This window comes from Anomaloglossus baeobatrachus, chromosome 5 (assembly GCF_048569485.1).
Source record: "Anomaloglossus baeobatrachus isolate aAnoBae1 chromosome 5, aAnoBae1.hap1, whole genome shotgun sequence".
Taxonomy (NCBI): Eukaryota; Metazoa; Chordata; class Amphibia; order Anura; family Aromobatidae; genus Anomaloglossus; species Anomaloglossus baeobatrachus.
The window spans coordinates 167818038-167889915 of record NC_134357.1 but is presented as its reverse complement, the minus strand read 5'-3'; the positions used below and the strand labels follow the sequence as shown (position 1 = coordinate 167889915).

At 48.7% G+C, this 71878-nt stretch overlaps 1 protein-coding gene and 3 non-coding genes across 4 annotated transcripts; all 4 read left to right on the top strand.

Annotated features, from left to right (window-relative positions):
* The first annotated feature begins 23997 nt into the window (after positions 1-23997).
* On the top strand, positions 23998-64799 carry LOC142311023 (mitochondrial import inner membrane translocase subunit Tim23). Its single transcript, XM_075349010.1, has 7 exons — positions 23998-24182; positions 30087-30145; positions 43053-43146; positions 46377-46461; positions 58200-58258; positions 58750-58860; positions 64298-64799. Exons 1-7 carry the CDS (start codon positions 24086-24088, stop codon positions 64411-64413), a joined length of 621 nt encoding a protein of 206 aa, XP_075205125.1. The 5' UTR covers positions 23998-24085; the 3' UTR covers positions 64414-64799.
* LOC142313587 (small nucleolar RNA SNORA74) lies at positions 43597-43797 on the top strand. The gene has a single exon (XR_012754574.1). It is a non-coding gene; the product is annotated as a small nucleolar RNA SNORA74 (small nucleolar RNA).
* On the top strand, positions 57895-58092 carry LOC142313588 (small nucleolar RNA SNORA74). The gene has a single exon (XR_012754575.1). It is a non-coding gene; the product is annotated as a small nucleolar RNA SNORA74 (small nucleolar RNA).
* LOC142313586 (small nucleolar RNA SNORA74) lies at positions 58283-58480 on the top strand. Its single transcript, XR_012754573.1, has one exon. It is a non-coding gene; the product is annotated as a small nucleolar RNA SNORA74 (small nucleolar RNA).
* Positions 64800-71878: the final 7079 nt, after the last annotated feature.

Sequence of the window (71878 nt, the reverse complement as noted above, 5' to 3'; positions counted from 1 at the left end):
GGTGAAGACATTAAAAAACGACTAGCGTAGGTTGAGTGTCACTGGATTTTTACTTTGGGGACTATGTCTCCCCGTGGTCTTAATGAGCGCCTCACCTTTGCGACCTATCTGTGACATGGCCTTCCTCTATTCCCCCTTTCTTTAGGGGAACATTGCAGATATGGCCTCCTTCTCTCTCTTTCCCATTTTTCCCTGTTGGGTTATTTGTATGCCTCATCCCTAGGAGTGGACACGAGGTGGCGGCACCCCTGAGGCCATGCATGTGTTATACGTGGATGCCCGCACTGGTGTCCTATATATATTCTTATGTAGCTTTGTTGGACTGCTTATACGGTCTGCTGTTTTGGACAGTCCTTTTAGTTCTCTATTTTAACAGTGTGTTTTTGTCCTTTTTAGTGTCTGGTACCCACTCTTCCTTCCATTCTTTCTCTCTTCCCCCCTCCCCCGCTTTTCTTTTATTCCCCCCCTCCCTTTTACTATTTCTTTGTCCTAATTTACCCCAAAGTTTGTGGAATAATATGAATGGATGAAGTACGCCTGCCAACACGATGACATCTGAATATTGATATGCCTGAACCCACCAAGCACTACAGATAATGAAGATGCACAACAATCTTGTGATATCGCAACTTTAACCTACATCCTATGTCTGGACACTACTGGATTACTCCTTTATATTTATATCCGAGTGTTCTGTCAACTATTGCTGTATTTGTTATTGATGTTTTGATTACCACCCCTCTTATGCACTTATCTTTTTAACCCCATAGCGACGGCCTAACGTCTCAAGACGTCGGAAAAACAGGGTACTTATTCTGTTCCGACGTCTTGAGACGTCAGGCCGGAAAAAGCTTGTAGCGCCCCCCAGTGACGAAAAATCTCGGGGGTTTAAGCTACCGGAGGTAGCTGAGACCCCCAAGATTATGAATCGGGGTGTTTTTTTTGGACCCCGGTAATGTGATCGCCGGTATACACTGTATACCGACGTACACATTAAAAAAAAAAATGGCAAATAATAACGATTTCTTTCTTATCTGACATGATCAAACATGTCAGATAAGAAAGAAATATAAGCCCCTAGTGCCCCCAAAGCCCCCGGTACCGGAGAAATCAACCCCCACCACCCCCACCCGCACCGGACATCCAAAATGGCGCCGACGCGCGCCGAAAACTGCCACCGCCGCCGGCTCTGCATTCATTTCCCTCCGATCTGAAGTGATCAAACATTTCAGATCGGAGGGAAATGTCCTCCCCCTGATCCCTCCACCGGTCCACCGGAGCTGTGTGGTCCACCGGAGCCCCCTCCGGTTCTCCAGAGCCCCCCTCCGAAGCATGCAAGATGGCGCCGATGCGCGCTGAAAACTGCTGCTGCCGCCGCCACTGCATTCATTTCCCTCTGATCTGAAATGATGAAACATTTCAGATCGGAGGGAAATGTCCTCCCCCTGACCCCCTCCACCGGTCCACCGGAGCTGTCTGGTATCCCGGAGCCCCCTCCGGTTCTCCAGAGCCCCCCTCCGGAGCATGCAAGATGGCGCCGATGCGCGCTGAAAACTGCTGCTGCCGCCGCCGGTGCATTCATTTCCCTCTGATCTGAAATGATGAAACATTTCAGATCGGAGGGAAATGTCCTCCCCCTGACCCCCTCCACCAGTCCACCGGAGCTGTCTGGTATCCCGGAGCACCCTCCGGTTCTCCAGAGCCCTCCCTCCGGTCCACCGGGGTCCTATCCGCTTTTCCCGGTATCTCCCACCCGATCTGGGATCCCCCGTTCCCCCACCGCCCCCGCACAGTACCTCAATAAAGAATCTTGAACCCCCCGGTCCCCCGCGGCCCCCCTTCCTCTCTTCTCCGGGAAAATGGCGGGCGCATGCGCAGTGTGCTTGGCATAATCTGCCTCCTGCACCCGGCAACAAAAAAAAAAAATCTGATTGGCTGTTGTGATTTGAATACTGTGATAGATCCTATCACAGTAGTCAAAATGCCAATATTTGATAAATATGGCAGCATTTAGGTCTGCCTTTCTCCTCTCTCCCTTGTAGTTGATCTGGGAGAGAAGAGAGAGAGACTACGTGCTGCTATATTAGAGACAAAAAGTTATAAATCTACAAAATTCCTGATAATCAATTCCCAATTTTCTGATCACCTCCCCGTGATCATTCCCCCCTCCTTCATTCCGTCATCCCTTGCTGTGCCGTTCCCCTAATCAATATTTTTTTTTTATAATCATTATAAATCTTTTTTAGGGTTAGGGTTATAAAAAAAAAAAAAATACTAGTGTTAGATTAGGTTCAGGTTTATTTTTTGTTAGGCAGGGATACATAAAAAAAAAAAACCCAAAAAAAACATGGCCCGCAGGATGTTTACGGCAGAGCAAGCGTACTCACTGCTTGCCTCCGGCAGTTCTGGGTCGGAGACCGAATCAGCCTCAGAAAGAGAGGCGTTTTCGGATAGCGGTGACGATTCGGCTTCCTCCACGGGGTCCCACACCCCGCCAGTCGTCACTGCTGAAGCGTCAGGGGCAGGACCTAGTTCTGCAGTCCCCCATGCTCCCTGGTATCCCAACCCGTCCTTTACCCCACAAATTCCCCCTTTCATAGGAGACCCTGGCATCAAAATAAATGTCACCAAGTTTGCCCCACTGGATTTTTTTCAAAATTTTTGTTACCCAGCATGTGCTTGAGCATATCACCCACCACACCAACTTATACGCCCGCCAATATATTGCCCAAAAGCCAACATCTGTCCATTCCCGTTCCTGGATCCCCACAAGCGTCCCGGAAATCAAAAAAATTTTAGGCATTACCCTCAACATGGGAATAGTGAAAAAACCCAGTTTACACTCCTATTGGGCAACTAAATTTGTCTACGCCACCCCTGTATTTGCAGCCGTAATGCCCAGAACCCGATACGAGACCCTATTGAGATTCCTCCATTTTAGTGACAATTCCCAAGTCCCCCCAAGAACTGACCCCAATTATGACCGCCTTAATAAATTGAAACCCCTAATATCCCTCCTGAAAGAGTCCTTCCTAACTTCCTACAGCCCAGAGGAGAATGTTTCGGTTGACGAGTCTCTAATGAGCTACAAGGGCCGTCTCTCATTCCGTCAGTTTATTCCCTCCAAAAGAGCCAAGTATGGCATAAAATTATATAAAGTGTGCGAAAGCACCAGCGGGTACACGTGTAACTTTATCATTTATGAGGGTAGGGACCGCCAAATAAGCCCACCCAACTGTCCCCAGACAATTAGCATCCCAGGAAAAATTGTCTGGGAGCTAATGACGCCATTTCTTGGTAAAGGTTACCACGTGTACACCGACAACTACTACACCAGTATCCCCCTATACCAATCCCTCCATGCTGCAAATACAGGGGCCTGTGGGACAATAAGGAAAAACCGTGTTGGTTTGCCGGCACAGATTGTGTCCAGACGTCTAGAGAAGGGGGCGTCATTCGCACTGGCAAGTGACAAACTGCTTGCCGTAAAGTGGAATGACCGCAAGGACGTCTACATGCTCACCACCCTGCATGAGGACACCACTGTGTCGGTCAGAGAGAGGGGAGCCACCAGGGACAAACAAAAACCCTTCTGTGTGACACAATACAACAGGTTTATGGGTGGCGTGGACCTGTCTGACCAGGTGCTCCAACCATACCTGGTAAAGCGGAAAACGAGGGCCTAGTGCAAAAAGGTAGCAATCTACCTGATACAGATTGCTACCTACAACAGTTTTGTACTGTATAAAAAATCACAAGGGGCCCTCACATTTCTGCAATACCAGGAAAAAATTATTGAGTCCCTCATGTTTGACTCAGCGGCACCAGAGGCAGCCTTCGAGTCACAGAATGCCCGGAGACTAACAGAACGGCATTTTATGCGTCTCATGCCTCCTACTCCCACCCAAAACCGTCCTAAAAAAAGGTGCCGGGTCTGCAGCAAACAGGGCAGTAGGAGCGAATCTAGATATTACTGTCCCATTTGCCCTTCCCAGCCAGGACTTTGTGTTACCCCCTGCTTCGAGATCTACCACACATCCCACAATTATTAGACGTCATACACTATTCCCAAATTGTGTGGTAGGGTTTTTCTTTCACAACATTTATATTTCCTGTGTAGTGAGCCCTTGTGTTACTTGTCAAATAAAATTTACTATTTTCATCAGTAAAACACATTTTACCCCATTTCACAAATAATTCCAGGACTTGATCACTCACATACCGAAGTGTTATGCACACAAATTCTCGTCATATGCCCACGTCTGAGTACACCAGAATGTGGACCCCGCAAATGTTCTTGAAACATCTGATCATTTGACAAATAATTCCAAGATTTGATCACTCACAAAGTGTTAGCACCAATCATCTTAGTCTGACTGCTATTACAACTATGTCTTGGTGATACGGGCATGATAATTTTATTGGAGGATCTGAAGCTGTTCTGTAATTTTACACCTTGGGCTTTACTGCATGGTTCTTGCCGAACCTCCTGCACTGGACAATACTTTTATAACCCTGTAGGGGACTGGTTCTTTTGTGCATATAGCGGTTCCGACCTTGGCAGGTAGGAGCCTGTTATGGTGTACCACGTCGGCTGACACAATTGTCCCTCATATAGGGATTGATGGTGCTAAACAGACGTTGTACGACCAGTCTCTGAAAAATTAACGTGTCCTTCCAGCCCTCCTGGTGTTCCTTCATCTCTGGAACAAGCACAAGTCTGCCATATAGTTGGCGGTATTTTCCTCCACATTTTGCCCTTCACTCCAAGATAAAATGTACAAAAAATCCATTTATGTGGGTTTTCAGTTGTTCTGAAAACACATAGGCTCTGCAAATCAAGTAATCCAAAATTTGAAAAGTGCACCTTCCCTTCCAAGTCCTGCCGTTTGCCCAAACAGAAGTTTTTGATTACATGTTGGGTATCGCTGGACTCGTAAGAAAGTGGGTAACAAAATGAGGGGTCCACTTTTTGGTGTTACATCTTGTAAAAGTGGAAAATTTGGTGCTAAAGCATCACTTTTGTGAAAAAGAAGAAAATTTTCAATATGACAACCTATTGTTATAAAATTCTGTGAAGTACCTGTGGGTTCAAAATGCACACTATACAACTAGATAAAATCCTTAAGGGGCATAGTTTCCATAATGGGGTCAGTTGTGGGGGAGCTCTACTGTTTACTTCAGGGGGTCTCCAAACGCCACATGGCGTGCGCTAATGATTCCTGCCAATTTTGCAGTCAAATGGCCCTCCTTTCATTCCGCGCCCTGCCGTGCACCCAGACAGTTGATTTCCACCACATATGATGTATCGGCGAACTCAGAAGAAATTGCACAATACATTTTATGGTGATTTTTTTCCTGTTACCCTTGTGAAGAAAAAAGCTACATGGTTGAAGTAACAATTTTGTGTTAAAATTTAATTTTTTTATTTTCATGGCTCAACGTTATAAAATTCTGTGAAGCACCTGGGGGTTTAGGGTACTCTCCAAACATCTAAATAAATTCCTTGAGGGGTCTAGTTTCCAAAATGGGGTCAGTTGTGGGGGGTTTCTGCTGTTTAGGTACCTTAGGGGCCCTACAAATGTAACATGGTGCCCGCAATCTTTTTCAGCCAAATTTGCTTTCCAAAATTCAAATATTGCTCCCTGTCTTCCGAGCCCTCCCATTTGTCCAAACAGAGGTTTCTTACCACATGTGGGGTACCACCGCGCTCATACGAAAGTGGGTACCAAACATTGGGGTCCAATTTTTGGAATTACCTCTTGAAAAAGTGAGAAAATTAATGCTAAAGCAACATTTTTGAGAAAAAAATGAAAATTTTCAATATGACAACGTAACGTTATCAAAATCTGTGAAGTACCTGTGGGTCCAAAATGCTCATTATACCCCTAGATAGAAGCCTTGAGGGGTCTAGTTTCCAGAATGGCGTCACTTGTGAGGGGTTTGTGCTGTTTAGGTACCTTAGCGGACCTGTAAATGCAACATGGTGCCCACAATCTATTTTAGCCAAATTTGCTTTCCAAAATTCAAACATTGCACCTTCTGTTCCGAGCCCTCCAATTTGTCCAAACAGAGGTTTCAGACCACATGTGGGGTATCACCGCGCTCATAAGAAAGTGGGTAACAAGTTTTGGGGTCCATTTTGTTGTGTTATTTCTTCTAAAATTGATTACATTTGGGGTAAAGCAACATTTTTAGGTAAAATTTTATTTTTTGCTTTTTTCATTCCACATTGCTTTAGCTCCTGTGAAGAACCTAAAGGGTTAATAAACTTCTTGAATGTGGTTTTGAGTACTTTGAGGGGTGCAGTTTTTAGAATGGTGTCACTTTTGGGTATTTTCTGTCATCTAGGCCTTTCAAAATCACTTCAAATGTGATGTGGACCCTAAAAAAATGGTTTTGTAAATTTTGATGTAAAAATGAGAAATTGCTGATGAACTTTGAACCCTTCTAACTTCCTAACAAAAAATATTTTTTTTTCCAAAATTGTGCTGATGTAAAGTAGACAAGTGGGAAATGTTATTTATTAACTATTTTGTGTCACAGAACTCTCTGGTTTAACGGTAAAAAAATTCAAAAGTTGAAAATTTCAAAATTTTCAAAAATTTTGCCAAAATTCATTTTTTTTCACAAATAAACGCAAAAAATTTTGTACAAAATTTGGTACTAAAATGAAGTCCAATATGTCACGAAAAAACAATCTCAAAATCACTGGGATCCGTTGAAGCGTTCCAGACCTATAACCTGATAAAGTGACACTGGTCAGAATTGCAAAATTTGGTCTGGTCATTAAGGTGAAAATTAGCTCCGTCACTAAGGGGTTAGGCTATGTGCGCACTAGAGCAAAATACCCGCGGATTTACCCGCGGATTTGCCGCGGAAATTTCTTGAGAAATGTCTGCAATCTTTGTGCAGACATTTCCCATGAAATTCTATGAGAAAAAAAAAAAGCTGTGCGCACTGGTGCGGATTTTTCTCAAGAAAGTTTCTTGAGAAAAGTTTCTCGAGAAAGTTTCTTGAGAAAATGAACATGTCCATTAAATCCGCAGGTATCCCGCGGATTTCTGCAGTACAGACTGCAAAAATCCGCAGGGAACCACCCGCGGGAAAATCGCGGCAAAATCGCGGCAAATCCGCGGTAAATCCGCGGCAAATCCGCATGCGGTTTTGCCGCGGATTTTTTCCGGAGGTCAGCAAATCTTTCACTCCCAGAAGTTTCTCGAGAAGATTTTCTCGAGAAACTTCACATCTCTAGTGCGCACATAGCCTAGAACTTCTTTTTGCTTTCCTATATGGTGCTTCTCTGCACTATTTGAAAATACTTTATCGGCTATTTACCTTGCAGAGTAGTGTCCGGTGCAATCCTTGTTTCTGCTATGTGGAGTAGTTGGCAGCATGTTTATCCTTGGCAGGGGGCGGGAGCTTTCTGCCGCGTTGTATTGGGAGTGTTTTTCTCCCCAGGATGCAGAATGAGCAGCTGCTGTAATTCCTTTGGAGGGGGTTACACTCTGCGACGCGTCACTGGGAGCATCCATTGCCTGGATACTGCCGTGGTGGCGTCCCTAACAGCGGGGCCGGAATATACCGGTGACGTCACAGGAAGTTTTCTTCCTTCCTTCCCCACTGTGGACGCCGGATGTCGGCTTTGTTCCTGTCTCCGGAGCTCTCAGTGATGCGCATGGAGGTTGGATTTGAGTAATTGTGGGTGCCTATTTAAGGTCAGACTTGTGCACTTCTTTTATCCGTCCCCCGACAAAGCATACCTGACGCGAAACACGTGTTGGGATGCCGGTCCCCACGTGTTTTATCCCGGTGTATACGTGATCTGGCCTGGTGAGTAGTGCTGCCCTTATTCTGCTGCACATGGAAGGCTTCACTCCATATGAGTTTATGGTTACCCTGTTGCAGCTCCACTCTTTGGCCTGGGCAATGCCCATAGTTTTTTAGGGATCACCTTGGAGTGAAAAAATCCTCTTTTTTCTCCTTCTCCAGGACATGTGGGGTTCTTTCCACTTCAGCACCTCCCCTCCGGTTCTACTATTTATAATTGTTTTCACCTTTGTACCCTACAGCACTTTATTTATAATAAATATTTAATATATTTCTAAACTTTGCTTGTGTTGGTACTCTTTCTATACAGCAAATTTAAAGACTCTATCTCTATGTTTTATGAGTTGTTGCTTCTAGTTATGAGATTTAACTATGGTCCTTGGTTATTTCAAAAAATGTCTGGCTTCCTGTGTAACTAGCTGACTGGATTTTGTGTAAGTCAAACAAACACCAGTGGTTAACTCCTTCATCACCCGGGATAAAGCATTGCATCTTAAGTCAGATACAATACCCTGTGGCGACTGAGCCTCAGGGCGCCACATTTACATTTATTGATTCTGGCCTCTCGGCCTGCAAATTTCAAGGGAGACATGAAGAGATTGTGTGTAGTGATGCTCAAATATATGAGCAGCCATCGTCAGAAGAAGACGATGGTTGGAAACAGCAATTAGTGTCTCAAGAGGAAGATGATGACAAGACACAGTTGACAACTGATGACATGTCAACAAGTCAGGAGGAGGATCAAATTGCTGAAGCAGAAAATGAGGTGGTGGACGATGAATTCACTGACCCAACCTGGGAAGGTCAGCAACTGTTACACAGAGCTCTTACATGCAGCAAGTTCCCAGGCCAAGGGTTAGATGCTCTCCAGTCTGGCGCTTTATTCAAGAAAGTGCGGACAATAAATAAAATACGGTAATTTGCAACCTGTCTTGTACCAAAATTGAAACTAATTTCTTTAAGTGACAAATGGCACACCTTTGCAGATCTGGGGAAAGCTCTAACAGAACAGACAGATCTGTGGCTCTAACCTCTGAACCAACAACCAGGCATGGTCACGTGTGATAATTTTCATAACCTGGTGGTGTGTCGCCCACCTGCAGCGGTCGCCTCAGGGACATCACTCCACCTTCGGGGACGCCACAGGATCTCCACTTGGTTATTTCTGGCAACAGGTAGGTCGGATTTGTATAGGAGTCGTGACGCCACTCACGGTTTGTGGTCAGGGTTATGGGTGACCACCACTGCAGGTTTAACGAGCGTCTGGGGCTGATGGAGTCTGCAGTCGGGTGGTGTTGGCCTCCCGTGAGTGAGGCTGGCCCCAGGGGCTCAGGTGTGTAGTACAACAGGTCCCAGAATAACTCAGTCTCAGTCCAAAATGTCTTGCAACTGATCTTTACTCACTTTTAGATGGTTTGTGAAGTACCCGGGTGATGCTGAGATTAAACCAGGTGGAACCAGGTATCCTTTAGGCCGGTCTAAGGGTAACCGTTAACTCGCCTTCCTAGCACTTCTTGTTTCGGATAACCCCTGACTTGAAGTATCGTGGGATTCATCAAGGGAAATCGCTACTGCCTTTTCTCCCCTTTCTGGCTCCCTCCACCTACAGGTTTAGCAGACCACTAAATGGATGTCCACTCTAGGTACCTGTTCCCCGTGCGTGCCTAGTCACCAGGAGTCCCCGTACTCGACCAACTGACTCCTTCAGCGTTTTTCTGACTGACTTGCTGGCAACTGATCTCCCCCGCTAATGGCTACTTCACGTGCAGGGTCTGACTAACATCTGTGCACGTCTGCTCCTCTCTTGGCAACTGCGCTTACTATCAGACTGGCCCTCCTCCTCTTTCCTGACAGCGGCTGCAACCTTAGCTCCTAGCCCGTCCTCTCCACCCCTAGATGAGATGTGGAGGCAAGTCCCCTCTTGGGTCTGCCCAAGGGTCCCCTCTCAAGGTGTGGCAGACCTTTTTGCTATCTGTCTGTGCGTACACACCCTATTCCAGCCTTTAGGATTACCTGGAAGTACTGCCCCAGCATGGGTGCAGTACTCAGTGGTGCCTGACCAGGTCAGGGGCACCACATTCCCCCTTAGTTATCATCAGCACGTCCTCGGGCTCCAAAGACAAAGTTTTATTACAACTTTTCCCACACAGGGGATACATTTACATTAAAATATACCAGGTACCATTCCACCACCACCCACAAGTCCTGGTCCCACCCCGCAACTACCAGGAGGTAGGTCACCGGGCCATCTGTATTCCAGACCTTTCCTCCAATCTTCTTCTCCTGAGGATGGCGGTGTAGGGTAGGCCCCATAAACAGGCGTGCTCCCTGCTGTTGGAGAGCAGGCCCCATAAACAGGCGCGCTCCCTGCTGTTGGAGAGCAGGCCCCATAAACAGGCGTGCTTCCTGCTGTTGGAGAGCAGGCCCCATAAACAGGCGTGCTCCCTGCTGTTGGAGAGCAGGCCCCATAAACAGGCGTGCTCCCTGGTGGTGCAGATCCAGGCCCCATAAACAGGCGTGCTCTGAGGTTGGTACCACTGAGGTAACTTTTTACACTGCGAGAGTTTGTGGTTATAGCCAGTTCATAACCTGTGGTCCATTTTTTTTTTTTTAAAGTGCACGTAACCAGGTGCTAAAAGGAAAACTTAAACAGTTCGCACAAAAGTCCTTGCGGGCACAATTTCTTAAACGTTACTTAAGGGGAACCTGTCAGCAGAATTTTCGCAATTAAACTAAAAGATTCCCCTTCTGCAGCTCCTGGGCTGCATTCTAGAAAGGTTCCTCTTGCTACTGTGCCCCATTTGAGACCTAAATAAACACTTTATAAATTCTTACCTTTTCATATGCAAATGTCTTTTTATGGTCACGGGGCGGGCTGCATTTCATCCATTATTCGCACCCCTGCCGCTGTACACCTTCCCTCATTGCTCACATGAGGACGCCTCCTTATGTAACTGTGTCCTCCCGAGGTCTTGCGCATGTCCAGTGGCACTCTCGCGGGACTCAGCACTGTGCAAAGCCTGAACGCTGGTGAGGTGATTGCGCAGGCGCGAGATTATGGGCGGCGCTGTGATTGTCATCAGCAGCGTCATCCAAGTACCCGCCCATAATTTTGTGCCCGCGCTTTTCCCTCTGCCTCCACCGTTATGCGCAAGCGCGTCTCCTCTATTGATTGGTGATGTGCTGCTCCTCCCATCTATTTCCTGCTCCAGGGAAAGATGGGTAATGGGTAACGTGGTTCATATGGCCAGCGCTTGCGCATAACGGTGGAGGCAGAGGGAAAAGCGCGGGCACGAGATTATGGGCGGGTACTTGGATGACGCTGCTGATGACAATCACAGCGCCGCCCATAATCTCGCGCCTGTGCAATCACCTCACCAGCGTTCAGGCTTTGCACAGTGCTCAGTCCCGCGAGAGTGCCACTGGGCATGCGTGAGACCTCGGGAAGACACAGTTACATGAGGGGGCGTCCTCATGTATGTAAATGAGCAATGGGGGGACGCATACAGCGGCAGGGGTGCGAATAATGGACGAAATACAGCCCGCCCCGTGACCATAAAAACACATTTGCATACAAAAAGGTAAGAATTTATAAAGTGTTTATTTAGGTCTCAAAGGGGGCACAGTAGCAAGTGGAACCTTTGTAGAATGCAGCACAGGATCTGTAGAAGGGGAATCTTTTAGTTTAATTGCGAAAATTCTGCTGACAGGTTCCCTTTAACTGGTCATTACAAAAACATTTTTTTTAAACTAAATGTTTACTATGAGGACATTGTAAACTAGACAGATTTTCTCCTCTCAAGACCAGGGCTCATGTTTTCAGTGCTCTGGTACCTGAAGGTTGGGTTTGGAGTGTCCCCTTGTGGTGATGACTCTGGGGACCTGGTAGAAACAGTGGGGGGTGGAGCCTGGGCTTGCTACAGTTTCCTTTGGACACTGTACCACGTCCAAGGCAAACCAGCCTCTTTCTCCCTTATGTCTTGTGAACTCGACTACATCCCCCACATAGAGATCACAACCAGGGTGACCCCGCTGTAGGTGGGATTGTACGTCCCGCCGAGACACAAAGATGCCTTCTCTTACCCCTGCCTCTACAATAAACCCATACCCCGTTCGGCAGTTGAATTCTTCCACTACCCCACGGTGGAGGGGACCTCTGGCCTGTTGTCTGGCCCGCCACAGGGACTGTTTTTCCTGCAGGTCTCTGACCTCCACTTGCTCTCTCTCTGGGGTGGGCTTTACAAGGGGGTGCCTGGCTCTCACACGACGCTGCTGTCTACGGGCTGGTCTCCGCATCACCATCACCTGGTCATCAGCAGGCAACCAGGTAACATACATGCTGGGGCTATATGCTATCTGTTCTTCCTCCCTGGCAGGCGGTGCTGCAACCTCTTATGGTCGTTGGGGGAACAACAGCGCGGCCTCCTGGCCTCCCTCTCTCTCAGAGGGTGCTGCGACCTCCTCCGGTCGGCTGGGAATCAGCAATGATGGTGCCTGGACCTCTTCTCCCTCCCTGGCGGAGGGTGTTGCGACCTCTTCCGGTCTTTGGGGGCACAGCAGCGCAACCTCATGGCCTCCCTTTCTCTCAAAGGGGTCACGTCGGTAGTGACGCACATCCGGTGCCGTTACCGACATCGCAGTGTGTAACACAAATGAGCGACGATCAATGAGCACAAAAACGTGAAAAATCGTTGCTCGTTGACACGTCGCTCATTTTCTTAATATCGTTGCTGCTGCCGGTACGATGTTGTTCGTCGGTCCTGCGGCAGCACACATCGCTATGTGTGACGCCGCAGGAACGCCAAACATCTCCTTACCTGCCTTCACAGGCAATGCGGAAGGAAGGAGGTGGGCGGGATGTTACATCCCGCTCATCTCCGCCCCTCCGCTTCTATTGGCCGGCCGCTTAGTGACGTCGCGGTGACACCGAACACACCTCCTCATTGAGGGAGGGATTGTTTTGCCGTCACAGCGACGTCGCTGACAAGGTATGTGCATGTGACGCAGCCATAGCGATAATGTTCGCTACGGCAGCGATTACCACATATCGTTACAACGACGGGGGCGGGTGCAATCGCATGCGACATCACTAGCAATTGCTAGCGATATCGCAGCGTGTAAAGCACCCTTAATTAGGATTATCTGGATCTCCTGGAAATCTGCATCTCCTGGCAAAAAAAAAGCATCAAAACAAGATGCAGTTTTGATGCGTTTTTTTTTTTTGCCAGAAGATGCAGATTAGGTGCAGGAATATGGTGTATAAATTGCAAAACCAAATCTGCATCTCTTGGCAAAAAAAACACTGTTTTCTACCAGGAGATGCAGGTCTGTGAAGTCAGTGACCTCACCTGAGCTGAGGTCACAAAGTTAATGAGGTCACCTCAGGTCAGGTTATCTGCCATCACAGGTGGAGGACTGCGTGAACCTCCAGCTCTGACAGCAAATAAACTAAGTGATGTCATAGCTAATCGCTGCAGCTCAGTCATTCTCTGCCTGAAACCACAATGCATGGTCATGTTCTGCGTCTGCGTGCAGTCACTTGTGTATGTAGCAGAGCTGGAATGGTCATGGGACCTCATGTAGATTACGTCGGAATTTGGTGTTTTGAGGGTTAATAAAGGGGAGAAAGAGGGTGGGGTTTTTTGTATTCTATTTCAAATAAAGGATTTTTTTCTGTTTTGCTTTATTTATTATGACTTACAAATTAGTAATGGGCAGGTCTCATAGATGCCTCCTATTACTAACCTAGGAGTTAGTGGCAGCTGTGAGCTGTCATTAACCCCTTATTACACAAAATGTCACTGAACCAGGGCAATCAGGATGAGTCGGGTAAAGATGTGACAATCCTGGGTGGCTGCTATTTTTAGGCTTGAGGGTCCCAATAACCGTGGGCTTCCCCAGCCTTAGAATACCAGCCCCTAGCTGTCAACTTTATCATAGCTAGGTATTAAAACTGGGGGGGGACCACACGCCTTTTTTAAAAATGTAAATATTTTTTTTAAAAATGCATGCGGTTCTTTTTTTTTCTTATACACAGCCAAGGTAAGCACAAAGTTGGGGGCTGCTGCCTGTAGCCGGATGCTTTATCTGTGCTGGGTATCATAATATGGGGAGATCCTATGCCATTTTTTTATTTTTACATCACAATAGGGACACACACAGCGCTTGTGATTGCAAACAGTCAGACTTGCTGTCACACACAGTGGGGGCACAGTCTGACTGCAACCAATCACAGATGCCAGGACTGCCGGTGGGTGGAGGAAGCAGTGAATATGCATGAGGATAATCAGCAGCCCCGAACGTAGTGTTACAGCCGAGTGGGAGACTTACAAGCAAAGCTGGCGCTAATCCCCTGATCCATTCTACCACATTTAAAGCGCCGGATTCAGGTCTCCATAGATTTATATGGGGACCAGTGTCCGGGCAGATATCCGGGATCAATTCACCCAGTTGGACCCACTGGTCCTGTGTATTTGTAGGTCCGCCTATCACTAGTCATGAATAATAAACCTAATGCAAGTCAATGGGAAAATGGAGCATTTTTCTTGAAGTGGTGAATACTGAAATAGTATTCAGAATTCAATCAGCATCATCTGTACATGAATAGTTAGTATTCGCTCATCAATCTTAATAAATAGAGATGGGGGAACCCACAGAACCACAAAAAGCTTGGTTCAGGACCGGACTTGACCCTGAACTACATGTCTATGGGGACCCAATCTTTAGTACTATAAAATGGTGGTAGTAAGGGCAAGGGGGCTACAAAAGAAAGCAAAATAGGGATTAAAGCAGGACATTTAAACTTTACCAAGTTTACACGTGACTGTCACACTGTTTTCAAGTTCGCTCATTAAACATTATGAATATTTACTGCTTCCCCCATATATTTGGAAAAAATGATGTGCGGTTTGCCGTATTTTGATACCCGGCACAGATAAAGTAGACAGTCGAAGGCTACAGCCCCCAGCTGTGTGCTTATCTTAGCTGTGTAACAAAATATGAGAGACCCCACGCATTTTTTTAAAATTATATAAATTTATATATAAATTATAAAAAAAACAATGGGCGGTACGCCTAATTTTGATACCCAGCCAAGATAAAGCCGACAGCCGACTAGCCATTTATCTAGGGCAGCCGAACCGAACCTGAACAGTATCACGAACTTCCCTGAGAAGTCTGTGTTTGGGGACCGTGTAGGGACACTAAGTGTCCAGTACAGACCGTGCACTTTAAAGTTTGGGTTCACCCATCACTATTAATAAACTTCTTGATTGTGGTTTTGAGCATTTTGAGGGGTGCAGTTTTTAAAATGGTGTCACTTTTTCTGTCACAGGCCCATCAAAGAGACTTCCAATGTGATTCCTAAAAAGAAAAGTTTGTTTTGTAAATTTGGTTGGAAAAATGAGAAATTGCTGATACGTTTTTAACCTTTATAACTTCCTAACAAAAAAAATTATGTTTCAAAAATGGTGCTTAGGAAAGTAGACATATGGGAAATGTTGTGTATTAATGATTTTGTGTGATATAACTATCTGGCTTAAAGGGAACCGGTCACATTGAAAAATGCTATTAACCTGCAGATATGGAGTTAATCTGAAGGCTAATAGTATTCAGCAGCGTTCCGGTTTCAGTCATGGAGGTGGCACCAGCGTGGGTCCAATTACCATTCTGTGTATGGAGAGCGGCGGCTGTAACCACGCAACCCTGTACTGACTGACAGCTGGTTCAAAAGCTGCGTGGCAGAAAGCTGTTAACCCCATATCTGCAGGTTAATAGCATTTTTCAATGTGACCGGTTACAGGATCCCTTTAATTGTATAAAAATTAAAAGTTTGAAAATTGCTAAATTTTCACTTTTTCGATATTTTCAGAAATAAACACATAACATAGTGACCAAAATTTACTGCTAACATGAAGTACAATGTGTCCCGAAAAAATCTGAGAATTACTATGAAGTATTGAAGCGTTCCAGAATTATTTCCTTATAAAACGACACAGGTCAGATTTGTAATATTTGGCCTGATCAGGAAGGTGAAAACAGGCAGAGGGGTGAAGGGGTTAATGTGCTCCATGTAATATACAAAATAATATAAAAAGAGAATGGAAATTTGGTTCTTATTGCAGAGATCTTGGAAGTCCTGTCTGACATTTTACAGCAGTCTACTACTTCCACGATCAGTCCTGTTAATCCTGAACTTATTGCAGCTAAACTATTTTCTGCCATCAAGTTACGGTAGCTTATCTATCGCATCTTTACAACTCTGCTGTCCATGTGCAAGTCCAACCCTGTTGCAAAATTCCAGACAGCATATACAGTGAATAGAAAAAGCCTATACACCAGTAAGGACTCATGCACACGTTGCGTCCTGGCCAGTGCAGAAATAAATGCACCCTCTGGCAGACGTGACGTTGCATATTGACAAAAAGAATGCATCCAAAATGCATGTATTTTGGAGGGATTTTGCATGCATTTTACATGCGTTTTGGATGCATTTTTGGCAGTGCAGTCCCCTGGCAACTCATCTCTGCTACATGCCCGCTGACTGCAGACACAGACAGAGCCGGGCAATGAGAATGAACTCGGATGAACTGCACCCGTCTTCATTGTCATCCCGCGGCTCTGTCTCTGTGTGCTGTCATGAACTCAGATGAACCTCTGAGGTCAGTGCCAGGACACAGGAGTCCGCAGCAGTGACGTCAGAGCTTCACCCGATTTCACTGACATCGCGCGCCTCTCTCTGTCGCAGCCTGATTTGTGGTCACACGTGAAGGACTCACCTGTGATCGCAAATCCCCTGAGTGACTGCAGTGGGCCGCGCGAACAGCTGTGCTTTCGCTCAGGTTACTCGTGGCCACAGCTGCAGTCCTCCACCTAAGAGCGGTGGCCGCAAGTAACCTCAGTGACAGCAAAACTGATCGCGCAACTCACTTCAGTTGCTGCATGGAGCTCACAGGAGCGGCAGTGTTCTACTGCCACTCCAGTTAGCTTCCGATGTAGCAGAGCTGAAAGCATCGTGGGACCTTGCGTGGATTACGTTGGACCTGGAGGTGTTTTTGAGGGGTTAATAAAGTGGTGAAAGAGGGTGTGTTTTTGTCTTTCATTACAAATAAAGGATTTTTTGGATGTGTGTGTTTTATTTTCTTTAACTTACAGGTTAATCATGGAAGGTATCCCAGAGAGACGCCTGTCATGATTAACCTAGGACTTAGTGGCAGCTATGGGCTGCTGCAATTAACTCTTTATTACCCCGTTTGCCACCGCACCAGGGCAATTCGGGATGAGCCGGGTAGAGTCCAGGGACTCTTGCATCTAATAAATGCGGCAATTCCGGGCGGCTGCTGGCTGATATTGTTAGGCTGGGGGGGGGGGCTCCCCATCCTGAGAATACCAGCCTTCAGCTGTGTGGCTTTACCCTGGCTGGTATCTAAATTGGTGGGATGGCACGTTTTTTTTTTATTATTTATTTTTTTTTACTGCTCGATATAGACACGCCCACCGGTGGCTGTGATTGGTTGCAGTGAGAAAGCTGTCACTCAGCGTGGGGGCGTGTCTGACTTCAACCAATCATAGGCGCCGGTGGGCAGGGGAAGCAGGGAATACGAGATGGATTAATGAGTGGCCGTCATTTTCAAAAGAGGAGAAGCCGCCACAGTGTGAACGTCGTGCAACGCAGCGTTGGTGATCGTGGATCGGTGAGTATGAGATAGGGGGTGAGAGGGAGAGACCGACATGGACAGAGAGAGAGACCAAAAGACCTGCGTTTATTATGTTAAAAAAACATTCAGATCGCAACAAAAATGCAGTGCAAACGCACTGCTTAGCATTTTGGTAGCGTTTTTCTACAACTCATTGATTTCAATGGGTATAGAACGCTGCCAAAAAGCTCAAAAGAAGTGACATGTTGCTTTTCTAAACGCAGAGATTTTGTAAAATTTTTGACAATCAAAATGCTGTGTTTCAAAAAGCATCGTGCGCATGGATTTTGCATGATTCTCATAGACTTTGCTGGGGAACCAGAACGCATGCACTTTGACAATGTGACGCTGCTGCTCAAAACACTGCAGAAACACAAAAAATAAGCAACGTGCGCATGAGCCCTAAAAGTACCAGGTTTGTGGCATGTAAAACAAATCATTCCAAGAAGAATTATTTCACTATGTTTTCCACTTTTACCCAAAATCTGTGCAATTCAATTGAAGACTAAATTGAAATCTTTTCGGGGAAAAATAAAGAACCAAAATAATATGGTTGTATAAATATCTACACCTGTAAACAAATACTTTGTTGAAATTATTGGGTAGATTATCAACATGGCACACCTAGAATTGATCATCTTCACCGACTCTTCATTTCAGTAATGCTACACATCTATCAGATAGCATAGTCATCTCTAGAAAACCCAGATTTTCAAGTGGGTACAGAGCTGGGCTGTGGCTTGGCCATTCCATAATTTCCCCACATAGCCCTGTATATACAGTGTGAGCCCCGTGTAGACTCTTAAATACAAGCTAACATCCCATATACATGAAAAAAACCAAACACACCACATAATCACCTTGCTCTTGCTTCCCCGGCGCTCTGTTGTGGCACACTGAACCTCTGCACAGCACATGCAATGATGTGATGTCTTCACGTCTACTGTCACACACACTGATTGCTGGAAGATGGAGCCAAATGCACCGTTCTCAACCAATGTATTCACCGCTCTCTGCATCCTGACGATAGTGGGGATATCGCAACTTGTGCGGCGGCAGATAGGGAAGAGTATGGTGTGGCCCACGTTACACTGTTTTCGGTCCTTCAGCTGCTCAATCTGCAGGCTCGATTGAGACAGGCAGAGGGCAAGATGTGACTTTGCCCAGTCCTGCCTTACCTGAAAAGGTGAAATGACCAGTACCTACACTGACACTACCTGAGGGGCTCCCAGCAAGATGACATGGTACCTGGAAAAATGAAAATAGACCCAGAAGGGCGGAAGAGCTGTGAAAGCACAATACGGTGTCCGCAAATGGCAATATTAACAGAAGACACCTGGATTTTCTGTTTGGATGCTTGATGAGGAAAGAAGAGGCGAAGCAGCTGTGCAAAAACAATCTGGAGCCCGGGAAAGAAAACCCAGGGAAATAAACCTCTACCTCTACTTGAAAACTACTTGAGGAGAGACAAATCCCACTCTCTCCATTGCCACCAAGCTGGGTGGGGGAGGTCGGAGTGGTACCATGCTACCGTATAGGCAGAACAAAATTTCCGAACTAGTTATGAGAAAATTAGAAAGACTACCCGCAACTCGGACCCTTGGAGCAAAAGCCAGATGAGGTTGGCTAGAGTCTTCAAAAAGGAGCCGCCGGTCCTAGGGAGGGGGACCTGAACAGGCCTCGTACCACAGATAATGCCTCCTAGGATGGTGCAGAAAACAACCACAGAGAAGCGTCCAGAAAGTACAAAAAGGGTCTGTAAAACAAAGACAGAAAAGGGGGAAAAGACTTGCTCAAAGGAAATAAAAAGATGGTAGATCCCAGAGGACAGATTGTAGCAAGCCAATAGATAATGGAGAAGGGGAGTGGTGATTTGAAGCGATTATACTCATTTAACATCATCAGACGCCTGCAATGTCACCCCTTCAGTGGTCTAACATGGATGTGGGGACACCAACACTCCATTTGGTGGAGAGATGACAAGTGATAAAATGTCATCCACAAAAAGATGCATTATTGTGCAGGGCACAAAATCCTGAAAAAAAAAAAGAAATCCACAATACCTAGAATAAAACTGAAAAAGAAAATCATGCGGAACACTCGAGAAAGGTCGTGCCTACTCCTATGGTCACTAGGCTGAAACTGATCTGCATATTGTCTGAGGAGAGGATATAGCCCATAATGTGGAGCCAACATTTTTTTTTATTTTTTTTTTTTTTTATTTTTTAAGCAGTTTTGAGCCTCCTAGTGGCCAGCCGTAAACCCGAACTTCTGTCTTCCCCAATAATGTTAATATGAAAAAGTTTTATGTACAAAACAGGACTCACCCCTCACCTTTCAGCCACTTCAGTCAGAAGGTCTCATGTACATAACATCAATCTCACCCCCAACATCACCCCTTCTCTGTTCAACCTGTTTAGTCCCACACAAGTAACCCCACCCACTTCCCTACACCTCCCACATGCAGCCCAACGCAAGTGACATCATACACTTTTCCTGCGCAGCACCATGCAAGTAACATTACCCCATCCTTCCCCATACACCCCCAGCACGTAACATCACCCATTCCCCAAAGAGCCCCCTAGAACGCAGCCCCATGTACACTACAGTTCAAAAGTTTAGAATCACTTAGATATTTCCTTATTTTTGAAACAAAAGCACTTTTTTTTTTTTTTTTTAAATAAAGCAAACATTAAATTAAACAGAAATACACTATACATTGTTAATGTAGTAAATGACTATTCTAGCTGCAAACGTCTAGTTTTGAATGCAATATCTACATAGGTATATAGTGGCCCATTTCCAACAACCATCACTCCAGTGTTCTAATGGTACATTGTGTTTGCTGTGTTAGAAGGCTAATGGATGTTTACAAATGTCTTGAAAACCCCTATGCAAGTATGTTAACACAGCTGAAAACAGTTTTGCTGATTAGAGAAGCTATAAAACTGACCTTCCATTCAGCTAGTTGAGAATCTGAAGCATCACATTTGTTGGTTCCATTAAACTCTCAAAATGGCAAGAAAAAGAGAACTTTCATGTGAAACTCGACAGTCTATGCTTGTTCTTAGAAGTGAAGGATATTCCATGCAAGAAATTGCCAAGAAACTGAAGATTTCCTTCAACGGTGTGTACTACTCCCTTCAGAGGAGAGCACAAACAGGCTCTAACCAGAGTAGAAAGAGAAGTGGGAGGCTCCGCTGCACATCTGAGCAACAAGACAAGTACATTAGAGTCTCTAGTGTGAGAAATCGACACCTCACAGGTCCTCAACTGGCAGCCTCTTTAAATAGTACCTGCAAAATGCCAGTGTCAACGTCTACAGTGAAGAGGTGACTCCGGAATGCTGGCCGTCAGGGCAGAGTGGCAAAGAAAAAGCCATATCTGAGACTGACTAGTAAAAGGAAAAGATTAATATGGGCAAAGAACACAGACATTGGACAGAGGAAGATTGGAAAAAAGTGTAATGGAAAGACGAATGAAAGTTTGAGGTGTTTAGATCAGACAGAAGAACATTTGTGAGATGCAAAACAACTGAAACTGACAGATGCTGGAAGAGTGCCTGACGCCATCTGTCAAGCATGGTGGAGGTAATGTGATGGTCTGGGGTTGCTTTTGTGCTGGTCAAGTGGACGATTTGTACAAGGTAAAAGGGAATTTGAATAAGGAAGACTCACTCCATTTTGCAATGCCATGGCATACCCTGTGGACAGAACTTGATTAGAGCCAATTTCATCCTACAACAGGACAATGACCCAAACACACACCTCCAAATTATTCATGAACTATTTAGGGAAGAAGCAGGCAGCTAATATTCTATCTGTAATGGAGTGGCCAGCTCAGTCACCAGATCTCAGCCCTATTGAGCTGTTATTTAAGCAGCTTGACCGTATGGTACGCAAAAAGTGACCATCAAGCCAATCCAACTTGTGGGACGGGCTTCTGGAAGCATGGGGTGAAATGTCTCCAGATTACCTCATCAACTTACCAGCTAGAATGCCTAAGGCATGACAAAAGCAAAGTTTGAAGGAGAAAATTATTATTTCAAGTAAAAATCATTATTTCTAACCTAGTCAATGTCTGGACTATATTTTTTATTATTATTATTATTATTTATTATTATAGCGCCATCAATTCCATGGCGCTTTACATGTGAAAGGGGTATACATAATAGCGACAAGTACAATAATCATAAACAATACAAGGCCCAGACTGGTACAGGAGGATAGAGGTCACTGCCCGCGAGGGCTTACAGTCTACAAGGGATAAGTGAGGATACAGTAGGTGAGGGTAGAGCTGATTGTGCGGTGCTGTATCAGACTGAGGGTTATGGCAGGTTGTAGGCTTGACGGAAGAGGTGGGTCTTCAGGTTCATTTTGAAGCTTGTCAAGGTAGGCGAGAGTCTGATGTGTTGTGGCAGAGCATTCCAGAGTATGGGGCAGGCACGGGAGAAATCTTGGATGCGATGGTGGGAAGAGGAGCTGAGGGGAGTAGAGAAGGAGATCTTGTGAGGATCGAAGGTTACGTGCAGGTAAGTAGCGGGAGACTAGGTCAGAGATGTAGGGAGGAGACAGATTGTGGATGACTTTGTAGGTCATGGTTAGTGTTTTGAGCTGGAGTCGTTGGGCAATGGGAAGCCAGTGAAGGGTTTGGCAGAGAGGAGAGGTCGGGGAGTAGTGGGGGGACAGGTGGATTAGCATAGTTTAGAATAGATTGTAGGGGTGCGAGACTGTTAGAAGGGAGGCCACAGAGCAGGAGGTTGCAATAATCCAGGCGGGAGATAATAAGGGCATGTACTAGGGTTTTTGCAGCTTCTTGGGAAAGGAATTTTCTATTCGTTAAGCATAAAAGTATTATTTTTCATGGAAAAAACAAAATTGTCTGGGTGACCCCAAACTTTTGAACTGTAGAGTAACATCACCCCCTTTTACTCCATACACCCCCCTAGCAAGCATCCCCATGTGAGTAACATCACCCCATTCTCCACACAGCCGCTCAGCATGCAGCCCCAGGCGAGTGACATCACCCAATTCTCCACACAGCCGCTCAGTAAGCAGCTCCAGGTGAGTAACATCACCCCATTCCTCACGCCAGCACGCAGCCAATCAGCATGCAGCCCCATGTAAGTAACATTACCCAATTCCCCAAGTAGCCGCTCAGTATGCAACCTCATGTGAGTAACATCACCCCATTCAGCCCCATGCAAGTAACATCACCCGATTCACCACATAGCACGCAGCCCCCCATGAATAACATCACTATATTCCCCACGCAGCCACCAGCATGCAGTCTCACACAAGTAACATCACCCCATTCCCCACGCAGCAACCAGCACGCAGTCCAACGCAAGTAAGATCACCCCATTCTCCATGCAACACGCATCTCCAGCAAGTAACATCACCCCATAACCCACACAGCTCCCAGTATTCATTACCCACGTGAGTAACATCATCCCATTCCCCATGTAGCACACATCCCCATGTGAGTAACATCACCCCATTCCCCATGCAGCCCCCCAGCCCCATGCGATAGTGATGTCAGCCACAAACGATCCAACACAAAGATCTTGCTCCCTGCTGTGACTAAGAGGAGCCGACACCCCATTGAGAGCCATGAAATTCTCTTAATGGCTCTCACTGGGCGTGAAAGTCCGGTATTCAGTGGACAAAACCCCATCGACTCGACAATTTAATTGGCCTATTGTAAGTGGGCGAGGTTTAGCCAAGGGTGGGTGGGGTTTTGGCTGCATTAATATGATCTTAAATATATGTTGACCAGGGGTGAACACATATTTAATAGGGATCCATTTAGTATTCAAAAGAGTAGGTTCTTTTTGGTGAGAGGAGCCATGGGAACTGGGTCACTAAAAAGAGCCGGCCTGCCCAACACTACCACACAAGGAACAGCACCCCATTCCTCACACAGCCGCATGCATCACTCCCTTCTCTGTTTAGCCCCCAATATGCAGCCCCATACAAGTAGCAGCCCCCATGTAGCCACGTCCATTTATCTTTGCCCCTAAAACAATGCCTCACATCACTCTCACTTAGTCCTATGTTTTAAAAGAACACATGAAAAGCGAAAAAAATAAAAAATTCCAGCACCAAATCCTGCTGCAGCCGAACTGCTTTAAAAATCCATATTACAAAAATAAAAATACGCACATAATTAATACATAACCGCATATAACTGTATTTTAACTTTCTTAACAAATCTGGATCTTTTCTCTTCCCTTTTCAGGCTTGTATATACAGGAGCGCCGGCCCTGATTTTCCCTGCACCAACAAGGGCTCACATTTCAGGCAATGACACTGAATATTTGTTGCTTTTTTCATTTCTGCATCGCGCAGCCCAGTGTGTAATGTCCTTGAGCCTCATCTATCTCCAGTCCCATCTGCAGTGGGGATGAAGCCCCGCCCCTTCCGGTGACGTCACCCCTCACAGGAGCTGCTCCATCCTAGACGCTGCGCTAAGAGGAGCGGACGCCGGAAGTGCTCTCCTTTACGGCTGCAGCGGGGAGGTCAGAGAGGGCCTGAGACACGAGGCCGCGCTCATCAGAGATGGACACCAACAACCATCCCGGGGGCCGGGGCGGGCTCGGCGGGATATTCGGAGGCTCCCCCGGGTACTCGCAGTCAGACCTGGCCGGCGTGCCGTGTAAGTATGCGGGGAGAGGGCAGGTCACGCGTGGCCTTGGGAGGGGGGGGGTCGTGCTGTGGAGGCATGGGGATCCGGGGCTGCTCCTCCACCGCATCCATCTGACGGCGGCCTCTGCACAGGACCCGGCGGCCTCTGCACAGGACCCGGCGGCCTCTGCACAGGACCCGGCGGCCTCTGCACAGGACCCGGCGGCCTCTGCACAGGACCCGGCGGCCTCTGCACAGGACCCGGCGGCCTCTGCACAGGACCCGGCGGCCTCTGCACAGGACCCGGCGGCCTCTGCACAGGACCCGGCGGCCTCTGCACAGGACCCGGCGGCCTCTGCACAGGACCCGGCGGCCTCTGCACAGGACCCGGCGGCCTCTGCACAGGACCCGGCGGCCTCTGCACAGGACCCGGCGGCCTCTGCACAGGACCCGGCGGCCTCTGCACAGGACCCGGCGGCCTCTGCACAGGACCCGGCGGCCTCTGCACAGGACCCGGCGGCCTCTGCACAGGACCCGGCGGCCTCTGCACAGGACCCGGCGGCCTCTGCACAGGACCCGGCGGCCTCTGCACAGGACCCGGCGGCCTCTGCACAGGACCCGGCGGCCTCTGCACAGGACCCGGCGGCCTCTGCACAGGACCCGGCGGCCTCTGCACAGGACCCGGCGGCCTCTGCACAGGACCCGGCGGCCTCTGCACAGGACCCGGCGGCCTCTGCACAGGACCCGGCGGCCTCTGCACAGGACCCGGCGGCCTCTGCACAGGACCCGGCGGCCTCTGCACAGGACGGGGCTCTGTGCTGTGAACGTTAGAGATCCCACCTGGCCCCTTGTCAGGAGCGTCCTCCATTGCCTGCTCCCCTGTACTCAGCACATGGCTGCTATACTGCTGTCAGCCTCTCTGAATGGCTGATAACCAAGTACATACCTGTTAATTAAAAAAGAACATTTCACCAACATTTCCTTGAGCAGAACATATGATGAAATGGTGTTTGCAAAGCAAAATATGTAGGTTTTTTTTTTCTTAAAGGGGTTGTCCACTATTTTTATGTCTCCTGTCCATTGCAGAGATATTAGCAAAGTATTTGGCACCTAATGAGTTAACACCCACGTGAACTAAAAAAAAAATAGTTTTCATTGGGAGTGTGTACCTGTCTCTGAACGATGCTGTCAGCAAGTAGCAAGAACAGAAACTGACCCCTCCCCAGAATAGCTGAGAGGTCACTCAGTGTGAGATGTATACAGCTCTGATCTGCTGGTCTAAAGGCCACGTCTCACTAAGCGACATCGCTGCTGAGGAGTCACGGTTTTTGTGACGCAACAGCGATCTTGCTAGCGATGTCGCTGTGTGTGACCTCCAGCAACGACCTGGCCCCTGCTGTGAGGTCACCGGTCGTTGCGGAATGTCCTGGACCATTTTTTGGTTGTTGCTCTCCCGCTGTGAAGCACACATCGCCGTGTTTGACATCGAGAGAGCAACGATCTGAATGTGCAGGGAGCCGGCTTCTGCGGACTCTGGTAACCAACGTACACATCGGGAAACCAAGCAAAGGCTTTGCTTGGTTACCCGATATTTACCTTGGTTACCAGCGTCCGTATCTTCTAGAAGCCGACTCCCTGCACACGTAGCCAAGGTACACATTGGGTAACTATAAGCAATGCGCTTTGCTTAGTAACCCAATATGTATCATGGTTACGAAGCACAGCGTCGTTACACTGGTGGCTGATCTCTGATCGCTGTGGAGATCTGCATGTTTGAGAGCTCACCAGCGACCATGTAGCAATGCTCCAGCGATCCCTGCCAGGTCAGATCGCTGGTGGGATTGCTGGAGCGTCGCTTAAGGCCCAGTCATACACGACTTACCAGCGATCCCGAAAACGATGCGACCTGATAGGGATCGCAGGTAAGTCGCTGGTGAGATGTCACACAGTCAGACCTTACCAACGATACAGATCGCAGTAGCGACCTGTATAACTCTCAGCAGTCACTGTGACCCTGTCACACAGTGTTAAACACAGCGATGGGTACTGCCCAGCAGGACATCGCCTTTGAAGAAAATGGCCTGGACCATTCTGCAACGACTAGAGATCTCACAGCAGGGGCCTGATCGCTGGTAGATGTCACACATAACAAGATCGCTAACGGGATCACTATTGCGTCACAGAAACCGTGACTCGGCTACAATCTCGCTAGCGATCTTGTTATGTGTGATTGTACCTTAAGGCTCCGTCACACTAAGCAACATCGCTGCTAACGAACAACTTTTGTGACGTAGCAGCGATGTTGCTAGTGATGTCGCTGTGTGTGACATCCAGCAACAACCTGGCCCCTGCTGTGAGGTCGTTGGTTGTTGCTGAATGTCCTGGGCCATTTTTTAGTTGTTGCTCCCCCGCTGTGAAGCACAGATCGCTGTGTGTGACAACGAGACAGCAACAACTAAATGTGCAGGCAGCAGGAGCCGGCTTCTGCGGAGGCTGGTAACCACAGTAAACATCGGGTAACCAAGAAGCCCTGTCCTTGGTTACCCGATATTTACCTTTGTTACCAGCCTCCGCCGCTCTCACTGTCAGTGCCGGCTCCTGCTCTATGCACATGTAGCTGCAGGACACATCGGGTTAATTAACCCGATGTGTGCTGTAGCTAGGAGAGCAGGGAGCCAGCGCTAAGCATTGTGCGCTGCTCCCTGCTCTGTGCACATTTAGCTGCAGTACACATCGGGTAATTAACCCGATGTGTGCTGTCACTAGGAGAGCAGGGAGCCAGCGCTCAGTGTGCGCTGCTCTCTGCACGTGTAGCTCCGTGCGCTGGTAACCAAGGTAAATATTGGGTTGGTTACCCGATATTTACCTTAGTTACCAAGCGCAGCATCTTCCACGCGGCGCTGGGGGCTTGTCACTGGTTGCTGGTGAGCTCACCAGCAACTCGTGTAGCGACGCTCCAGCGATCCCTGCCAGGTCAGGTTGCTGGTGGGATCGCTGGAGCGTCGCAGTGTGACATCTCACCAGCAACCTCCTAGCAACTTAAGGTCCAGTCACACTAAGCAACTTACCAGCGATCCCAACAACGATAGGGATCGCTGGTAAGTTGCTAGGAGGTTGCTGGTGAGATGTCACACTGCGACGCTCCAGCGATCCCACCAGCAACCTGACCTGGCAGGGATCGCTGGAGCGTGGCTACACGAGTTGCTGGTGAGCTCACCAGCAACCAGTGACCAGCCCCCAGTCTCCTAGTTACAGCACACATCAGGTTAATTAACCCGATGTGTGCTGCAGCTAAATGTGCACAGAGCAGGGAGCAGCGCACAATGCTTAGCGCTGGCTCCTTGCTCTCCTAGTTACAGCACACATCGGGTTAATTAACCCGATGTGTGCTGCAGCTAAATGTGCACAGAGCAGGGAGCAGCGCACAATGCTTAGTGCTGGCTCCTTGCTCTCCTAGTTACAGCACACATCGGGTTAATTACCTGATGTGTGCTGCAGCTACATGTGCACAGAGCAGGAGCCGGCACTGACAGTGAGAGCGGAGGAGGCTGGTATCAAAGGTAAATATCGGGTAACCAAGGACAGGGCTTCTTGGTTACCCGATGTTTACATTGGTTACCAGCCTCAGCAGAAGCTGGCTCCCTGCTCACTGCACATTTAGTTGTTGCTGTCTCGCTGTCACACACAGCGATCTGTGCTTCACAGCAGGACAGCAACAACTAAAAACTGGCCCAGGACATTCAGCAACAACCAACGACCTCACAGCAGGGGCCAGGTTGTTGCTGGATGTCACACACAGCAACATCGCTAGCAACGTCACAAAAGTTGTTCGTTAGCAGCGATGTTGCTAGCGATGTTGCTTAGTGTGACGGGGCCTTTACCAGCGATCCCTATCGTTGTTGGGATCGCTGGTAAGTTGCTTAGTGTGACTGGACCTTTAACCTCCTGCATGATTAGAAAGCACAGATGATAAACCCCTTTCAGATAAGGTCCCTGTAGGGGGAGGGGCAGCACAGCTGAGCTTAGCTATGTCACATTACAAACCCTTCAATCAGCTCTGATAGCAGTCTTCTCTGCTGTGCTATCCCATACTGAGGAACCCACTCTGAGCTATGTTGGGGGTGTTATTTCCTTTTAATTTCGCCACCTGCTTATGATTGGTCCATGTCATACATGAAGTACATGCCCCCAGTGAATACTCGAACACCCACTTGGACTTACTCATTAGGTGCCAATACTTAACAATTTCTCCCCAGTGGAGAGGCGGAATTAGAAGAGAAAAAGCATACTGCTGTGCAGCCACAATTACATCTTGTGCCCAGTTCAACATAAAAAAAAATGGGTGATAGGTCCCCTAAGATGTACTGATTGCAGCGCGCTCATGATCATTGCTCAGCTACAAATTGTTTCGCTGTCATTTATTGGCCATTTTAACTGGAGCAACAAATTCTGAAGAAAAGAGAATGAACATATATACAATGGCTCTTCTTTATACAGCATCATGTTTGCAGCACAACCCCTGTGATGTGCTGGAATAAAGATTGCCACCAGCTAAGGATCAAGCCACTAAGCCATTTATTTGGGTGATCACTGGCATGTTTACACGGCTGATGGCTCTTTTTAATAGACCTTTAAAGGGTTGCTCCACTATTATATTCATGTTGCCTCCAAAGAATAGAACATTATCATATCGGTAGCCGTCCAACACAGAGCTGTGGTCAGTGCCAGCTGTTGGCGTTTGCAGAGCCGAATGGTACAGCTTCACCAGCTGTGTAGGGGCCGCAGCCGTGTACTGCAGATCCGATTCAAAGAGGAGTAGATCTGCAGTGCTCTGCACCAAAAACAGCTGATTGGTGGGGAATGCAAGTTATCTGGACCCCTATCAGTTGGATATCAATAATCTGGTAAAGTGAACCGGTCATTTGATTCATGCTGCCCAAACTGCAGGCAGAATGAATCAGATCCTCGCTGTATGATTGCAGTATATCTTTCTCTGGCGTTTTAGCGAAAATATAGTTAGAAGATCTGGCCAGAGACTATAGAGATGACACTAATCCTGTGCCGTTCCAGATGATGGCACCACTGGGGACAGCTCCGGACAGGTCTCATCTCCCACTATGGTCCCCGGATCTTATAACTATATATTTTCTGAAACACTGGAGCATTCAGAGGACAATGTACTAGGTTGCGTTACATACTATTTGAGCAGAATGCTAACAGGTTCCTTTAACCATCGTCAATTAATTTAGTAGTAGTGGAGCACCCCTTTAATGCTCCCATACACATTAGATTAATGGCAGCGAAAACTGGCAATGACAATGAGATGGGTTGACCTGGATGGGACATGTTTAGTTCTCACAGGAGGTAATTGGCCACCAGAAGCGTCACTCCGGCTTACTCCCCTCTTCCTATACAGAACACATGCATGATTGGATCCAGCTTTTCTGTATGTGGGAGGTCAGGGCAGCGAGTTTGTGTAGACATCAGAGGTCTGAAGTGTGTGACTAGCTGAACTGGATTTTTAGACTGGCAACTTCTAAGCTTCTGAATAAGGCTATACTACAGCTGGCCGTATAGCGAGGACTTATCGTAGGCTACAATATACAGCATTAGACATTTGAAAATCCAATCTGTCTACCATAGTGAGGCAGCCCCATACTCTTCAGATGCTAATGTAAAGGCCAATTGCCTATGGTCGGGGTCATCAGACAATACAGGCGACTGCTCTTTGTACAAGAGAAGTGCTGATTACAGAGGATCCGCAGCAGGGGAGAAGTTTGGACAGGCGTCCCACCATGGCAAAGAGATTTCAAACTGCTGCATTAAGCTGTCGGCGACTACCCCCGGTCTATATGAGCAGTTAAGTAAGAAGTCTGATAGATCCCGGACAGAAATAACTTAATGAACTAATGCCTGTTTTTCCTTTTTGTTTTAGTAACCGGGATGAGCCCTCTTTCTCCTTACTTAAATGTGGACCCAAGATACTTAGTACAGGTAAGTCCACCGTACATTTCCATCACACTCTGATTAATGTCATGGGGCAATGTCTCTACATTCTCCCTCATCCTGGAGCACAAGCAACTGAGTCTAGGAATGGTGAAAGCCTAAAAGGGGTTGGGTTGTGCCATGTTTGGATGTTATATCCTATCCATAGGATAAGGTATATCTTCCTGATCTCTTGGGGGGGGGGGTCCTGACCGCTGGGCCCCACCAATTTTGATAACGAGCTCTAAGCCATCTAACTGGAATAGCGGTCAAGCATGTGCGAAGACGTAATCGCCTAGCCCTTGGTGACAAAATGTATAATTGGTGGAGGAAGGTTGATCTAGATGGACCTAGGTCTTTTTTTCAACCTATGTAAGAATAGGGAATAACTACCAAGCTTGGTACAACTCCTATAAGAGTAGGAGTACATATAAATGTCATGTCCATATGACGTAGAGTCCTGTCTTTGTCACTCCATTGGGAGACCCAGACAATTGGGTGTATAGCTTCTGCCTCCGGAGGCCACACAAAGTATTACACTTTAAAAAATGTAACCCCTCCCCTCTGCCTATACACCCTCCCGTGGATCACTGGCTCCTCAGTTTTATGCTTTGTGTGGAAGGAGGCACACATCCACTCATGCATTCTCATATTAGTTATGTCGGTTGGAAGAAAAGAGGGCCCCCACGGGGCCCCCGGCATGTTCCCTTCTCACCCCACTACGTCGGCGGTGTTGTTAAGGTTGAAGTACCCATTGCGGGTACAAAGGCTGGAGCCACATGCCGTCTCCTTCACCATCCCTTAGCGGCTCTGGGAGAAGTGGGATCCTAAGCGGTCATCCATTTACTGGGACCGTGCTCCCTCCGCAGCCCCTGTGGGAACCTGCCGGACCGGAGCCTATTCAACCTCAGGGACTGGGCCCTGCAACTCAAAGGTACTCTGTGTCCCCATTGGGGACTGTGCAGGGAGTGCACCTTCTTCCCGGAAGCTGCGGCAGCTGCTGAATTGAGAAGGCCGGGGGACTTCCGCGCTGACCGTGCCTGCTTGTCGGGCGCAGTCTCAAATTTAGTCCCCGGCTTCATCGCGGCCTAGTCGCAAAAATCCCGCCCCCGGGCCTGCCTGTCAGGGGTAAGGGTGGGATTACCGACCTGACGTCGGATGTGAGGGCTGGAGCATCCTGCATGTTTTCCTCCCCCCTCACTGATCACTGTGGGGACCCCAGATTCCCGCACTTTCCTGGCGCCGCCCACGGCTCCACTCCTCCCCTGAGAGCTCCGGCAGCCATTTTTGGCATTCTGCCGGTGGAGGATTCTCAGTGAACAGCTCTGCAGCTCCGGGGGACCTAAGGCAGGGAATCTGGAGGACACACTCCGCTTGTCCGCTTGTTAGCGGTCGGTAAGCCACACCGGTCACCCGGTGCTGGTCCCCCTAGGGTGCCGGAATAGATATACGTGTGTATATATATATATGTATATATATATATATGTATGTATATATATATATATGTATGTATATATATATGTATGTATATATATGTATGTATGTATGTATGTGTGTATATATATATATATATATATATATATATATATATATAAATATAATATAATATAATATAATATAATATAATATAATATAATATAATATAATATAATATAATATAATATAATATAATATAATATAATATAATATAATATAATATAATATAATATATATATATATATATATATATATATATATATATATATATATATATATATATATAATCTATCTATCTATCTATCTATCTATCTGTTCGGTCGGGCTGTATACCCCTTTTTTCCCATATACCCTCAGTGATCACTCTCCTAGGAGACAACAGCATGTCGTCCACAAGGAGCAAAGCTGTTAAGGCACAGGGGTTTTTTGCGGCCTGTACCTCTTGTGGGGCTATATTACCTGCGGGTTCTACCTACCCTCACTGTGAGCAATGCTCGACCCCTGTTTCGCTTGCTCAGCCGGAGCCTCGGTCACTAGTGGGCCCCTCGGCTCATGTAGACCCCCCTGCTCCCCCTGTCCAGGCGGCAGGGACAGAGTTCGCCTCTTTTGCTGAGAAACTCTGAGTCACTTTCACAATCCATGGCTCAGTCTATGGACAAATGGTCTGCTAAGCTGCTAGAAGCTTTGCAGTCCAGACCGGTCCTTTCACAGGCCCCGGCCCCTGTTGGCTCGTCGCCTCCAGGCCCCTCTCGGTCCGCGCCGCAGCGCGCTCCCAGGTTGGCCCCTAGGTCTCAGGCGGAGGACTCCTGCCCGGACCACAGTCCTAGACCGGCTAAGCAGGCTCGCTGGGAATCTTCCCCGACTTCTTCACGCTGCTCGGGTTCCCAGCTTGAGGACTCTCTGGAGGACGAGGCGGACGTCGCAGCTCAGGGCTCTGACCCTGACGTCGCCCTTAACCTTGATACACCTGAAGGGGACGCCTTAGTGAATGATCTTATCTCGTCCATCAACCAGGTGTTGGATCTCTCTCCCCCGCCTCCTACTGTAGAGGAGTCGGCGTCTCAGCAGGAGAAACACCAGTTTCGGTTCCCCAAACATACACGCAGTGCGTTTTTTCGATCACTCTAACTTCAGAGACGCTGTCCAGAAGCCCAGAGCGGTCCCGGACAAGCGCTTTACTAAGCGCCTCACTGACACGCGTTACCCCTTCCCATCTGAAGTCGTTAAGGGTTGGGATCACTGTCCCAAGGTGGATCCTCCAGTCTCAAGATTGGCGGCTAGATCCGTGGTATCGGTTGCAGATGGCTCATCGCTAAAGGATGCCACTGACAGGCAGATAGAGCTCCTGGTGAAGTCCATCTATGAGGCCACGGGCGCGTCTTTTGCCCCGGCCTTTGCAGCCGTGTGGGCACTCCAAGCTATCTCGGCTTGTCTGGCTGAGATTAATGCTGTCACACGTAATTCTGCTCCGCAAGTTGCGTCTTTGACCTCTCAAGCGTCAGCCTTTTCATCCTACGCCATGAACGCAGTCCTGGACTCTGCTAGCCGTACAGCTGTAGCATCCGCTAACTCTGTGGCAGTCCGCAGGGCCATGTGGCTGCGCGAATGGAAGGCAGACTCTGCCTCCAAGAGGTTCTTAACCGGTTTACCGTTTTCTGGCGACCGTTTGTTTGGCGATCGATTGGATGAGATTATTAAGGAATCCAAGGGAAAGGACTCCTCCTTACCCCAGTCCAAACCTAAGAGACCTCAGCAACGAAAAATACAATCGAGGTTTCGGTCCTTTCGTCCCTCCGCCAAGCCCCAATCCTCTTCGTCCAGCAGGCCGGAGAAAGGCCAGAGGAACTCCTATGCGTGGCGGCCCAAGTCACGCCCCCAAAAGGCTGCAGGAGGCACTGCCTCCAAGACGGCCTCCTCATGACTCTCGGCCTCCCCTAGCCGCATCCTCGGTCGGTGGCAGGCTCTCCCGCTTTGGCGACGCCTGGTGGCCACATGTTCAAGACCGATGGGTGAGAGACATTCTGTCTCACGGTTACAGGATAGAGTTCAGCTCTCGTCCTGCGGCTCGTTTCTTCAGAACCTCTCCGCCCCCCGCTCAGGCCGACGCACTTTTTCAGGCAGTGGACGCTCTGAAGACAGAAGGAGTTGTGATCCCCGTTCCCCTTCAGGAACGTGGTCGCGGCTTTTACTCCAACTTGTGCGTGGTGCCAAAAAAGGACGGATCATTCCGTCCAGTTCTGGACCTCAAGCTACTCAACAGACATGTGAGAACCAGACGGTTTCGGATGGAATCTCTCCGCTCGGTCATCGCCTCGATGTCACAAGGAGACTTCCTAGCATCGATCGACATCAAGGATGCTTATCTCCACGTGCCGATCGCACCCGAACATCGTTTCTTGCGTTTCGCCATCGGGGACGAACACCTTCAGTTCGTGGCATTGCCTTTCGGCCTGGCGACAGCCCCACGGGTTTTCACCAAAGTCATGGCATACGTCGTGGCGGTCCTGCACTCTCAGGGCCACTCGGTGATCCCCTACTTAGACGATCTCCTAGTCAGGGCCCCTTCTCGTGTGGCGTGTCAACAAAGCCTTACCGTCACTCTGGTGACTCTCCAGCAGTTCGGGTGGATCATCAACTTCCCGAAATCCAAGTTGACACCGACCCAATCACTGACTTACCTCGGGATGGAGTTTCATACACAGCCAGCGGTAGTCAAGCTACCGCGGGACAAACAGCTTTCTCTGCAGGTAGGGGTGCAATCACTTCTTCGGAGTCAGTCACACCCCTTAAGGCGCCTCATGCACTTCCTGGGGAAGATGGTGGCAGCTATGGAGGCAGTGCCGTTCGCGCAATTCCATCTACGGCCACTCCAATGGGACATTCTCCGCAAATGGGACAGGAGGTCGGCTTCCCTCGACAGGAACGTCTCTCTTTCCCTTGCAACCAAGACGTCACTTCAGTGGTGGCTCCTTCCCAATTCTCTATCGCAGGGAAAATCCTTCCTACCCCCAACCTGGGCTGTGGTCACCACGGACGCGAGCCTGTCAGGGTGGGGAGCGGTTTTTCTCCACCACAGGGCTCATGGAACCTGGACTCCGATAGTCATCCCTTCAGATCAATATTCTGGAGATAAGGGCAGTGTATCTAGCCCTATTGGCTTTCCATCGGTGGCTGGAGGGCAGGCAGATCCGTATCCAGTTGGACAACGCCACTGCCGTCGCATACATCAACCACCAAGGCGGCACTCGCAGTCGTCAAGCCTTCAAGGAAGTCCGGCGGATTCTGCAGTGGGTGGAAGCCACAGCCTCCATCATCTCCGCAGTTCACATCCCGGGCGTAGAAAACTGGGAAGCAGATTTTCTCAGTCGTCAGGGCATGGATGCGGGGGAATGGTCTCTGCACCCAGAAGTGTTTCGAGAGATCTGTCGCCGCTGGGGAACGCCGGACGTCGATCTCATGGCGTCACGGCACAACAACAAAGTCCCGGCATTCATGGCACGGTCTCAGGATCACAGAGCTCTGGCAGCGGACGCGTTAGTTCAAGATTGGTCGCAGTTTCGACTGCCTTATGTGTTTCCTCCTCTGGCGATGCTGCCCAGAGTGTTACGCAAGATCAGGTCCGACTGCCGTCGCGCCATTCTCATCGCTCCAGACTGGCCGAGGCGGTCGTGGTACCCGGATCTGTGGCATCTCACGGTGGGTCAACCGTGGGCGCTTCCAGACCGCCCAGACTTGCTGTCACAAGGCCCGTTTCTTCAGCGCTCTATTGGGAGACCCAGACGATTGGGGTATAGCTACTGCCCTCTGGAGGCCACACAAAGCACTACATTAAAAGTGCAAGGCCCCTCCCCCTCTGGCTATACCCCCCCGTGGTATCACGGGTTCTCCAGTTTTAGCTTTGTGTGCGAAGGAGGTCAGACATTCCATGCATAGCTCCACAGATTTTAGTCAGCAGTAGCTGCTGACGGTTTCGGATGGAAGAAAAGAGGACACATATAGTGTCCCCAGCATGCTCCCTTCTCACCCCTGGATGGTGTTGTAAGGTTGAGGTACCTATTGCTGGTACAGGGCTGGAGCCTGACATGCTGTTTTCCTTCCACATCCCCTGGTAGGGCTCTGTGGAAGTGGGATCCTGCCGGCCTCTCAGCTCTGATGCCGGGCTCCATCCACAGACCCATTAGAACCTGATGGATTCGGAGCAGGAGTACGATCAGGGACAGGGCCCTGCATCTTACAGGTACTCTGTGTCCCCGGCAGGCACAGACACACTCCGGGCTGGCTGGGTGTTGTAGTGCGCCGGGGACCGCAATGTTGGAGTTAGTGTCCCTACAGATTACTGGGGGATGTTTTGTGTATGGGAACGCAGCGCCGATCCCCTCTGGACCGGGCGGCGCTGCTGTGACTTGTGGTGCGCCGGGGATCCGCCGTCCGCGCTTTTACGGCGGCGGCGGTTATAACTTTAGTCCCCGGCTTTTTGGGCCTAGGACGCCGGCAGCTCCGTTTCGTTCCCGCCCCCACCCTGTCATTCAGGGTAGAGGAGAGACGCTGTTCGCAAGCAGCGACGAGGGCTGGAGCCTGATTTACATGCTCCAGCCCTCACACTATGCACAGAGGGAAGCAGGCTTCCCGCTCTTGGCCAGGAACGCCCAGGGCCCGCCCCCCTTCCTCTCTAGAGACGCCGGCAGCCATTACATGCATGCCTGGCTGGAGGAAGGACGCAAGGCTCTGGGAGACCTGGACTAGGGGCTATCTGGCGACCACACACCCGCTTTTTAAGCGGGCGGTAAGCGATTTTTCTGTGCTGGTCCCTCTAGTGCCTCACTGTGTGTCAGTGTACTGGGTACATATATATAGATATTGTATTTCTTGCACTGTGAGGTGCGCTTCTGGCTGCATATCCCAGATCACTCTGTGGAAGCAGCAACATGTCATCCTCAAAACGCAAGGCGGCCAAGGCAAAAAGGGCTGTGTATACTGCGTGTGCTGCATGTGGGGCTAATCTACCAGCAGGCTCTGATGACCCCCATTGTGTGCAATGCTCCGACCCGGTGCTGCTTCGCCAGCCGGAGTCAGGAGAGGTAGCGACCCAGGCTGAGACGCTTGTAAGTTCTGCCCCGGTGACAGGGACGGACTTTGCAGTTTTTGCAGATAATATGTCTGTATCTATGGCAAAAATCCTTGAGACCTTGCAATCTATGCATGGGGCTCAGTCTCTGGGCACGGCGAGGCCTCTGTCCTCAGGTCCCCCTTACTTGGAATGTATCCAGCCCACAGGGGGGTCCCCGGCTTCACAGGCCGAGGATTATGACTCAGATGATGGCCCCAGCCACCCTAAGCGAGCTCGCTGGGAAAGACCCTCGACGTCTTCACACTGCTCAGGGTCTCAGCGCAATCAGTCTCCCTGTGATGTGTCTGATGAGAGTGATCAGGAATCCACTCCTGGAACCCCTCTCAACCTGGATACCCCGGATGGGGATGCCATGGTAGACGACCTTATCTCAGCCATCAATAGGCTGTTGGATATTTCTCCCCCAGCCCCTTCAGCAGAAGAGGCAGCGGCAGAGCAGGAGAAGTTTCGTTTCCTTTATCCCAAGCGTAAATTGAGTGCTTTGTTGGATCACTCTGACTTCAGAGAATCAATCCAGAAGCACGACGCTCACCCGGAAAGGCGTTTCTCTAAACGATCTAAAGATACGCGTTTCCCTTTCCCCCCTGAGGTGGTCAAGCGCTGGACACAGTGTCCAAAGGTGGACCCCCCGATTTCCAAACTTGCAGCTAGATCCATAGTTGCAGTGGAGGATGGCGCTTCACTTAAAGATGCCAATGACAGACAGATGGACCTTTGGTTAAAATCTGTCTATGAAGCTATAGGCGCGTCGTTTGCTCCGGCATTCGCAGCCGTCTGGGCACTCCAGGCTATTTCAGCTGGCTTAGCAAAGGTGGATGCTATCATGCATCCAGCAGTGCCGCAAGTGGCGCACCTTACCACGCAGATGTCGGCGTTTGCGTCTTACGCTATCAATGCGGTCCTAGAATCTACCAGTCGCACCTCAATGGCGTCCGCCAATTCGGTAGTTTTGCGCAGAGCCTTGTGGTTAAAGGACTGGAAAGCGGATGCTGGTTCCAAAAAATGTTTAACCAGTTTGCCTTTGTCTAGAGAGAGACTGTTTGGCGAGCCATTGGCTGACATCATTAAGCAGTCCAAGGGTAAAGACTCCTCTTTACCACAACCCAGAACACCCAAACCTCAGCAGAAAAAGTGGCAGCAGAGGTTTCAGTCCTTTCGAGGTTCGGGCAAGACACCATTTACCTCGTCCAAAGGGACTCAGAGGACGCAAAGAAACTCAGATTCGTGGCGGACTCACACACGCCCCAAGAAAGCAAATGGAGGTACCGCTTCCAAAGCGGCTACCTCATGACTTCCAGCCCCCCCCCTCCGCATCGCCGGTCGGGGGCAGGCTCTCCCGCTTTTCCGGCATTTGGATGTCACAGGTCAAAGACCGGTGGGTGACGGACATTTTGTCTCGCGGGTACAGAATCGAGTTCAATTCTCGTCCTCCAGCTCGGTTCTTCAGAACCTCCCCACGGCCAGACCGAGCAGATGCTCTGCTGCAGGCGGTGGATTCCCTAAAAGCGGAAGGAGTGGTTATCCCAGTCCCTCCTCAGGAACAAGGGCAAGGGTTTTACTCCAATCTCTTTGTGGTTCCAAAAAAGGACGGCTCGTTCCGTCCTGTTCTGGACCTAAAACGGCTCAACAAGCATGTGCACGCCAGGAGGTTCCGGATGGAAACCCTCCGCTCTGTCATTGCCTCAATGTCCAGAGGAGACTTCCTTGCCTCAATAGACATCAGAGATGCTTATCTCCACGTGCCAATTGCTACAGAACATCAACGTTTTCTACGTTTTGTGATAGGAGACGACCATTTTCAGTTCGTAGCTCTTCCATTTGGTCTGGCGACAGCCCCACGGGTCTTCACCAAGGTCATGGCGGCGGTGGTAGCAGTCTTGCACTCTCAGGGACACTCGGTGATCCCTTACCTAGACGATTTATTGGTCAAAGCTCCCTCTCAGGAGGCATGCCAACTCAGCCTGAATGCTACGCTGGAGACTCTACAGTCTTTCGGATGGATCATCAACTTTCCAAAGTCGATCCTATCACCGACTCAGTCACTAACGTATCTTGGCATGGAGTTTCATACTCTAGCAGCGATAGTGAAGCTTCCGCTGGACAAGCAGCGGTCACTACAGACAGGGGTGCAATCTCTCCTGCAGGGCCAGTTGCATCCCTTGCGGCGCCTCATGCATTTCCTAGGGAAGATGGTGGCAGCCATGGAAGCAGTTCCCTTTGCGCAGTTTCATCTGCGCCCACTTCAATGGGACATTCTCCGCCAATGGGACGGGAAGTCAACGTCCCTGGACAGGAAAGTCTCGCTTTCCCAGACGGCCAAAGACTCTCTACAATGGTGGCTCCTTCCCACATCATTGTCTCAGGGAAGATCCTTCCTGCCCCCATCCTGGGCAGTAGTCACGACAGATGCGAGTCTGTCAGGGTGGGGAGCAGTATTTCTCCACCACAGGGCTCAGGGGACGTGGACTCCGCAGGAGTCCACCCTTCAGATCAATGTTCTGGAGATCAGAGCAGTGTATCTTGCTCTACTGGCCTTCCAACAGTGGCTGGAAGGAAAGCAGATCCGAATCCAATCGGACAACTCCACAGCGGTGGCATACATCAACCACCAAGGAGGGACGCGCAGTCGGCAAGCCTTCCAAGAAGTCCGGCGCATTCTAATGTGGGTGGAGGACAGAGCATCCACCATATCCGCGGTTCACATCCCAGGCGTAGAAAACTGGGAAGCAGACTTCCTCAGTCGCCAGGGCATGGACGCAGGGGAATGGTCCCTTCACCCGGACGTGTTTCAGGAAATCTGTCGCCGCTGGGGAGTGCCGGACGTCGACCTAATGGCGTCCCGGCACAACAACAAGGTCCCGGCATTCATGGCGAGGTCGCGCGATCAAAGAGCTCTGGCGGCAGACGCCTTGGTTCAAGATTGGTCGCAGTTTCAGCTCCCATACGTGTTTCCACCTCTGGCGCTCTTGCCCAGAGTGCTACGCAAGATCAGATCCGAGTGCAGCCGCGTCATACTCGTCGCTCCAGACTGGCCGAGGAGGTCGTGGTATCCGGATCTGTGGCATCTCACGATCGGTCGACCGTGGTCACTGCCAGACCGACCAGACTTACTGTCCCAAGGGCCGTTTTTCCATCAGAATTCTGCGGCCCTGAACCTGACTGTGTGGCCATTGAGTCCTGGATCCTAGCGTCTGCTGGATTATCTCAGGGAGTCATTGCCACAATGAGACAAGCTAGAAAGTCGAATTCGGCTAAGATCTACCACAGAACGTGGAAGATTTTCTTGTCCTGGTGCTCTGCTCAGGGAGTGTCTCCCTGGCCATTTGCATTGCCCAAGTTTCTTTCCTTCCTGCAATCGGGGTTAGAAAAGGGCTTGTCGCTCAGCTCCCTTAAAGGGCAAGTTTCGGCACTATCCGTGTTTTTTCAGAAGCGTCTAGCACGTCTTCCTAAGGTGCGCACGTTCCTGCAGGGGGTCTGTCATATTGTGCCCCCGTACAAGCGACCGTTAGATCCATGGGATCTGAACAGGGTACTAGTTGCTCTCCAGAAGCCGCCCTTCGAGCCTCTGAAGGAAGTTTCCTTTTCTCGGCTGTCGCAGAAAGTGGCGTTTCTTGTTGCAATCACATCGCTTCGGCGAGTGTCTGAGCTGGCAGCTCTGTCATCCAAGGCTCCCTTCCTGGTGTTCCACCAGGACAAGGTTGTGCTGCGCCCCATTCCGGAGTTTCTCCCTAAGGTCGTATCCTCTTTTCATCTTAATCAGGATATTTCCTTGCCTTCTTTTTGCCCTCATCCGGTTCACCGGTATGAAAAGGCCTTACGTTTGCTAGATCTGGTGAGAGCACTCAGAATCTACATTTCCCGCACGGCGCCCATACGCCGTGCCGATGCACTTTTCGTCCTTGTCGCTGGTCCGCGCAAGGGGTTGCAGGCTTCTAAAGCCACCCTGGCTCGATGGATCAAAGAACCAATTCTAGAGGCCTACCGTTCTGCGGGGCTTCCGGTTCCTTCAGGGCTAAAAGCCCACTCAACCAGAGCCGTGGGTGCGTCCTGGGCATTACGTCACCAGGCTTCGGCTCAACAGGTGTGCCAGGCAGCTACCTGGTCCAGTCTGCACACTTTCACCAAGCATTATCAGGTGCATACCTATGCTTCGGCGGATGCCAGCTTAGGTAGAAGAGTCCTGCAGGCGGCAGTGACACCCCCGTAGGGGAGGGCTGTTTTGCAGCTCTAACATGAGGTATTTATTTACCCACCCAGGGACAGCTTTTGGACGTCCCAATCGTCTGGGTCTCCCAATAGAGCGCTGAAGAAGAAGGGAATTTTGTTACTTACCGTAAATTCCTTTTCTTCTAGCTCTTATTGGGAGACCCAGCACCCGCCCTGTTGTCCTTCGGGATTTCTTGGTTGTTTGCGGGTACACATGTTGTTCATGTTGAACGGTTTTTCAGTTCTCCGACGTTATTCGGAGTTAATTTGTTTAAACCAGTTATTGGCTTCCTCCTTCTTGCTTTGGCACTAAAACTGGAGAACCCGTGATACCACGGGGGGGTATAGCCAGAGGGGGAGGGGCCTTGCACTTTTAATGTAGTGCTTTGTGTGGCCTCCAGAGGGCAGTAGCTATACCCCAATCGTCTGGGTCTCCCAATAAGAGCTAGAAGAAAAGGAATTTACGGTAAGTAACAAAATTCCCTTCTTTTCCATCTGAATTCTGTGGCCCTCAACCTGACTGTGTGGCCATTGAGTCCTGGCTCCTAGCGTCTTCAGGGTTATCTCAGGATGTCATTGCCACCATGAGACAGGCCAGGAAGCCAACGTCCGCCAAGATCTATTACAGGGCTTGGCAAATCTTCTTATCCTGGTGCTCTGATAACTGTTTTCCTCCATGGCCGTTTGCCTTACCCACTTTTCTTTCATTCCTTCAATCCGGAATGGACAAGGGTTTGTCACTCTGCTCTCTCAAGGGCCAAGTATCGGCGCTCTCCGTATTTTTTCAAAAGCGCCTAGCCAGGCTTCCGCAGGTCCGCACGTTCCTGCAGGGAGTTTGCCACACAGTCCCATCTTACAATCGTCCGCTGGAACCATGGGACCTTAACAGGGTGCTAACGGCTCTTCAGAAACCACCTTTCGAGCCGCTGCGGGATGTCTCTCTATCACGTCTTTCGCAGAAGGTGGCCTTTCTAGTGGCAGTCACATCACTCCGGAGAGTGTCTGAGCTTGCAGCGCTGTCATGCAAAGCCCCCTTCCTGGTGTTTCACCAGGATAAGGTGGTTCTGCGTCCGGTCCCGGAATTTCTCCCTAAGGTGGTATCCCCTTTTCATCTCAATCAGGATATCTCCTTGCCTTCATTTTGCCCTAATCCAATTCACCAATGTGAAAAGGATTTGCACTCTTTGGATCTGGTGAGAGCACTCCGGCTCTACGTGTCTCGCACGGCGCCCCTGCGTTGTTCAGATGCGCTCTTTGTCCTTGTCGCTGGCCAGCGTAAGGGTTCGCAGGCTTCCAAGTCAACCTTGGCTAGGTGGATCAAGGAACAGATTCTCGAAGCCTACCGTTCTTCTGGGCTTCCGCTTCCTTCAGGGCTGAAAGCCCATTCTACCAGAGCCGTGGGTGCGTCCTGGGCATTGCGGCACCGGGCTACGGCTCAGCAGGTGTGTCAGGCAGCTACGTGGTCTAGTCTGCACACTTTCACGAAACACTATCAAGTGCATACCTATGCTTCAGCAGACGCCAGTCTAGGTAGGCGAGTCCTTCAGGCGGCGGTTGCCCACCTGTAAGAGGGGGACGTTTTTTTCGGCTCTTGTTTATTGAGGTATTCTTTTACCCACCCAGGGACTGCTCTTGGATGTCCCAATTGTCTGGGTCTCCCAATGGAGCGACAAAGAAGGGAATTTTGTTTACTTACCGTAAATTCCTTTTCTTCTAGCTCCTATTGGGAGACCCAGCACCCGCCCCTGTTCCCTTCGGGCTGGTTGTTCTTTTGTGTACACATGTTGTTCATGTTGATTTGTTCTTTTAGTTCATGGTTTCAGTTCTCCGAACATCCTTCGGATTGAATTTACCCTAGACCAATTTATAAGTTTTCTCCTTCCTGCTTTTGCACCAAAACTGAGGAGCCCGTGATCCACGGGAGGGTGTATAGGCAGAGGGGAGGGGTTACACTTTTTAAAGTGTAATACTTTGTGTGGCCTCCGGAGGCAGAAGCTATACACCCAATTGTCTGGGTCTCCCAATAGGAGCTAGAAGAAAAGGAATTTACGGTAAGTAACAAAATTCCCTTCTTTTCTCCATGATGATACATTTGTCGTCCTGTAGGATACAGATGAATTCATTTTACCAACTGGAGCCAATAAAACTCGTGGCAGATTTGAGCTGGCATTTTTCACTATTGGAGGCTGCTGTATGACAGGTTTGTAGTGTGAAATCTTCCATGATGAGAACTTTATGTAGTTAGAAGAGTTTCACTTAAAAACACCTCTGCTTGTGTGGACAGATGGCAGCTGCTTGCTGAGCAGCCATAATAAATCTAGTGTGAACATGACCTGACTGATTTAGTAGATCCCTAGTTGTGGGCATACATATTGGGGTAAGGAATTGCCCCATGTTGAGGGCTGACAATGTCCTGACAGGTGCCTTCTAGGATGTGTACAGCTCCTAGCCTAACATATGGGACAGGTACTCAATACCACGTCCTGGCTGTGGGCAGGGTGTAATCAGTGCCACTGACCTTTGAATGCAGAATCGAGTGATGCTGGGGCAACATGTGAATGACCTGATCAGAAAAAAACATTAACGGTTAATCCCATTTTTTGCAGAAATTATGTAGTTTGTACCTAAAAAAAACAAAACAAACCACCCTTCCAGTGGTAGTCAGCTGTCCAGTGCTGTCCGTGCCTGTGACCGTGTTACACTGCTGGCAGATAAAGACACTACTGGCCTATGTTGGTGGCCGTCGTTGCCGTTCTGGTAACGCGTCATACTGGCATTTAGTGGTGCTGTGATTCCTCGAGAGTGCGTCACTCAGGACCTCCTGTTTGGTGCTAGTCTGGAATCACACAGTTACTTCCTATCTGGGTTTTCGTACAATTAGGATAATTTTCTATATTTATTACTGGTGATGTGTGAAGATCCCCAGAAACCGGTAATTCAGCATCGCTCTGTAAATATCACGTGTGATTTGGGTGTAGTCTGGGCTGAGGAATTGAAGTTGTGATAGTTTCTGTTTTATATTATGTTCTCACTCATATTTGAAAAATTGGAAAATCTGTATTGGGAGTATTCAATAAAAATGATTTAAATAAATTAATGTATCATCTTCAAACACTTCCCCTGCTTCTCAAGCATAAAGATATTGTCCAGCTAAGGGTACTTTCACACATCCGGACTTTTGCTCTGCGGCACAATACGGCGTTCTGCAGAAAAACCGCAACCGGCTTTTGTAACGCCGATTGCGGTTTTTTTTTGCATTGACTTACATTAGTGCCGCATTGTGCCGTAGGGGCTTGCGTTCGGTCCGGTTTTTGCCGCATGCGGCAGATTTAGCCGATGCGGCGGCCGGATCGAACGTACCCTGCAACGTTTTTTGCTCCGGCAAAAAACACCGCATCGCGCCGCATCCGGCCGCTGCGGCGCATTTTTCAATGCATCCCTATGGAGGCCGGATGCGGCGCGATGCGGAAAAAACCGCATCCGGTCGCCGCATGCGGTATTTTCCACTGCGCATGCTCAGTAGCATGCCGCAACCGGAAAAAACCGGACCGGCCGCATGTAAAAACTGATGCAAAGGATGCGGTGTTTTCACCGCATCCGTTGCATAGTTTTCACAGCCGGATTGAGCCGCAGGGCTCAAACCGGATGTGTGAAAGTAGCCTAAATAGAGCTTTTTCACACTTCATTTGGAGGGGGAAACGCCCTCGTATAGGGCTTAAGAAGTTGATGGCATCTAAGGTTCATGGAGGTCTGAGTTTGCCGAACATTCGGGGTTTCAATATAGCCTGTTTGACTAGATATATACTGGATTGGATTAAAGGCTCTAGGCATTATTCAGCGTTGGAGCTTGAGAGAGACTATGCACAACCTTGGGATCTGGTGGCATTGCTTCATACTAGGCAGGCTAATCTCCCAGTGAAAATCAAGCACTCTTCCTCATTTAAAGACACGATTGCAGCGTGGAAGGCATTGAGGAAAAACTACAAACTTCCCCATAAAATATCCAAATACTTGCCTATATGGGGGAATCCAGAGTTTGTGCAGGGGACGAGCAATAAGCTGTTTGAAGAGTGGAAGGTGAGGGGTATAAGGACTGTTGCTCATCTCTTGCACACCTCAGAACCTAGATGGTTGAGTAGAGACGAAATTATAGCGCAGTATGGCCTGGGGCCTAACCAAGTAATCCAATATGACCAAGTGAGATATAGTATTATGACTCAGTTGCATGATGTGACCCAGGAGGTAGTATTTAACTCTTTTGATTGTCTGGTAAAGAACTCAATAACTTCATCATCTATCTCTTTTCTTTATGGAGCCATGCGTGATCTATTAATAGGACAGCACCCGGAAGGTTTATTTAAATCTTGGGAAAAACAATTTGAGGACCAGTCTATGGGGGTAAAAATTAGGGGAGGGTGGAATGCTCTTCGTAAATCAATTTTAAATGAGAATTGGCGAGAAACCCAATTTAGAATTATGCACAAGGCAATTTATGGTTTTAATCTCCCTCCATCAGCAACAAAGCCAGACAGGCTTACGTATTGCCCTAAGTGTAAGAGTAGTGGAACTGATCTCCTTCACGGGTTGTGGTCCTGCCCCCATTTGAGTCCATTATGGTCACAGATCAAAAGTTGTATACAAAAGGTGTGGGGTCTTGAAGTTCGGCTCTCACCTGGGTTCGCTATTTTTCACCATTGGGAGGAGGGGAACGATACCAAAGGGAAGATGACTAACCCACCCAGACTTATACATGTGATACTTCTGGCAGCCAAGAGAGCGATACTAAAAAATTGGTTGGAGTCTAGGGTCCCCGCGATTGAAGAGATCTTGGGTCAGCTCATGCATCTTCTTGAGATAGAAGGATTGGATGCAGAAAGGAGGGCGGATAGAATACGACAGCACTTTAACAAATGGAAGAAATTCATACTGGCCTATTGTACTCGGGAGGAGATAGTCAGGATTATGTCACCTTTCAAAGACACAGTCTGGTATCATACTGAAAAATTGAAGGATACATTGGATGGCTTGGAGGTGGGGGAGGAAAGGCCGAAAGCTGACTAAAAGGAGAGGGGGAAATAACCGATTTGAGTGGGACTTCTTTATTATATGTCATTACCATGTTCACAAGGGTTCAATGGGGGGAATGATAAGAATGATGGGTTAAGGGGTCGCTGCTTTCCTTTGCTTTATCTTGCCATGTTACGGTTATTGGTTTTAAAAAATTGGTATGGAATTTGGGATGATCAAATATGACAATGTAATGTTGAATTTACAATGCTGAATTCGCTTATGCCAGTGTTATGTTATTGAAAAATTTGAATAAAAATATAGTTAAAAAAAAAAAAAATGATTTAATTAAAAGATAAAAAAAGCATGTGAAATCATGGCCAATGGCTGCGGTCCTCTGAGAAATATTTTTTTGTTTTCCAGGAGCTGCGTTTGGGGCAGTAAATGGCTTGCGACTCGGCCTAAAAGAAACACAGAGCATGGTGTGGTCCAAACCAAAGAATGTCCAGTAAGTAAAGTGTTATTACTGGGGTCAAAATGAGGGCCTATTCCACCTCGTCATGCCATGGAAAGAAGTGTTGAGTGCTACATAGCCACCTTAGTCTAGGGAACGGAGGAGGATCTGTCATCTCAAAAAGCAAGAGAGGAATCAAAGATCCACCCAGGTCTTGGAAAACCCCTTTGGCTATGTGCACACGTTGCGTTTTTTTTCAGTGCAGAAAAAAACGCACCCTCTGGCAGAGGGGACAATTGTAAACAATGCGTTTTGGGAAAAAAACGCATCGAAAACGCATGCGTTTCTTTGTCGCTCCATTGGGAGACCCAGACAATTGGGGTGTATAGGCTATGCCTCCGGAGGCCGCACAAAGTATTACACTTAAAAGTGTTAAGCCCCTCCCCTTCTGCCTATACACCCCCCGTGCTCCCACGGGCTCCTCAGTTTTTTGCTTTGTGCGAAGGAGGTCAGACACGCACGCACAGCTCCACAGATTGGTCAGCAGCAGCTGCTGACCATGTCGGATGGAAGAAAAGTGGGCCCATATAGGGCCCCCAGCATGCTCCCTTCTCACCCCACTCTTGTCGGCGGTGTAGTTAAGGTTGAGGTATCCATTGCGGGTACGGAGGCTGGAGCCCACATGCTGTTTTCCTTCCCCATCCCCCTCAGGGCTCTGGTGGAAGTGGGATCCTATCGGTCTCCAGGCACTGAGACCGTGCTTCATCCACAACTCCTGTGGAGCCTGCTGGATAGGAGCCGGGTATCGTTCAGGGACATGGCCCTGCTACTTGGAGGTACTCTGTATCCCGGTGGGGACCGCGCACAGCAACACTCCAGCTTTGCTGGGTGTGCAAGTGCATCGGGGACTGCGGCGCTGACCGGGTTAATATGTGCCATTACACACTCAGCGTTGCTGAGTGTGTTTATGTATAGGGACTGCCGCACTAACCGCCGCGGCCATGGAAACACTGCGGCGCGGCTGGGACTTGTAGTGCACCGGGGACTTCCACGCCGGCCGCGCTTTTACGGCGGCCGCGTTTATTACTAGAGTCCCCGGCTTTTTGCGGCCTAGTTCCTTTCCTCCCACCCCCAGCCCTGACAGGCAGGGGAAGGGTGGGACGCTGCTCAGAACGAGCAGCACTGAGGGCTGGAGCATGCTTTGCATACTCCACTCCCCTCACTGTGCACAGTGCAGGCACCAGTTCCCGCTCTTTCTGGGTCACGCCCACGGCTCCCTCCTCTCCTCAGGACGCATTCCTGTCAGCTCCTCGGACGCTGCAGAGGGGGACAAAGTCTGGGAGACCCAGGCAGGGACTCTGGTGGCCTCACAACCGCTTTAAGCGGGTGGTGCTAGCCCCATTGTGCAGTAGTGTAACATTATATGTTTATGGTATCTGTTTTACACTGTATGGTGCACAGTTGATTTCTGGCTATATACCCTATTGTGTTGCTCAGGGAAGATAATAGCATGGCGCCCACGAAAGGCAGGGGTGCCAAAACACAGGCTTATTATGTTGCCTGCGCCGCATGTACGACCCCGCTACCGACAGGTTCCACTGACCCTCATTGTGTGCACTGTTCGGCCCCTGTGGCACTTGCTCAGCCAGAGCCTCTGCTAGGGGGGGCCCAGGGGGAGCCACCTGCTAACACTGTTCAGGTGACAGGGACGGAGTTTGCAAAACTCTGAGACTATGGCTAAGATACTAGAAGCCTTGCAGTCCAGGCCGGTATCTCAGCACAGGGACTCTGTTGAATCTTTGTTCCCTGGCCCACCTCAGCTGGACCAACATTGTCCTCCCGGGGTATCTCATGGATCCCAAGCTGAGGGTTCTGACACAGACCCCAGCCCCAGACCGACTAAGCGAGCTCGCTTAGATTTTCCCTCGACATCATCATATTGTGCAGGGTCTCAGCGGGGGGAATCTCTAGTTGATGATGCGGACACAGCTGATCAGGATTCTGATCCTGAGGCCGCTCTCAATCTTGATACTCCGGACGGGGACGCCATAGTGAACGACCTTATTGCGTCCATCAATCGTATGTTGGATATTTCTCCCTCAGCTCCTCCGGTGGAGGAGTCAGCTTCCCAGCAGGAGAAATTCCGTTTCAGGTTTCCCAAGCGTACACCGAGTATGTTTCTGGACCACTCTGATTTCAGAGAGGCAGTCCAGAATCACCATGCTTGTCCAGATAAGCGTTTTTCTAAGCGCCTTAAGGATACACGTTGTCCCTTTCCCCCTGACGTGGTCAAAAGTTGGGCTCAGTGTCCCAAAGTGGATCCTCCAATCTCCAGACTGGCAGCTAGATCCATACTTGCAGTGGAAGATGGGGCTTCACTCAAAGATGCCACTGACAGGCAGATGGAGCTCTGGTTGAAATCCATCTATGAAGCTATCGGCGCTTCTTTTGCCCCAGCATTCGCAGCCGTATGGGCGCTACAAGCTATCTCAGCAGGTCAAGCGCAAATTGACGCAGCCACACGCACGTCCGCGCCACAGGTGGCGTCCATAACCTCTGACGTCGGCATTTGCGTCTTACGCTATTAATGCTGTCCTGGACTCTGCGAGCCGTACGGCGGTTGCAGCCGCCAATTCGGTGGTACTCCGCAGAGCCTTGTGGCTACGGGAATGGAAGGCAGATTCTGTTTCCAAAAAGCGCTTAACCAGTTTGCCAATTTCTGGCGACCGATTGTTTGGCGAGCGTTTGGATGAAATCATCAAACAATCCAAGGGAAAGGATACATCCTTACCCCAGCCCAAACCGAACATACCCCAACAGAGGAAGGGGCAGTCGAGGTTTCGGTCCTTTCGGGGCGCGGGCAGGTCCCAATTCTCGTCCAAAAGGCCTCAGAAAGATCAAAGGAACTCTGATTCATGGCGGTCTAAGTCACGTCCTAAAAAGACCACCGGAGGTGCTGCTACCAAAGCAGCTTCCTCATGACTTTCGGCATCCTCACTCCGCATCCTCGGTCGGTGGCAGGCTCTCCCGCTTTTGCGACACCTGGCTGCCACGGGTAAAAGACCGTTGGGTGAGAGACATTCTGTCTCACGGTTACAAGATAGAGTTCACCTCTCGTCCCCCGACTCGATTCTTCAGGTCATCCCCGCCTCCCGAGCGAGCCGAGGCTCTTCTGCAGGCGCTGGGCATTCTGAAGGCAGAAGGAGTGGTGGTCCTTGTTCCTCTTCAGCAACAGGGCCACGGTTTTTACTCCAACTTGTTTGTGGTCCCAAAGAAGGACGGGTCTTTCCGACCTGTCCTGGACCTGAAACTTCTCAACAAACACGTAAAGACCAGGCGGTTCCGGATGGAATCCCTCCGCTCCGTCATCGCCTCAATGTCCCAGGGAGATTTCCTTGCATCGATCGATATCAAAGATGCTTATCTCCACGTACCGATTGCTCCAGAGCACCAGCGCTTCTTGCGCTTCGCCATAGGAAACGAACACCTGCAGTTCGTGGCACTGCTGTTCGGCCTGGCAACAGCCCCACGGGTTTTCACCAAGGTTATGGCTACTGTAGTAGCGGTCCTCCACTCTCAGGGTCACTCGGTGATCCCGTACTTGGACGATCTGTTGATCAAGGCACCCTCTCTAGAGGCATGCCAACACAGCCTCAACGCTACCCTGGAGACTCTCCAGAGTTTCGGGTGGATCATCAATTTTCCAAAGTCAAATCTGACACCGGCCCAATCGCTGACATACCTTGGCATGGAGTTTCATACCCTCTCAGCGATAGTGAAGCTTCCGCTGATCAAGCAGCGGTCACTACAGACAGGGGTACAATCTCTCCTTCAAGGTCGGTCACACACCTTGAGGCGCCTCATGCACTTCCTGGGGAAGATGGTGGCAGCAATGGAGGCAGTTCCTTTCGCGCAGTTTCACCTGCGTCCTCTTCAATGGGACATCCTACGCAAATGGGACAGGAAGCCGACGTCCCTCGACAGGAACGTCTCCCTCTCGCAGGCGACCAAAGCTTCCCTTCGGTGGTGGCTTCTTCCCACTTAATTATCGAAAGGGAAATCCTTCCTACCCCCATCCTGGGAGGTGGTCACGACGGACGCGAGTCTGTCAGGGTGGGGAGCGGTTTTTCTCCACCACAGGGCTCAGGGTACGTGGACCCAGCAAGAGTCCTCGCTTCAGATCAATGTTCTGGAAATACGGGCAGTGTATCTTGCCCTGAAAGCGTTCCAGCAGTGGCTGGAAGGCAAGCAGATCAGAATTCAGTCGGACAATTCCACAGCGGTGGCATACATCAACCACCAAGGCGGCACACGCAGTCGGCAAGCCTTCCAGGAAGTCCGGCGGATTTTGATGTGGGTGGAAGCCACGGCCTCCACCATCTCTGCAGTTCACATTCCAGGCGTGGAAAACTGGGAAGCAGATTCTCAGTCGCCAGGGCATGGACGCAGGGGAATGGTCCCTTCACCCGGACGTGTTTCAGGAGATCTGTTGCCGCTGGGGGGTGCCGGACGTCGACCTCATGGCGTCCCGGCACAACAACAAGGTACCGGCGTTCATGGCACGGTCTCAAGATCCCAGAGCTCTGGCGGCAGACGCCTTAGTTCAGGATTGGTCGCAGTTTCAGCTCCCTTATGTGTTTCCTCCGCTGGCACTGTTGCCCAGAGTGTTACGCAAGATCAGGGCCGACTGCCGCCGCGTCATCCTCGTCGCTCCAGACTGGCCGAGGCGGTCGTGGTTCCTGGATCTGTGGCATCTCACGGTCGGCCAACCGTGGGCACTACCAGACCGACCAGACTTGCTATCTCAAGGGCCGTTTTTCCATCTGAATTCTGCGGCCCTCAACCTGACTGTGTGGCCATTGAGTCCTGGATCCTAGCGTCTTCAGGGTTATCTCAAGACATCATTGCCACTATGAGACAAGCTAGGAAACCAACGTCCGCCAAGATCTACCACAGGACGTGGAAAATTTTCCTGTCGTGGTGCTCTGCTCAGGGTATTTCTCCCTGGCCTTTTGCCTTGCCCACTTTTCTGTCCTTCCTTCAATCTGGACTGGAAAAGGGTTTGTCGCTCGGCTCCCTTAAGGGACAAGTCTCAGCGCTCTGTGTTTTTCCAGAAGCGCCTAGCCAGACTTCCACAGGTACGCACGTTCCTGCAGGGGGTTTGTCACATCGTCCCTCCTTACAAGCGGCCGTTAGAACCCTGGGATCTGAACAGGGTGCTGATGGTTCTTCAGAAACCACCATTCGAGCCAATGAGGGATATTTCTCTCTCACGCCTTTCGCAGAAAGTGGTTTTTCTAGTAGCAGTCACTTCACTTCGCAGAGTGTCTGAGCTAGCTGCACTGTCATGCAAAGCTCCTTTCCTGGTGTTTCACCAGGACAAGGTGGTTCTGCGTCCGGTTCCGGAATTTCTCCCTAAGGTGGTATCCCCCTTTCATCTCAATCAGGATATCTCCTTACCTTCTTTTTGTCCTCATCCAGTTCACCAATGTGAAAAGGATTTGCACTTGTTAGATCTGGTGAGAGCACTCAGACTCTACATTTCTCGTACGGCGCCCCTGCGCCGCTCGGATGCACTCTTTGTCCTTGTCGCTGGCCAGCGTAAAGGGTCACAGGCTTCCAAATCAACCTTGGCTCGGTGGATCAAGGAGCCAATTATCGAAGCTTACCGTTCGGCTGGGCTTCCGGTTCCCTCAGGGCTGAAGGCCCATTCTACCAGAGCCGTGGGCGCGTCCTGGGCTTTGAGGCACCAGGCTACGGTTCAGCAGGTGTGTCAGGCGGCTACCTGGTCGAGCCTGCACACTTTCATGAAACACTATCAGGTGCATACCTATGCTTCGGCGGATGCCAGCCTAGGTAGACGAGTCCTTCAGGCGGCGGTTGCCCACCTGTAGGAAGAGGCCGTTTTACGGCTCTCTTACGAGGTATTATTTTACCCACCCAGGGACTGCTTTTGGACGTCCCAATTGTCTGGGTCTCCCAATGGAGCGACAAAGAAGGGAATTTTGTTTACTTACCGTAAATTCCTTTTCTTCTAGCTCTAATTGGGAGACCCAGCACCCGCCCCTGTTTTTTTGTGTACACATGTTGTTCATGTTGAATGGTTTCAGTTCTCCGATATTCCTTCGGATTGAAGTTACTTTAAACCAGTTTATAATTCTTTTTCCTCCTTCTTGCTTTTGCACCAAAACTGAGGAGCCCGTGGGAGCACGGGGGGTGTATAGGCAGAAGGGGAGGGGCTTAACACTTTTAAGTGTAATACTTTGTGCGGCCTCCGGAGGCATAGCCTATACACCCCAATTGTCTGGGTCTCCCAATTAGAGCTAGAAGAAAAGGAATTTACGGTAAGTAAACAAAATTCCCTTCTTTTCATGCGTTTTTCCATGCGTTCTCTTCAGGTGCGTTTTTGACCACATGATCCAGCAACACGGCGTCTAGTACACAGTGCCAGCCTTCCTGCAGAGATGTGAGTGTTGTCCACGGGAGAACGCAGCTGCCCATGATTTGGGTTCAGGCTGCTGTGGACTTAAGCTCTATTCTACCTGCAGAGAACACTCATCTCCGCAGCATAAATTGACATGCTGAGGCTCGGGAAGCCACGCCGCAGGTCAGTTTATGTTGCGGAGAAAAGAAGCACAGTGGGCACAGGATTTCTAAAAATCCTTCCATTGTGCTTCTACTGCACAAGGCAACGTTATGGACGCAGGGAAAACACTCTGCGCCCAAAACGCTGCAAACCCTGATTGTGGGCACACAGCCAAAAATGCGTCAATGGATGTCAAACATATATATAACGTCCCACCCCCTGCATTTGCCAAGCTGGTGCCCTTTAGTGCCTTTCATGTGGCACTAAAGGGTGCCTAGCCTTGTATTTAGCCCAAAAAATTAAAATAAATGACGTGGGGTTCCCCCTATTTTTGATAGCCAGTTAGGGTAAAGCAGACAGCTGTAGCCTGCAAACCACAGCTAACAGCTTCATCTTGTCTGGTGATCAATTTGGCGGGCTCCCCAAGCTGTTTTTTTTTATTTATAAATTAAAAAAAAAAAAAAAAACGTGGGGTCCCCCCAAATTAGATCACCAGCCAAGGTGAAGCTGACAGCTGGGGTCTGGTATTCTCAGGATGGTTATTTGACTCTTCCTAGCCTAAAAGTAGCAGGCCGCAGCCGCCCCAGAAGTGGCGCATCCATTAGATGTGCCAATCCTGGCGCTTCGCCCCAACTCATCCCGTTGCCCTGGTGCGGTGGCAAAAGGGGTAATATATGGGGTTGATACCAGATGTGTAATGTCACCTGGCATCAAGCCCAGCAATTAGTAATGTCACGCGTCTATCAGATACCCGACATAACTAATTGACAGTAATAGCAAAAAAAGTTGACAACAAAAAAAATTTTTATTTGAAAAAACACTCCCCAAAATATTCCCTCTTTCACCAATTTATTGAAAAGAAAAAAAAATCGGGTCCCTGTAATCCATTTTTGACGTCCCACGACTCTGGACCTTCTAGAATATGGGGGGCACGCTCGGGGAATGTATCTTCCATTTTCTAGGAGTGCAGACCCTCCATTTGAGGAGAATGGGTGCAAAGAATCTGCACCCACCCTCCCCGGGTCACAGCTGCAGTGTGCTGAGCAGCAGCCAGCATCTCTGAACACAGGAAGCTGAGCTGTCAGCTGCTCTCTGTACATGTGACCGGCGCGCACTGTGAAGGAGGAGGGGGCCGCGGGGAGACACCGGGGGGAATAGGGGGTGACCTGGCAGGGCCTGGGGAGCAGTTTTCTGTCGCATGTGTTATGGCACATGCGACAGAAGCAGAGGAATAGGGTGGCCGGTGCGCTGCTGTGCGCGCGGCAGTCTTGGATTTTCGGGAGGGGGTTGGGGGTCGGGGCGGGCACTTTGGCGACACCGGCTTTCCTGAACTTTGTCAGGAAGTGGGGTCAACAGTAAACCTCTTGACCTCACTTCCAGATAAAAATGTCTGCGTTCTGTATGCCGATAAAGCATGCGGACCGCAACAAAAATGCAGCGATCTGCGGTGTAGCTGCGTTCTGACCCACATCATTGATTTCAATGGGTGGAGAACGCAGCCACAACGCACAAAAGTGACATGCTGCTTTTTTATCCGCACCGATTTTTGGCATCCAAAACGCTGCGTTTAGAAACGTAGCGTGTGCATTAATTTTTCGGCTTTCTCATAGACTTTGCTGGGGAAGCAGGACGCATGCAATTTGGCACTTTCTGCGGAAAAAAAACGCAACGTGTGCACATAACTGATAAAGGCTAACAAGTTTGAGCAGAGCTGTGCAAATATTGTGATGACCACAAGGGGGAAGTATAGGAGCTTTGTTTTTTAGAGACAAAATGACACTCAAAACTACATTCTAGTGCTTACCTGTATAATGAAAAGTGATACAACGATGCACTAAAGTGTGTGAGCAGAGGGGTTTCTAAGGCTATGTGCGCACGTGTGCGCTCTGCACCGCACACAAAAGGTCCGCTTCAAAGTGCAGCTGAAAAGCTCCGTTCTGAAGCGCCTGGTGCCTGCAGAATTCGTGCGCTCTGCATGATGCCTCTCCCTATAGACAGCATGCAAACCGCAGGAAAGAAGTGACATGTCACTTCTTAGAACGCACGCTTCGGGCAGCAGCCGAATCGCTGTGTTCTAATATGCCACGTGCGCACAGCTCCTGCACAATCTTCATAGATTATGCTGTTGACGCAGGACACATGCAGTTACACTGCGGTGCAGAACGCAGCGTAACTGCATACAATACGCACACGTGCGCACATAGCCTAAGACAAAATAATGCATATATGAACAAATCGATAAGCTAATATATCCCGAAATCAAGAGAAAAGAATGACAAATGTCCATACACAATAATAAATGTGAAATACTTTATTTGAAAAACCAAAAAACATAAAGATACCACATGCACTGGATTAGGACGATGTCCAAGCAAAGCGGAGAAAAATATTTGCATGTATAGTTAATATAGAGAAGTGCTGGGTATAGGGGCACCTAATATACAAATGAGAATGGGAAGTACCTCAAGCAAATGATAGCGTGCACAAAAAAATCAAGAAAAATATTTTTCAGTCAGACAATTTGTGAAAGCAATCATGCCATGTTGGGGCATGTGAAGTCTAATGAAAGTGTTGAGTCAATAATGGCACTAGTAAAGTAAATGACAAATGGTGACAGCAGCAGCGATAGGAAAGGGCAAATGCAGGGACATAGCCCAGCTGATGTGCTTATAAGGTGCGATGAAAACAATCGGACATGTTAGTACCTATGAAATCCAATTGAATAAAGCCTTCGTTACACACTTCAATAGATCTTTCAATCTGTCGTCGGGGTCAAGTTGTAAGTGACGCACATCCGGCATCGTTCGTGACGTATTTGCGTGTGACACCTACGTGCGATCAAGATTGAACGCAAATACGGTGATCGCATACACGTCGTTTATTCCTCATACATTGGACGTTTTGTTGTACGAACCTAGTCAATTGAAACGTGTGACATCCCTCATACGATTTTGCAAATCCAACTTTTTTACGTCAGAAGCTGTGCGGGTGTGTTGTTGAACGTCAAGTTTTTACGCCCATCCCCATACATTTATATAATCACACTTGCGTTACGGCTTAATCTCTCTTTAAATGGCATCCTGCAATGCCTTGAAACCCTGCCATGATTCATAAACATTATTAAAATCAAGCCATTACCTAGCAAGTTACAAAAACAAGAATGACAATTCAAAAAAAAACAAAACAATTTGCAATTTTAACGCACGTGTGATATTTTTATAGTGGGTTGCCAGATTAAACATGCATTGCAAGCCTTTAATAGTCTTGAATGCAATGCACATAGTTCTGGTGTATTTTATAAAACAAAAAAATAACGTAATTGCGTCAATTGATGGTTGTAATTTAAATTTTAAAAAAAGGCTGCACAATGCATACATCAGAAAACACATGCTATAAAAGATCGCACACAATATTGATCAATTCAAAAAAGACTACTAACGCACATGTGACAGCAAATAAACGACCTACGTGCGATCTCATTAAATCGTATATGCGATCTGGGCGTGTCACATCGCATACGAGATCGCACACCTAATTGTAAGGTGTAAAGCAGGCTTTACTGAATCAATAATGGCGCAGTGAAGTATAGAAGCAACTAATATCTAAGAAAATAAAGTGCTTGATGTATGATGAATAATGGATGCATGAGGTGCAGATGGAGCATAGGTTGCACAAAAAATGCACACCATGAGATGAGGTGCATGGATAGATCCACTTACAATGTAGAGGTCCCCAGTGCTGGCTGGTGTCCCCCTCGACGCTCATTTCGGCAATTGCACCTTCGTCAGCTGGGCTATGTCACTGCATTTGCACTTTCCCGTCCCTGCTGCTAACATTGTGTGCTGCTTTCACCATTATTGCTGCCATTGACTTTACCAGTGCCATTGATTCAGCGGTTTCCTTACACCTCACAGGCACTAACGTCATGATTGCTTTAACAAATTGTTGTTTTGTTGAAATTTATTTTTCATGATTTTTTTTTTTTTTTTTGTGTGCATACATTCTTATGATTTGTCTGAGGCACTTCCCATTATAAGTTGTGTACTAGGTGCCCCTATACCCAGCACTTCTCTGTATACTTACCTATACATGAAAATATTATTTTTTCCCCCGTTGCTTGGACTGTCGGCCTAATCCAGTGTATCCTTCCTTTTTATGTTCTGGCTTTTAAAATAAAACTTTTCCCATTTACTATTACTAACATTTTTGCAATGGTTTTCCTTTTTTTTTTTTTTTTTGTTAATGTACGTGTGCTTATGTACAATATATAATGCGTGTGCACATGTGTGATTTTTTTTTTGTGATGTTAATGTGTAAATGATACAGTTCTAGGATCTAGTGGTGGTGGGATTACTCCACGTGACTAGCGGCACTAACCAACTGCTGATTAGTTTCTTGTTTGTCTCTCGGTATCCTGTTTAGAAAGGCTGGCTGTGCTTATAACACGCATAGAGCGGTAGTACACTGTTCTGTGGTGACAGGATGCCATTCTTCTCGGCACCATGTGTCCTGTTTAGACAGGAAATGTTCTGCTGTGAATGATCTTTTAAGCAAACTGAAAGATAAATTTACTTCTCGTTTGTCAGGCAATCGTCCATCTGTTTCCACTGCACAATGATCGGGAACTGAGCAATCCCGGGAACCCCTATCCCAGTAGCCATGCAGTGTAAATGGCCCTTTAGCTGCTACCTGTCAGTACAGCACTTTATGCATGAACAATGCCAATCTTCCCATACACATGCCAGACAGTGGAGATCTTTAGGAGCAGCTCACTTACACCTAGAATAGTGGCATGAATGTTGACTATTCGGGACCTCCACTACTACACTTAAGGCAGGTAGTGTTCCCTTCTGTTCACAGTGCACCCATTTGTTTCAGGGTATAGCTGGTATCCGTTGGTTCCCAGCAGTAGTCAGCTGTCTGTCGCTATTCTCCGCCTATGACGGTGTTACATTGCTGGTAGAATAAGGCGCTGCCATCTTACAGGGTGCCACAGTCACTGTTCTGGTGGCCTGTGCACTCGTATTGGGCAGTGGTGTTTCCTCGAGAGTGCGCTAAACTGTACTCCATAGTTTGGTGCTAGTATGGGAACATACATTATATTCTGTCTGCGTCAGTAGTAGACACGTTGTGTTAATTTGCCATTACCAGGATAGATGTGGTTTCTAATTTAACTTGTGTCTACAGTAACTTGTCTGTTCCCTAGGATTTTGAACATGGTCACGAGGCAGGGAGCGATGTGGGCCAACACGCTGGGATCTTTAGGTAAGTGGACTGATCTGTATTCTACCCAGCAGTAGTCAGCTGTCCAGTTGTCCTATAACTGTGACTGTGTTACACTGCTGGCAGAAGAAGGCACTGCCACTCCATGCTACAGGCTGTGGGCACCGTTCTGGTGGCACATGGTCCCAGCATAAGGCAGTGCTGTGCTTCCTTGAGAGTGCACTTACCACTTGTGTGTTAAGTGCTAGTCTGAAAGCATACAAAATGTACCCTACCATCCACTGGTATTATAACATCATGTTATGTTAGCGTGTGACCTCCTCACATGTTCTGCACGATCATATTCAGGTCGTATCCGCCAGCTGTATTTGCTTAGACACATTACAACATGCACACTACGTTGCTTTCCCAACTGCCAAGGGTCACTGTTCCTACCAAAACCCATGATATCGCTGAAAGTGCAGGACCCTAATAAATTACTTTACCTATGCAGTTGTGAGGTTTGTTTTTTAATTCTGTTACCTGTCTTTCAGCATTACTTTACAGTGCCTTTGGTGTGATAATAGAGAAGTCCAGAGGAGCAGAAGACGACCTGAATACTGTAGCTGCCGGTACAATGACAGGGATGCTGTACAAATCCACAGGTGCTGTTCTGCTTGTCTTCTTAAAGGGGTTGTTGGATTAAACCAATATTGAAAGGGAAGGTGCTGTGATCATTATTTTTATGTTCATTACTATTGATTCTTTGGGAGCAGTGGTTTAATGTGTGACATCACTCCCTGACGCTGTCACCACAGTGTTCAGAGCGCAGCAGGGTAATCTGCACGCCGCTGTGCTCAGAACACGCACTTTGCTCAGGCCAGAGGCTTACAGTGACATAACAGACCATGCCACCATGTGACTATCCCCTCGCCACCCCAAGTTGTGTATCTAATGTCTATGGCTATGTGCCCACGCTACAGGATTTATCGCGGATTTGACGCGGATTTTGACGCGGATTTAGCGCGGATTTGCCGAAAATCTGCAGCACAGCTACTCCCCAGCCATTTCAATGGCATTTTGGAAATGCTGTGCCCATGCTGCGGATTTTTCCGCTGCGGATTTTGCCGCGGATTTTGATGCGGAACAAACTGCAGCATGTCAATTGTTTGGTGCGGATTTGGTGCGGATTTTCTGTTTTGAATGGGGAAAAAAAAAAAAATAAAATCCGCATCAAAATCCGCGGCAAATCCGCATCAAAATCCGCGGCAAATCCGCGGGTGCGGATTTGCCGCGAAAGTTGCGGATTTTCAGGCAAAAAAATCCGCAGGGACCTTTTACTGTGGACACATAGCCTATCACATTACACCACTGCTCTCATAGAAATGGACGGAGCAGTGTCACGCGTTACAGTACTGCTCCCATTGATGTGGATGGAGTGGGGAACTATATTACATACATTAGATACTGCATATCTGATCCCATTCTGTGTGACGCACTATGCTGATCTTTGTATCTAATCCCAGCGTCTGTTACACTCCACTTATCTAATGAAAGCACATGATACAGTCCGAATAGCTAACCAGTCACACACAAACATTTCATACTTCTTTTTTTTTTTTTTTTTTCTTTTTTAAAATTTTCTTTTTGGGGGGGAGGGGGCACCTACACTTCAGTGTGTGTGTGTGTGTCCTCCACATTCATGCATTGTAAAGACGTAGGTGAAAGGGATTGTCTCATCTTGTTAAATGGGTCAGCTTATAAAACACCCAACCTTACAATTTAAAAATGGTAGGTCTTATATTAAAATCTCAAGAATGGAGCTATTTTGTTTTTAACCGTTTATTTTAAAGGTTTTCATGTCAATGCAACAAAAAACGAACAATGCGACAGTAATATAAATAATATGGGGAATACACATGAGGAAAGGAAGACAAGGAAAATGGTCATCTGAGATGGTGAAAAGGAGAGAAGCGGTTTCTTGACATTTATAGTCTCTTAATTCAGTCAGAGATCCCACAATGCCCATACCTGATGGAGTGAGTCCATGTGGTTATTAATGCAGGCGGTTAGGTATTCCATTCTTCTTGTCTCATGTGTCCTTATCTATAGGTCTTGACATGTAGGAGCTTCCCAAGGGGGCTTTAAGCTGATAATTAAGCGGGTCTAATGGAACCCATTGGCCCACTGCTTGGTATACAAGATTACAAACCTCAACCCCGAATTGAAGGGACAATCTCTCAATCCCAAAGAATAGAGCGATTTTTAATTGTATATTTTACTCCTTGGTGCCCAATGTACCGCCACCTCTAGTTCATCAAATTTGTCTGATTTTTCTAGTTACGGAGTGTTATCCTGAAGCTGGTCGTAGCGCTGGATCTTCCCAGCTTCAGTGCCCCTGCACTTTCCATGCACTATATCGGCTTGCAATATGAAAGCATTTACCAGTTTAAACCAGCGGTGAGACCGTGAGACAGTACTATCAACCTTGAGAACAATTACAGCGAAGTATGCTTTACATGTTTCAAAGACAGCATATTTAAATATGTGGCCGAGGACTATAGGGAGAGACCTGGTAAAACCTGCTCGGCCCCCGCTGTCTTCACCCTGCCTCGAGACAGGTGATTGCAGGTCTTTCTTGTACATGTTTGGACTTTGAAATATTTTGTGATTCAAACTCATGAAGCCCTATTTCGTTTTTTATTTGTATTGCAAAAACGTCCTACTTTTTAGCTACTGAGATCATTAATGAAGACTTGGAAACATGATATCTACTATGATTACTCTGAAATGTCTCGTCAAGCATAAATAGCTGCACCCGGGCTCTGGTACATGATGCCTGCAGTTGAGGCAGCATGAGTCTGACTGATTCCCTTTAATAGGGTTGAGGTGCAGTACCATAAATGTACAAGTGTGGTGCGGTTTTTATTTAAGAAAGCGCCTTGTCTTAGGCTATGTGCCCATGGGAGCTTGCTCCTGCAGATATATCCGCAGGTACGGCCGCAGGATTACCGCAGCAGCTCTCCAGAATCCGCAGCTATACATAGCTGCGGGATTCCAGCGGAATTGTTGTGGTAAACCTGTGGACATTCATGCGATTTATCAGCGGAAGTTCCGGCCTCTATCTCCATAGTGGAGGGCCGGGATGTTATGTGCGGCTGCGGGACATCTGCAGCATATTCCGCAGTCGCACATTCCGCAGCATGGACACACACTCCCAATGTCCCATCGGATAACATGGAGTGTCTGTACATGCTGAAACCTGCAGATTTATCTGGAAAATCCAGATAAATCCGCAGACTTTCCGCGGCAAAATCTGCAGAAGCAAGCTTCCGTGGGCACATAGCCTTAGGCTATGTGCCCACGGGCGCTCGTACCTGCGGATGTATCCGCAGGTATGAGCACATGTTTCCCGCAGCTGCTCGCCGGCGTCCGCAGCTATTTTTAGCTGCGAGATTACAGCGGAATAGCTGCGGGAAACATGCGGACATTCATGCAGCTTACCTGCGGACGTCCCGGCCTCTTATCTCCATAGCGGTGGGCTGGGACATCCGCAGGTAATTCCGCATGAATAATTGACATGCAATTATACATGCGGATGCGAACATCCGCAGCATGTTCGGCAGCCGCACTTTCCGCAGCGTGGACACAGCACTCCCCATGTCCCATAGGATAACATGGGGAGTGACTGTACATGCTAAAACCTGTGGATTTATCTGGAAAATCCAGAAAAATCCGCAGGTTTTCCGCGGCAAAATCCGCAGACGCAAGCTCCCGTGGGCACATGGCCTTACAGTAATTTCTCCGCTTTTCTAGTATTTACTCTCTATATATAACCGATTTACTTGGTCATTAACTGACCCGTGTGCCCTGTATTACTAGCTGTGATTTGGCCGCTCTCCTAATTATTTTATTACGTGCTAACTCAACACCTTATGACAGACTGATGCTTTTTCTATTGCTGGAATTGGTTTTGTTTCATCCAATATTTGTATTTTACAGCTATTTACTACAGACAAGTGTCTGGGAAGGATAATATAGTGCGAGCTAAGCAAAAGGTTATCAAAGGGAGACTGATCAAAACTAGTGTAAGGAAAAGGTGGAGGTGCGCATGAAAATAGGGACTGTACAAGCCAGAGGTTGGCAAATGGCACATCCTGGTTTATGCCAAAATGGTGAACCAGAGCTACACCTCAAATATAAGTAAGGCTATGTGCGCACGTTGCGTACAGTCACTGCAGAAATTTCTGCAGCGATCTGAAGAGCACATGTGCGCTTCAAATCGCTGCAGAAAATGTCCGTAGAGAAAAAAAAGCTGATTCCATGCGCTCTGCCTGCAACTCCTGCCATAGACAGAGCGGGGGCTGCAGGCAAAGAGCAGGAAAGAAGTGACATGTCACTTCTTAGAACGCGCGCTTCGGGCAGCAGCCGAAGCGCTGCGCTCTAATACTCCACGTGCGCACGGCCCCTGCATAATCTCCATAGATTATGCAGGGGACGCAGGATGCATGCAGTTACGCTGCGCTACAAAGCGCAGCGTGACTGCATGTAATTACGCAACGTGCGCACATAGCCTAACGTGTAGAACTGTGTGTTATTAGCCAGAGGCTTCACCATGGTGCAGCAGGAACAGCTGAGATAGCAGCAGCCTTCTGAAAATGCTCATTCAGCAGACTGTAAGGTGACCTGTATCCACACACAGGGCTGTGCACTGCTGCTTGTACCCGAGATAAGGAGACTGGGCTGTAGGTAGGAGCCGCCCACCAGCCGCTATCTGAGCAGCAAAGCCGCGCGCTGTGTCCACCGGGGATGATGAGGCATCGAGGGAGTTACCATGCCTTCACATTAAATCCCCTTACATTGAGTTATAAGGGAGACAAAGTAACTGTGTAATTACATAGCTTTACGGTTTGTGTATAAACATTTTAGTTATTTTATATCAATTTACTTTTAATACTATTTGCTGGCTTTAGTAGACCACATAAGGGTTTACTACTATTCTTCTGTGTGATGTGAAGGATCCATATATATATATTGGGCCCAGCCCACCTCTGATTTTAACCATTCAGTATAATATGCTTACGATTTTATTTTTTATATTTTTTATTATACAAAGCCTTTAGAAAGTGATATTACATTGTGTATATATAGCCAGGCTTTGGAATTGCAAAATTGCTTTCATAATGCAGGGGTTTAACCTTTACAGGGGCTGTCCTGGAATTGAACATTAATGGCCTAGTTTTAGTGTATTTAGTGTACACACATCTCTGACTGTACCTCCAGCCTCCATAGGAGATGCAGAGTATATAGTTGCGACAAGTCCCTGACAACCCCTTTAACCTGTAACTTAGAAGTATATGTGGGATGGTATTTTTTTTCTTCTTTGTAGGTTGCTATGAGGATGTTATACATATATTGATGGCCAAGTAATATGGTTTCCTGATCCAATCTTGACAGCCTTATGGGAATATATAAGGCTTGTCAAGTTCAGGTCAGGAGAACTAGTCAGTACAAGCGGAACAGTACATACACTTGTTTTACAGACATCTGAGGCTTAAAGGGATTGTCCAGGGGTTAAAGTCTCCAGTCACTGTGACTGCAACCCTGTGCATCCTCATACTGCACACTGTCTGGATTCTCTGATACTGAAAGCGGTGGTCCGATGACTGCAATTGGGAGGTATATGTGCATTCGGTCAAGTGCCGACTAGACTTGCATGGCCTCGCTCAATACAAATTGAGCAAGGTCGGACACAGTCTTAATGTGGCCAGAAGTATGCAAATCACACTTATGGTCACATGACCGCTCAGTCTTGGCACCAGAGAATCCAGACAGCGTTGGCAATGAGCATTTACAAGTCTGCAGTCACATATTGACTTCAGGCTTGTACCCTAGCCTGGACAGCCCCTTTAAATTGACTAGAGGGTATTCTTAAACTGTACCACTCTAATTGAAGTGGTTTGTGCTTTGATTTCTGCTGCAGATTTTGGAAATATCATGTGTAGTTCATTATAGCTATTGTTTTTCTGGAAGCCATATCCAGGCCCTGCACGTCTCCATAGATGACATGGTTGTAATATCCCATCCTTCTTCTCTCCACAGCCGGCCTACGTGGCATTGCTCGCGGTGGACTTGCTGGTCTCGCTCTTACAAGTGTCTATGCTTTATATAACAACTGGGAGCACATTAAGGGGTCTTCAACACGGCTCTCGTTATAAATGGCATTTTGGACAGCACTTTACCCGTCTACCTGGATGAACTATGCTCTGACTCTTTCTGGATGTTATCATTTGTGTTGGGGCAGTGACCTGAACTAATGACGGGTCCTGGTTTTAGGATTCTGTCCATGGAAGAAGCTGCACTTGTTCCATAGCGGAGAAGACAAGTCCTCCTCATGAAGATGTCTGCGATGTATGGAAGAATACACCAATAAATGTTCCTGATTATTTAATGACTGTATTGTACGCTGAGATTCCTGCACTTTTAAATTAAAACATAAGGAAAGTGAAAATGCTGCATTTTTACTTCTGAACTGATGTATTTATTGCTATAGCTGTGATTTGTATACCGTCTCATTAAATCACTCTTCTTCATGGGTCGTTCATGCTGTGAGCACATTTCATTAAAAGGGTTTTTGCTTGTAAATTAGTATCTACATATAGATATTCTGAACCACAGCCTTGTTTAGGGCCAGTGCTTGCTCCTATTTTCTTCCTGTCGCCACCATGAGTATTTTTGTTTTCTCAGTCTTTATATTTTAGTGATCATTTTCATGGTTTTTACCTACAAGGCTTTGCTCGGTGTAATAACGCTGAGCAGCCCAAGACACATACCTAGGGAATCCTGCACGTCACTTCCCCGATAGAGAACATAAAAATTGACACTAAACAAAAACGCCCTGTACTCTGAAACCTTATAGTAGATTAAAAAAAAAAAATCCTAAGGAGCGCAGCGGCCGTAAAATAAAAGCAAAGACTGTCCAATTTTAAAGCCTAGATTGAAACAAAATGTCTCGAGTACGGCACTCGGGTGCACGAGAGGGGTCCATCTGTATAAATGAGAATTTGGCACGCGGTGGATATTTTATTGTGAAATTCAAATAAGACCGAATGACGTTTTACTATGATGGCCTTTTGAAGTTGGTCAATAGTTAAGGTCTTTAATGCCAGTGAGAATTTGTTTAGAGTCTGTTTGTATCTTGTACACCAGGGCTCCCCAACTCAAGGCCACCAACAGTGCATATCATCAGGATTTCCTTAAAGGAAGGGTGTTGCGTTTTTTTATTTTTGTATTAATAGTGATTATGAAATCAAGTATTTTTAATACAAAATTAAATTCTCTGTTTTAGTTTATATTTAATTCTAGTTTTACTGAAGCACTGGGGGCTGCCATCTTGGATTTGGTGTTTGTAACGACAGTTATGGCATAGACTCTGATAGTCGGGCTCCGACCCTATACTTAATACAAGACAGCTCCATGCTGTGACATAGACGCACCCCCTGGGCTGTCCAGATCACAGCAGAGGGAGGAGATCGGCGCCATGTTTGTGCAGCTCAGTGTGTGCTGTACTTTTTCCCCTGTCTCCTGCTTGGGATGTGTGAGTACAAGGCGCCCCTCTCCACCCACCCCCCTCCCCCCGCTGCTACCATCTCCAATGACACCCCCGCTCAACCCCCGGGCCTCTCACCTGTCGGTCTGTAAGAGTACTGGCGCCCCTTTACCCCCCCCGCCGCAACAGTCTCCAATGACACCCCAGTCCCCCCCCCCGCTCTGCCGCTGCTGCAGTCTCCCATGACACCCCCAGCGCTGCCGCTACCCTCCCCCACCCCTTCCCCGCTCTCCTTGCCGCAGCTTTGTGCGTGCGTGCATGGAGAGCATTGCGTGTGGGCATGCAGGGCATGGCATGTGGGCGCGCGTGCAGGCAGAGCATTGCGTGTGTGCATGCATGGCATGCGTGCACGCAGAGCATTGCGTGCAGCCACGCATGGCGTGCGTGTGGCAGAGCATTGCGGGCATGCGACAAGACTACGGGTGGCCGTGCATGCAGCAGAGCATTGCTGAGCGCTATGTGGGGAGCACTATGCAGCTGTCTTTAGTGACACTTTAGACAATTGTGGTCACCAGCAAAATGGCTCTGCACTGTGATCCTAAACTGTGATACTGCCTTCTGAGCTGTTTATCTAATCCTCTCCTGTGTGATACTGACTGCTGAGATGTGTATCTAATCCTATCCTGTGTGATACTGCCTGCTGTCCTTGGTGACACTTTAGACAATTGTGGTCACCAACAAAATGGCTCTGCACTGTGTCCCTACATGTCATTCTCTATCTGTTGGAAACACCCAGTTTGGGAGGGGGAGATAACATCACACACAGCAGAGCAGATTCTGCCCACTTTTACTGCAGTTATGTGAGCTAGTTCTACAGTAGGATTTCTGTAGGATTTCAGCAGCTCCCCCCCCCTAGTGTTTAACAGTGGAAAATATCAAACTTTAATTTTTTTTTATATTTTGCTAAATTAAAAACATTTAAATAAAAAATTACTACTTTACATTTTTTCAGTTATTGAATTTTTTTTTTTTTTTAGATGACACCTTCCCTTTAACACTGCCCATTGCCGAGACCACAAATGCCGAACAATGTGTTGTTTTCTAGGTGCTTTGAGTCGGCATTTTTTGGATTGGATAGACAGTACAAAGACAGCGGGAGCTTAAGGAGATGAATGGTTTAGGAATTGATGCAGGAAAGAAGGGTTTGGATTCATGGAGAACTGGGCCTACTTTTGTGTCTACAGACTGTAAGGTAGGACTGGGCTGCACATCAATGTGGGAGGTGCAACTGCGCTGGAAGAAAAAATGGTCAGACGATGGAGGTTCTTTTAACGGTTTCACCACCCAGTGACTTTCTCTTTTTTTTTTTTTTTTTTTTTTTACCTCCCCCTTGTTCTAAGACCCATAACCTCCTTTTTTTTTTTTTTTTTTTTTTTTCCCTTCTTTCTCTCTGTCAACATAGCTGTATTGGGGCCTGTTTTTTTGTGATACAACTTGTACTTTTGAAAGAAACAATTATTTTTACCATATAGTGTACTGGAAAACAGTAAAAAAAATTGTAAAAGCAGTGAAATTGGAAAAAAAAGTCATTCTGGCGTTTTGAAGGTTTTTTTTGTTATGCTATTTACCAATTTATATATATATATATATATATATATTTATTTCCTGATTAAACATTTCTGAACATGGCAAAACTGAATGTATTTTATTTTCTATGTTCAATGGGGGATGGTTTGAACTTTTTTTTGGAGGTTTTTTTTTTATTATAATAAATTTCTTCGGCGCTCCATTGGGAGACCCAGACGATTGGGTGTATAGCTACTGCCTCCGGAGGCCACACAAAGTATTACACTAAAAAGTGTAAGGCCCCTCCCCTTCTGCATATACACCCCCCCGTGGATCACGGGCTGCTTCAGTTTTATGCTTTGTGCGAAGGAGGTCAGACATCCACGCATAGCTCCACTGTTTTTAGTCAGCAGCAGCTGCTGACTATGTCGGATGGAAGAAAAGAGGGCCCATACTAGGGCCCCCAGCATGCTCCCTTCTCACCCCACTTTTGTCGGGTGTTTGTTAAGGTTGAGGTACCCATTGCGGGTACGGAGGCTGGAGCCCACATGCTGCTTTCCTTCCCCATCCCCCCTCAGGGCTCTGGGTGAAGTGGGATCTTACCGGTCTCCAGGCACTGAGACCGGGCTCCATCCACAGACCCGGAGATCCTGCTGGATATGGAGCTGGGTATCGTCAGGGACAGGGCCCTGCTACATTAAGGTACTCTGTGTCCCCGTACACATCGCGCACACACACACCAGCATTGCTGGGAGTGCTAGTGCGCCGGGGACAACAGCGCGGAGCGCTTGTGCTATTATTCACTGCAGCTTAGCTGAGTGAATTTATGTGTTAGAAACTGCCGCGCCGGCCGCTGCGGGGTGTTTTACACTGTGGCGCGGCTGGGACTTGTGGTGCGCCGGGGACTTCCGCGCTGGCCGTGCACATAGGACGGCCGCGCTTATTACTCGAGTCCCCGGCTTTGCGGCCTAGTTTTCGCTTCGTTCCCGCCCCCAGCCCTGCCAGTCAGGGGAGGGGCGGGACGCTGTACAGAAAGTCAGCGCCGAGAGCTGGAGTCTGCTTTGCATTCTCCAGCCCCCTTCACTGGACACAGTGGGACGCCAGTTTCCCGCTCTTGGCTGGGGCACGCCCAGGGCCCGCCCCTCTTCACAGGACACCGGCAGCCATTCCTGCACGCAGTCTGGGCTGGAGAAGGGAGACAAGCTCTGGGCAACCAGTTACAGGATCGGGCGACCACACACCCGCCTTTGGGCGGGCGGTAAGCAGCACCTGAAGTGCTGACCCCACTAATGCCATTTGTACTTTATGCCTAGATGGCTAGACTACAGCAGCAAAAAGCAAGGGTGCTAAGGCACAGGCTTTCTAGGCTGCTTGTATTGCATGTGCTGAAGTGTTCATTTGTACTTTATGCTGGTATGCTATACACCGCACTGTACGGTCGCTATTCTTGGCTATATACGCCTAGATGGCTGGACAACAGCAGCAAAAAAGCAAGGGTGTTAAGGCACAGGCTTTCTATGCTGCTTGTACTGCATGTGCTGAAGTGTTCATTAGTACTTTCTGCTTGTATGCTATGCATTGCACTGTACGGTCGCTATTCTTGGCTATATGCTTCTAGATGGCTAGACAACAGCAGCAAAAAAGAACAGGCTTTCTATGCTGCTTGTACTGCACGTGATACTGTTCCACACGGCAGGCTCCACTGTCCCCATTGTGTGCAATGCTCCCCCGTAGCATTTGGTCAGCCGGGGTCTCTGCCAGAGGTGGCTAAAGGAACCACCTGTGAACCCTGTCCAGGGACAGGGACGGAGTTGCAGTTTCGGCTGATAGGTCTGTGACTGTGACTAACATCTTAGAGACTTTGCAGTCCAGACGGACCATGGGCAATGTTGATACGCCCTCATTTGGAACAAATCAGTGCTCCGGGGGGGTCCCATGCATCCCAGGGCGCAGGCTCTGACACGGACGACAGTCCCAGACAGCCTAAGCGAGCTCGCTGGGAGCGGCACTCGGCTTCATCACTGGTTAGGGTCCCAGCGGGACTCTCTGTATGATAAGGCAGACGTAGCTGATCAGGACTCTGCTCCTGAGACTGCTCTCAATCCGGATACTCCGGATGGTGACGCCATAGTGAATGATCTTCTAGCGTCCATCAAGGGAATGTTGGATATTTCTCCCTCAGCTCCTCCGGTGGAGGACTCAGCCTCACAGCAGGAGAAATCCCTTTTCAGTATCTCAAATGTATATTGAGTACTTTTCTGGCCACTCTGACTTCAGAGAAGCAATCCGGAAACACCACACTTATCCAGATAAGCGTTCTCCAATCGTATTAAGGATACACGTTATCCTTTTTTCTCCCTGACGTGGTCAAGCGCTGGACCCAGTGTCCAAAGGTGGATTCCCCTATCTCCAGGCTTGCGGCTAGATCCATAGTTGCAGTGGAAGATGGGACTTCACTTAAAGATGCCATTGACAGACAGATGGTCCTCTGGTTGAATTCTGTCTATGAAGCTATCGGCGTGTCGGTTGCTCCGGCATTCGCAGCCGTATGGGCATTCCAAGCTTTTTCAGCTGGTCTTGCGCACGTGGACACTGTCACATGTACATCTGTGCCGCAGATGGCGTCCTTAACCTCGCAATGTCTGCATTGCGACTTACGCTATTAATGCTGTCCTGCACTCTACGAGCCGTACGTCAGAGGCGTCCGCCGACTCCGTGGTTTTACGCAGAGCCTTGTGGTTGAGGGAATGGAAAGCAGATTCTGCTTCCAAAAAAGTGCTTAACCAGTTTGCCGTTATCTGGTGACAGACTGTTGGTGAGCGATTGCATGAAATCATTAAACAGTCCAAGGGTAAGGACTCTTCCTTACACCAGCCCAGATCAAACAACAAGAGGAAGGGACAGTCGAGGTTTCGGTCCTTCCCAGGCTCGGGCAGGTCCCAATTGTCCTCGTCCAAAAGGACTCAAAAGGCTCAGAGAGGCGCAGATTCCTGGCAGGCTCAATCACGCCCAAGGAAGGCAGCCGGAGGAACCGCTACCAAGGCGGTTTCCTCATGACGTTCAACTCTCTCTCTCCGCATCCGCGGTCGGTGGCAGACTCTCCCGCTTTGGCGACATTTAGCTGCCACAGGTCAAAGACCGGTGGGTGAGAGACATTTTGTCTCACGTGTACAGGATAGAGTTCTGTTCTCGTCCTCCGACTAGATTTTCAGAACTTCCTCACCTCCCGACCGAGCCGATGCTCTTCTGCAGGCAGAAGGAGTGGTAATCCCTGTTCCTCCTCAGGAACAAGATACGGTTTTTACTCCAATCTGGCTGTGGTACCAAAAAACGACGGCTCTTCCGTTCCGTTTTGGACCTAAACCTGCTCAACAAGCACGTGAAAACCAGGCGGTTCCGGATGGAATCCCTCCGCTCCGTCATTGCCTCCATATCTCAAGGAGATTTCCTAGCGTCAATAGACATCAGGATGCTTATCTCCACGTGCCGATTGCTCCAGAGCACCGGTGTGGGCTACGATTCGTTATTGAAGACGAGCATCTTCAGTTCGTAGCCCTGCCCTTCGGTCTGGCGACAGCCCCACGGCTTTTCACCAAGTTCATGGCAGCAGTGGGAGTAGTCCAGCACTCTCAGGGTCACTCCGTGATCCCTTACTTGGACGATCTACTTGTCAAGGCACCCTCTCCAGAGGCATGCCGACACAGCCTGAACGTGGCGCTAGAGACTCTCCAGAGTTTCGGGTGGATCAGAAACTTTTCAAAGTTAAATCTGACACCGACCCAATCGCTGACATATCTTGGCATGGAGCTTCACACTCTCTCAGCGATAGTGCAGCTCCCGCTGGACATACAGCGTTCACTACAGACGGGGGTGCAGTCTCTCCTTCAAGGCCAGTCACACCCCTTAAGACGCCTCATGCAGAGGCAGTCCTTTTCGCGCAGTTTCATCTGCGTCCACTTCTATAGGACATTCTTCGCCAATGGGATGGGAAGTCAACGTCCCTAGACAGGAACGTACACCTTTCTCAGACGGGCAAGGACTCTCTTCAGAGGAGTCCACCCTTCAGATCAATGTTCTGGAAATCTGGGCAGGGTATCTTGCCCTGCAAGCCTTCCAGCAGAGGCTGGAAGGCAAACAGATCCGAATTCAGTCGGACGACTTCGCAGCGGTGGCATACATCAACCGCCAAGGCGGAACACGCAGTCGGCAAGCCTCCCAGGAAGTCCGGCGGATTCTGATGTGGGTGGAAGACAGAGCATACACCATATCCGCAGTTCACATCCCGGGCGTAGAAAACTGGGAAGCAGACTTCCTCAGTCGCCAGGGCATGGACGCAGGGGAATGGTCTCTGCACCCGGACGGGACTCAAGAAATCTGTAGCCGCTGGGGGAGGCCGGACGTCGCCCTAATGGCGTCTCGGCACAACAACAAGGGCCCGATTTTCATGGCGCGGTCTCACGATCAAAGAGCTCTGGCGGCAGGCGCCTTAGTTCAGGATTGGTCGCAGTTCCAGCTACCCTATGTGTTTCCCCCTCTGACACTGTTGCCCAGAGGGCTACGCAAGATCA

Coding starts and splice junctions, on each gene's coding strand:
- LOC142311023 (XM_075349010.1), top strand. CDS start 24,086: ATGGACACCAACAACCATCCCGGGGGCCGGGGCGGGCTCGGCGGGATA. Junction 43,147..46,376: donor TGGAGGCTGCTGTATGACAG/GTTTGTAGTGTG, acceptor TTTGTTTTCCAG/GAGCTGCGTTTGGGGCAGTA. Junction 46,462..58,199: donor TCCAAACCAAAGAATGTCCA/GTAAGTAAAGTG, acceptor TCTGTTCCCTAG/GATTTTGAACATGGTCACGA.